At 39.7% G+C, this 72089-nt stretch overlaps 2 protein-coding genes and 1 long non-coding RNA gene across 3 annotated transcripts; 1 reads left to right on the top strand and 2 right to left on the bottom strand.

Moving 5' to 3' along the window:
* Nucleotides 1–21458: 21458 nt before the first annotated feature.
* On the bottom strand, nt 21459–21911 carry LOC149229900 (uncharacterized). Its single transcript, XM_089381153.1, has one exon. It carries the CDS (start codon nt 21909–21911, stop codon nt 21459–21461), a length of 453 nt encoding a protein of 150 aa, XP_089237279.1.
* A 1712-nt stretch (nt 21912–23623) lies between these two features.
* On the top strand, nt 23624–25999 carry LOC149229898 (fructose-bisphosphate aldolase 8, cytosolic-like). Its single transcript, XM_089378774.1, has 2 exons — nt 23624–24383; nt 24915–25999. Exons 1-2 carry the CDS (start codon nt 24356–24358, stop codon nt 25907–25909), a joined length of 1023 nt encoding a protein of 340 aa, XP_089234900.1. The 5' UTR covers nt 23624–24355; the 3' UTR covers nt 25910–25999.
* LOC149229899 (uncharacterized) lies at nt 24734–25009 on the bottom strand. Its single transcript, XR_016247976.1, has 2 exons — nt 24888–25009; nt 24734–24853 (listed from the first exon to the last, which is right to left on the bottom strand). It is a non-coding gene; the product is annotated as an uncharacterized LOC149229899 (long non-coding RNA).
* Nucleotides 26000–72089: the final 46090 nt, after the last annotated feature.

Raw genomic sequence — 72089 nt, 5'->3', positions numbered from 1 at the left:
AAGAAGATACCTTCCAACCCATGGATTATGAACCAGGAAATCCAGAGGAGCCTCTCCTTATAGGTGGTCATCTTCCATTCAGAGAAATGGGGATCACACCTCCACCAGCCGACAGAGTCATGGATGTGTGCAATGTAACTATCGATTAACTTAAGAAGAGAATCGTGAAACAAAGGCATCGATACTTTCCTAATGATCCTCAAAATACAGTGTCACTTGCTACAAAGAAGGTGATTACTGCCAACACCTAAAGGAATGTTAGGGTAGTCATGGCAGAAAATGTTGCATTCACTACAACGACACATGATAATGTTGAGTACTTGTTGAATGAGAATTCCAAACTAAGAAGATAACTTGTTGCAGTGATGCAACAACAAATACATCTTGCAATGAAGAATCAATGAGTGTCATCATATAGTTTCATCGTAGAATGGAAGTTATCCAAGTAGGAAGAACTGGGGCCAATGAAGGATACCATGGCATCTCTATATGATGAGATGATACTTATACAACAGGTGGTGGCTCCTTTCATTGGTATTCAGAAGAAAGCACATGAAGTTGTAAAACTCCTAAAAGTAGGAAACAAAGCAGTTGGCCAGATTTAGGAGTGGGCTACTAAGTATCTAGATGATCCATGACATTTGGAAAAGAAAGATAGGATTTCTATAGAAATGGACAAGTTCAGTTGAGACTCCACCCACAAAATTACTCGCATATTGGAGCATAGTTGGTTAGTACTATTGATGCTTATAACCGATTGCATAATGGTTTTGAGTCTCTAACATAGAAGCATGGGATGCCCACAATAGGAACACTTGAAGCGTTCAATGACATAGAAGTCATCTTCCAGGAGATTAGGAAATATATTGAGCTGATAAAGAAGGAAAATGAACAATTAGGCTTGGAAGTAACACAAGACATTATTATGCAATATACCATTGCACCAGTCAAAGCTCATATGAAACTTTCATGGCTATGGAATAATGTATTGTTGGGCACGGGACCCCCTAAGGCAAGTTTTGGGGCTTGAAGCCCAGATTTTGACCAAATTCGATGTAAAGACTCTTCATTTTGTGGGCACGGAGCACGAAGATTGTAAATGAGTAATAGGGTTGTCCGCCGTCATTTTTGTAATGTAATGTCGGCTTTAGAGATCTACCCATGGTTCGTGGACCATGGGATTGTATAAACAAAGTGAGGCTCTAAGTTGTAAATCAGTTAACCGAAGTCAGTAAGATCTAATGATGAATAATTGAATCTTATCTAAGTGTGAGTCGAGTCCTTGGGTCGTAGAGTAGGAGAAGGCTCTACAACTGAGTGCGTAGAGGCTTAGTATTCCACAGCTGAGTGCGCGGAACCTTGCAGCTGAGTGCGCAGGGCAGGTCGAGTCTGTAACCTTTGGAGAAGTAATAAAGAGAAGTTTTACATCAATTCTGTGTATCTTTATCTTATTTTGTGCATTGAATGTATCAGATATAAATTGCATTTCTATTGGTTATATGATGCGTGAACTTATATGAATGTGTTGATAAAGTGAATATAAGATAAAGTATCTGTTTACGCGAAGATAACTAACTGATATAAGAAGATAAGTAAGCTATGTGGTGTAACTTGGGGAAGTAGCGCAGATCGCTATTAGGGTAGCACAAAATCACCTCAGCCCCTGGTTAGGGTTGCGCGAAGGCGATTATAATAGATCGCAAAGGCATCACAGGTCAAGATAGTGCGTGAAGCAACCTGCACGAAGGTATTTACAGTTGGACTAAACTGACCCCTTAGACATCTCAAGGGTGCGGAAACTTGGTTCCAGCATTCCCCCATACTGCTTCAGGTGAGACCTCAGTTTACGCTCCGCAGGTTGTTGCCGAAAGGGCCAGTAGTATAGCGATTTGTTTGGCTAAATAACTCCGAGCCTGGGTTAGGCCCCCTCAAGCCAACAGATGGTTCCGTTGTCGGGACCGAAATCTGCATAGATATGTCTGATGTCATATCATTGGAATCCAACTAAGAAGGAATTTGAAGGTTGGTTGGACAGAAGAATTCACGAGTTCACGGTGCAGGAGAACAAGAATCCACGACTGACAAAAGAAGAGTGGTTAGATTGCTACCTATACACAGAGATCCACGAAATCTTCTTCGCATCTTTCCCTACTGAGCTGTACAAGTGGATCACGAAGCTAGCAGATAGCCAAGGAAGGTGGAAACTCGAAAATCCTATTGTGTGGACCCCAGAGTTGGCGCGCATACTGGAAGCATCGGAGGATATGATCGCGCGTGCTGTTGATCACTGGCTCGATCGAATAATAGGAGGATTCATTACTGAGTTCACAGTAGATACTTTAGTCATCTATAGAGAAGCAGAATGACGCTTTTTCAAAGGGCCACGAGGTAAGTATGTAAAGTCTCTGAATACTTGGATTAAAATTCTATTGTGTAAAAAGAGGGTTATGCAATTACCTTTATGTCCGGAGCTACGCAAAGTGGAAAAACCTACAAAAACGAAGGAAGTAAGGGACTAGAGGATAGCCCTTTGATTTCACCTCCGCAAGGGGATGGGGAAGAGCTCGCGAAGGTCTCTCCGTGAAGTGCGATCCATCTGATAAGGAAAATAATTTTGCGCATACCACCCCCACCCACACCACCACTAGTTTCACCCCCTTCACCTTCATCTTCACCCATACCACCTTCGCTACCATCGCGATTCTTTATGGAAAGCGCGATAAAGTTTCTTGTGTTCAAGGGAGTAGGAAATGAAGATTCAGAACAGTTTTGGTTCGTGATAAGGAGACATATGGGAAGCGGAGGGAGTTACAAAAGATAATATAAAGAAAGTGACGCTGGTCAGTGCTCTTCAGGATCGCGCGCTGACCTAGTATATTAAGAATTCTAATGACAATCCGAATGCGGGAATCACAGACATCCAAATTGTGCTAAACAGAGAATTTAGCAGGCTAAAATCAGAACCGCAGCCTATCATTGGATTCAAAGAGATCACAATGCTACCAAGTGAGACTCCTTGGGAGCTAGGTCAGAGACTGAAGTGTACGATTCTTGAATCTAATATGACTTTGACAAATGGACAACACCGCAAATGGTTTGTAGCATTGGTAACACCACATTTGAGGAACGTGTTCTCGTAATAGAGGTTAACGACTCAGGCAGATGCCTTGGAGATCGCAATGAGGCTGCTTGAAACCTCGATGTAGGATCCTAACTTGGGAGTTCAACAGATCCACACGCAGTTGAAAAACTTATGCCTTGAGATGCAGAGTCTGAAATAGGACAAGACAACCCGACTAGAAGTGCGCGAAGAGGTGTGGTGTGTAAAATGCAAGGGTCAAGGTCATGATAAGGACCACTACGCTGTGTTCATGAATTACCTCGCAGGAGGAGGACCGATGTCGTTAAGGCTGGAAGCGCAAGCGGGACCTAGTGTGGCACTTTCTTTGTGGTGCATGATTTGTCAAATAAGAGGAAAGCATGCTACAAACAACTGCCATTTGTTACAGAAGTACATGCAGAATTTGCAACAGTTGTTCTGTAATTTTTGTAGATTGGTTGGACATGATGAGCACACTTGTAGAAGCTATGAGCCGATGATGGATAGAACTCCCACCTATAGAGTTCAGGCCAAAACGTGGGCCCTAGACCAGAACGCAGGAGTTGCGCGAACCATATTTCAGGGGCGCGGACGAGGCCGAGGTGGAAGAGGACCTAGAAGAGGTTGCGAACCACTGATATGTTACAATTGCGGAGGACCAGGACATTATGCTCGCGATTGTACAAATCCAAAGTGTCCATATTTTCTGTATTGTACCTTGTTTGATCATGAGATGGAAGATTTTCCTACGATGATAGCTAGCATATGTGACAAGGGAGCGCTACCGCCTCCCTTGACTCAGAACCTGCAGATGATGAGGTTTGAGCCGTGTGAGGAAGATCCAAACATGAACATTGTGCTCCGATGTGGAATCGCGATAGGAGATGATAAAGGCAAACAACCCGAAGATAGTACTTGGGTTTGCAAGGCTCCAACGAAAGAAGCAGAGTTTGATTTGGAGCATGCTAAGGAAACCTTCATGGAAGTTAAGAAGAGATTCGCTGAAGCCTCCACTTCAGGAAGCAAAGATAAAACAGAGCCGAAAATGGACCCTTCTATGCTCACGACGTTCCTGGAAACATGCATGAAGCTACTATGCGACAGTAAGGTTGTAAAAGGATTGTAGGAAATCATTAACAGATGTTCTGGGACTGCGTCAAGAGAACTGCACGTATTCAGAAAGATTGGAAAGCATGTGACGAGGACGAGAAAAGAAATGAGGCTAACCGCATAGATTGGAGAATATGAGATGGACCAAGTAATTCTAGATTTAGGATCGGACACGAACGTTCTGCCAAAGCAGACATGGGAGCGCATCGGAAGGCCTACACTGCAATGGTCTCCTATTCAGCTGTGAATGGTGAACCGTCAGAAGATAATACCCATGGGGCGATTGCAGGGAATCACCATGGATATTGTGGGAGCAAGTGCGCTAGAAGACTTTAAAGTGATAGAGATTGTTGATGACAATAATCCCTACCCCATGCTGTTAGGAATTGATTGGGTCATTGACATGAATGGGGTGATTAGCCTGAACAAGTGTAAAATTATTTTTGAGAAGAAGTCTTTGTGTGTAGTTATACCCTTGGACCCTGCGAAAGGATCACGCTATACAGAGCCAGTGCGTGACTATGAAAGTGACGATGATTTGGACTGCATCTACAAGAAAACTGCGCTAGAGAAAGACTGGGTAAATCCCATCATGGATGGACGAATCTCATGGGAACACGAAAGCTCCTGTACTCCAGATTCAGATGGAGAGATAAAGCGATGGCAGAATCGGTTACACAAGGTAACCACGCTTAATTGTAACATGATGACAAGATCACTACGTTGTGTATCGATAGAAGCAAGAGATTTACCTGAGTATGATGGTTTAGGTGAGGTAGATGTTTTCTTGGACAGATTCAAGAGAGAGGTGGCGGAAAAGCAACGTTTCCAAGCCTTGAATTGGGTACTGCGCGCTATGCTTGCAAGGTGGTGGGGTACGCACCAAGGAAGCTTTGAGGACTGGCGCGAATGCAGGAGAATGATGCGCATGCATTTTGGGAAGCCTAAGATGTGAATAACAGACAAGTATGATGGACGGGATGATCTGCACAAGCATCTGGCCAAGTGGACAAAGGTCTATGGAGAAAAGCCACAACTAGAGTGGGCGCCCCTGTTTTGTCATTCCCTAGATGTTATACCCATGAACTGGTATATAGAGACGGAGCTCCGCCATGGGACAGGTGAATGGGATATCCTGCACAAAGGGTTCCTATTAACCTTCACTTTTGAGGATCGCTGGTGGGACAACGTTGATGATGCACTACAAGAGGTAAAAGCAGTTATCTTTAGGATACCACAGAAGCCGGTAGAATCGATTCAACCTGAATGGGCTAATCAGCTGCACTGCACGTTGGAATGTTATAATGTAAATGCTGAAGAAGAAGACGAGGATTCGTGGTAAATTAACATTTGAGAAATAGAAGGCCATCGCGAGGTTCAAGGGCCACAAATTAAGAACCCTGACATAACCACGCTGGTAAAGACAAAGCAAGTGAACATTGGTACGGAGGTCGAACCTAAGTTTGCAACACTCGACGACTACTGGGATGATGTGACGGTGGATAAGGTCACTGAGTTACTCTGCAAGTACCAGGACTTATTCCCGACTAAGTTTACGGATTTAAAGGGATTCATTGGAGATTTAGGAATAATGAGGATCACGTTAAAACCCGACATGAAGCCAGTTAAGTAGAGGCCTTACCGCTTAAATCTGAAATACAAGGAGAAGGTCTGCGTAGAACTAGACAAAATGCTCGCAGCAGGAATCATTGAGCTGGTGGAAGAATCCGATTGGGTAATCCTTATGGTGGTGCAGGAAAAGAAGCAGAAGGGCGAGATAAGAATATGTGTGGATCTCAGGAAATTGAATGACGTGTATGTGCATGATCCATTCCCAACCCCGTTCACTGATGAGGTGTTGGAAAATGTCGGTGTGCAGGAAGCATATTCTTTCACTGACGGGTTCTCAAGGTACCACCAGATCAAAATCACGTTGAAAGATATGATCAAGACAACCTTCGCGACTGAGTGGGGTTGCTTTCAATACATTGTTATGGCGTTTGGGTTGAAGAATACGCAGACCATCTTTTCGCGCATGGTTGTTGCAACATTTAAGGAATATATTCACAAGTTCTTGGAAGTTTATTTTGATGATTGGATTGTATTTGGGCTGGTTAAGCACCATGTAGCGAGCTTACGCTTGATGCTGGATACTTGCCGAAGATACCAAATCGTGCTTAACCTCAAGAAGTGTACGTTCCTCGTTCCTTTCAGGAACCTGTTGGGACATGTGGTTTGCAGACAGGGACTGATGGTAGATCCCACGAAGATTGCGGTGATTCTGAATTTGGAAGCGCTGCGAAGTGTGAAATAACTACACGCTACCCTGGGACATACGGGGTACTACAGGAAGTTCATCAAAAGCTATGCCTAGATCACCACGCTAATGGAAAAGCTGTTGAAAAAAGATGTCACGTTCTGCTGGAACGATGACTGTAAGAAAAGCCTGGATGTATTGAAAGAAAAAATGGTCATTGCGCCAATCCTAGTCTTCTCGAACTAGGACAAGGAGTTTCATGTCCATGTTGACACATTGTGTATAGCGCTGGGAGCGATACTGACACAGGATGGTGGCGAGGGCTTGGACCACCCTATCGTGTTCGCAAGTCGCATATTGTCTAAATTAGAAAAGAACTATTCCACCACTGAACGTGAGGGATTGGCTATGGTGTATGCACTCCAGAAATATCGACACTACTTGCTATGGGACACTTCAAAATGTATACAGATAATTCCGCGTTGAAATAATTGGTAAATAAGCCTGTGTTGGGGGGACACATATGCAGATGGCTGTTATTGTTCCAAGAATATGATTTTGAAGTTGTTGTGAAACCTGGACGATTGAACGCAGGACCGGATCACCTGTTGCGCATTGAGACAGGAGAGGAACCTACTAGTCTAGAGGAAGGATTACTTGACGCACAACTCTTTGCTGTGCATGTAGCGGATGGACATTTTGAAGGTATAATCTACTTTCTTACGATTGGAACTACGCCGAAAGAATACTTCGTCCAACACAAGAAGGAACTAGTGGTGTGCGCGACAGATTTCTCTGTCATTGCGGGGCACCTATATAAAATGGACAATGATGAGTTACTGCAAAGGTATGTACCTAAATTTGAAAGAAGCCATATCCTCGTGGACGCCCATGGGGGGCGCTGCGGGAGGACATTATGTAGGGAGCGACCGTGCAAAAGATTCTCCGCGCAGGGTTGTGGTGGCCGATTCAAAATCATATTGCAAGGCCTGTGATGTATGTCAAAGAACAGATAAACTATCATGGAGGGACGAGATGCCTTTGAATATGCAAATAACGTTGCAGCCCTTTGAAAAGTGGGCGATTGACTTTGTAGCCCTATCAAACCTAAAGGAAAAACGAGCGTGAGATATATTATCACTGCGATTGAGTAGACTCGTTGGACAGAGTACCTCAAAGAGCATATTGACAGAGGCACTGGAGGTAAAAATGCGCTACAATGGAGACTTTCCAATTCAGGTCAAAGACATCTCAACGGAGTTGAGAGCATGGCACACTTAAATTACAAATGAGCTCCATGTAGAAGCAAATGACTTATCAATTTGATGAGTCTTTGTCCCATTATTATTTTGCCTTACATAGTCATCGTCTCATTTGTAATTTGTCTTATGTAATAAATGATATGTAATGAAGTCCAAGGGACACATGTGGAATTTGAATAGACAGATATTGGAATATAATGAGTCATGTATAGAATATAACCAGACATAGAAGTCAAAGAGTCATGAGGAAGCTCAAAGGTCATTGTTACTTGTTATAAATAGCTCCTCATAACTCAAGCAAAGGGAATTTTGGAGGGCTTGGATTCTAGAGGTCTTTCCTTGGCTTCTCTTGTAAGACATAGGAGATAAATCATTCTTTGGAGAAGTAAGTTGTGGGTTCATGTTCCACTATTGGATATAATGCTTAATATATGTAACAATGTACTTGGGATCTTGCACTTTTAATCAAAATATCAATGAGCTGATACTTTTTCATACATGTATCGTAGATGTAGTTGGACTATTTTGGTTATGTTTATGGTATATGTTGTTTTAATTACATACTAAGTTAATGAACTAATTCATTGCTTAACTATGGCTATTATTGAATGAGTGTTGTTATGCTTTAACTATTGTTGTTTATTATGTGGATTAATCTACAGGTATTAAACAAGCCTTTCTCTTTCTTCCTAGGCCCCCCTTTAGGATAGTACTATTAATTTTCTAACCGGTGGTTCGTTTCTCTCACTAGCCATGGAAGTCTCCCTCGTACACCTTAAATTGGGTGTCTCACAAAGCTCACATTCTTTATGCCCCAAAGTGGTGTTGTGTTCTCTTGTGATGGATTGCAACCAAGGCATACCTTTAAACCTTTTTAACGATGGTCGGACTGTATGACCGCATGGGACTCCTAAATGGTGTGAGGTCTCATTGGGACTTCACATTGGGGAGATCCCCTTACAATGTTGGCGACATCCAACATTGTCAACATCTTTGGCGCTAGGAGGACCAGATGACAAGCTAATCCTGTGAAGTTTGTTTGAATATTTTATCTTTAATGGCTTCATCCCAGATCATAATCCCAAGTTTTTTTTTCCAAATATTTAGATATTTCAATCCCCACGGACTTTCTACATAACTTGTCACATTCTAAATTCAATGACAAGGGTACAGTAACAATCCTTGATTACATAGTTGAATTTGTTCAATTTTGTTTTTCAAGTGGTGTTTATTCTGAAGAAATCCTCGCACGGTTGTGGTCATGCGAATGAATGGTGCTATTGTCTACCCATTGCTTCTATTTCATCTTTCAAGCAATTAGTTAATGAAATTAATTGTGTTTTCGACAAATATGAATATCAATATTTTCTTCCTAAGATTGATCAACTTAGAATGGAATTGAATGAATCGCTTGAACATTCTGCTGATCGATTCCTTCATCTCTGTTATGAATTTCCACATGAGGACGTGGACTGACAATTATTGGATGAGAAGTTTTGTTTCATGGTCCAAACGTCAAGGAAATCTTTTGAATATAGTTCATTATGTCTCCCGATCCAAAATAATTTTAGCATTCTGAGGAAGAACTGGACCTGCCTTTTGTTCCATGTCCTCATCCTTTTGATGATCCATGTTTCAAACCTCAATCGATCATTAAATTGGAAGGTCAATTTGCTAATGAAGAATTGATTTTTCTTTCACATCTTTCCCCTGATAGTGATTCATATGATCTTATCAATCAACCATCTTCTAATCTTGATATTCCATCAGTCGATCCTTCACCAGTTGATTAAATTGAACCCTTGGATGATCATGACCATGACGACTTCCTTTTTTCTGAATTATACGGTCATGATTGTTCAAGTAATATGTATGAATACATGTTCTTACATGAAGATTTGTATTTGCAACAATTTCAAATGGAGTTTGATGCGATTATTGAAGATTTTCTTTCAGGTGTACTTCCTTTTGATTAAAGATGACATGCTTATCATTGAATATTTTTGCATTAATATTGAAATTTTGTCTTCTTTTGAATCTCATGATTTAAATAAGGAATCTTGTTTTGATAAGAAGCTAACTGTGTTTTTTCATAATTCAGAGTTAAGTCATGTGGGTAGGACACTTCAACCTATGTTGATGGTTATGTCAAGTTCCTATCACCACGGCGACATTTGTGATTTCGGTCAGTTTATGGTTCTTTTGCATGATTTTATCATTCATGTCATCACATGGGATGTTGACTCTCTCCTGAGGGATGCTTATTTTCTTCACGCAAAAATTTTCAACCCCCAGGGGAGGGAATCTACTTTAAATATTGAACTTCCACCGCTGCATCCCATCTCAATCAAATCTCTAACCTACAATGTAGAAACAGGGAATAACCTTAATGAATATTTTACATCATCCATCAAAGAATTTCATGTGCACGACATCATTGATTGTGGTCAACCTCTTAATATCGCTTGTGGCAAGGGTTTGTCTTTGTTTAGTATTTCTTGTTTAAGTTTCCCTAAGGGTTGTTTCCATGATCATATTGTGGACTCATTAGAAGATTATTTTCAGTTCGGACCCATGTCTCATGGCCTATACTTTATCCATTTTGTCGAGTTTTGAATGGTCACAAGCCTAGTATTTATTGTTTTTGTGGAGTCTACTATTTGAAAGAGCAGTTGAGTGTAATACACCCTTGTGAATGCATTTCATGTTTCCATTTGTCGGAGCAAATGTTTGCATGGTTCCTCTTGTTCACATCACTGATTTTTATCTTGGTTCTACATGATCACATCCTTTGGTCCAAAGGTTGGGAGCAACTTCTATGGCTGCATTGGAAATTCCATTTATATGACCCGATCTTGTACTATTTAGGTTATGATATGATAGGTTGCATTTAGTTAGATAAATTACATTCTTATTGTGTGTTTTCATCTTTCATGTTTCAATTTTATTATCTTGGTTTCCTTTGTCTTTGAATAAAGTCAATTTCAAGCTTTGAAATGATGTGGCTAATCTTTTGTGAATGGAAAGTTGTAGTAACACACAACCCTTGGCTTATCTGTTACCCTCTTCCTTAAATTGGTTTATCACTTTCGTGTTGATTATTTTTTGGTGGAAAATACGATCCTTTAGTTGAGGAGCTGTAAGGAAACCATGATACCGACATATTTTTAGGATTCTCTTTCCTATACTTGGTCCTGTTATGAATAATGTGTTCTTTCTTATCTATCTATGTAGATTAAGATAAGGGGAAAAAATTTAGCGAACAACGCACATAGGACTAAAACCTGTCTCTAAAGGAACAAACTCTTCTTCTCTCAATAAGTCGGGATCCCTCTTCCGTGCAATGAAAATAATAAGTGCCTACACACAGTCCTATGAAAAAGAAAGAAAAATAAAAAGGGTGAAATACAAGAAAGGCTTCCTACATAGGGAGGTGAAGCAAACGACTTTGTCAGGGTACTATCTAGGCTCACTGGCAGTGAAGCAACATTTGTGTTCCTGAAGCGACTCCGTTAAGGTAATGTCTAGGTCTATTGGCAGCGGAGCAACGCCAAAGATGTAAAATTCACACTCTGATTGTTTTTAATTCTCCATATTAGATTACATACTTACATCGACAAGATAATGATACGACTTGTTATATGTTGTGTTACGTTGAGTACTGGAATGAGGAAGACTATATATTTAACTGGGTAAGAATGGAGAGCTAGGGTAACCCACCTGAATGAATCAATACTTCCTAGAGAAATGAGACTCTATGCTTAAATGAAACCATATCAGAGAAGCTGGGGTTCTCCTAGTGTGTCTCCAAGTGTTTTCGCTATGATAACACCCCTCCAGATTTTTTCCCTACATCAATTTTGGAGCCTACATCAATTGTCGTTTCAATCTCCTTTTTGTCATCATGTTGTTTGATTTTCTATTCTTTTCATTTTCTCCTAGTGTTGCACCCTCCTAATTCAATGCTTCCTAAGCATTGTCACTTAACCATTAGAAGTGCTCGAGTTAGTTAGTCCATGGTTGGGTGAACTTATAACTTATCTTGACTTAGAACCTTGCCTTCTCACCATGCACACACTCAAAAAACACTCAATAGCACAGGAAAAAAAAAAAGTGAGAAAAATCACTTAGAAAATAAAAAGCGCACTCCAAGTTGGTGAAGACATGCGGCCAACTTGATCGCACTCCTTCAAGCTGAAGAAGTGTGCCCTCCTTGAGTGCACTCCTTCATGTTGAGCAAGTGCATCCTGTTTGAGCACACTCCTTCGTGTCGAAGAAATGGGCTCTTCCTGGGTGCATGCATGAGAAACTTGTTGCATGTGGGCACACTCCTAGAAAATAGGAGCCCACTTAACTTCCCTTAACTAATCCTTTCACTCATCGACAAGTGGCACTCATGCATGAATCAATTTTTCATGTTAAATTTTTAAAATCAACTCAATTAATCATTCATTTACATAATCATTCCATCTGAGTTGGGCACACAACTGGGAATCAAGGGACTCTTCATCAACCAACGCTACAAGTAAGTTTTGCATGTCGAATATTTTCATTGTCTTTCATGATTTAACTATCATTATTGTTGTCATTCCTTCAGTTTTTAGTTTGTTTGTTGGCATTTATACTCAACCTTTATGCTGCAAGTGTTAATATACTATCACATGTAGAAACTCTTCACATTATTCAACCCTTTCATATTCCACCGTGAATGTGACAACATCTATATAACCTTGTAGATCTTTCTTCTCCTCATCTTAATCATAAAATACTGTTGCTTAAACTTGTTTCTGAGCTTCCATCAGGTAGATAGCACTTCTTGAGCTCGAAGCTCAATCAGTCTAGAAAATTGTGCCCAAAATGATCAAGTTTTCCTCTTGAGTGCACTTGTTCACCATGAAGAAATGAGTCCTCCCTTAAGCGCATGAGCATCTTCCTTCAAATATTCGGAGTACGACAATGTATCCTCCTTTGCTTTGAGCACATGAGCACATTGTGAAGGCCTAAAGGCTGGTCAACCCATTCCTTCGTCCCTTTGGAGTGCGACAGTGCATCCTCCCTTTCTCCTTGAGTGCATGGTGAAGGCCCGAAGACCCAATAACTCACCCCTTTGACCCTTTAGAGTCCGCTAGTGCACCCTTGAGGTTTCCTTTCACTTTCTTGAGCGCATGACTGCACTACAAAGCATTAAATGACCCCTTACACTCCTTCGTGCTTTGAAAGTGCATTGTCCTAGTTTGCATGCCCATTTTATCACGCACGCACATTATTTTGTGTTTTTGTTCATATATTTTCATATCCAGTTACATGTGATGGATCTTTGTATGTGATTTACAAGTATTTCCGCATAAGTAGGTTTCTTTAAGCTAATATTTTCATTATGAGTGTGTTGCCACAAACAAGTGTTTTTTCTACAAGTATTGTCACTTTGTCACCATCTACTGGAGCCATGCCACCTCCTAAAATGGACCGCAAAGAACACTAAGAAGAAAGGACACATGAACCTGTCAAAGTTACAAATCCAAATATTCCCATATATGTAGACACCTAGTGCTTTGTTGATAAGACTATAGAGGTCACATGGAGCAAGATATACAATACATTCATGCAGGAAAAGTTTGTTGAGAACTTAAAAGATATGCATGCGTACATCAACATCAATAAGTCCAAGGTGCATAAGATCACATGAAGATTCCCGATCATGCCATGTGCATAGGTGATTGAATGGATCATTACACATATGGATGACTCTCATCTTGTGCTTCGCAGTTAGAGTGGCGATCAACTCACCACCTATTATGGTGAAGACATGCAAACATATTATACGATACTCAAGCCCATTGAATATGAAAATGACAGCTTTTACACGAGATGGTCCAACCTCGACACAAGTGACGTTATCAAATCATGGTCACGCGTTTCACCATCACCCATTCGCAGTCTATTCGACAAATATTCTCAGAGATGTATATGAGTATTTGATAGCCATGTATTGTTGGTTTTATGGGCGCAAGAATGTTGAGGTGTTCAAGGGGAATTGGATATATACACTCGATATGGTGGTGAAATGCAGCCGAGCTTTCAATTGGGAAGATATATTATCATATGAGTTGCAGCATCAGGTGGAGCAGGTAAAAGCATCTTTGAGTGAAAACTAGGCACCAGAATTCTACATGTCTGCATTTCTCTTAGATGGAATCTGTGCATAGTATGCATTCCTGGGAATGAATCGGAACTAGAACCCTAGGGAGAAGTTCCCAGTTTATTTCCATTGTAGAGTGTTATCAAAATTAAGCTTCAGAGGCGTGAATGAAAAATTTGTTGAGCACTTATTTGCAGTTATCTTTCAGATGATATTCAAGATTGATCCTCCTTGCATGACTGATCAAGTGAAGGAGTCACTCCAAGATATCACATACTAGTTTGCAACTCCTGAGGGTACATACATCAGATTTTTTGGTTGTCATATATCCCCTCATCTTATGCCACGATATGTGACCAACAAGGTGGTCATGCAAGAAGTAGAAAATCAGTTGGATAAGGGATTGTCAGGAATTCTTCACAGGAGGAAGAAAGCCCCTTGACCCATATTTCCATTGAGGATGGATACTAGTTCATCGCACAATCCACTAGCTTAAGACTTGCAAGTACATGATGAGGAAGAGATAACCCCTCAAGTAATTAAATTATCTCCTAAGAAAAGGATTAGGTATGAATCGACAGGTGAGAGCAACAAGAAATGGAAATTCAACCATTTAAACACAAGATCTATTCAAACAGAGTAGGAGAGGAGAGAAGCAAAAGAAGAAGGGGAGAAGAGGAAGTAAGATGAGTTGCTCTAGAAGTAAGAAGAAGAAGAAGAGAAGAAGAATAATAAAGGTAGTCCCAAGAGGAGGAAGCAACATAAAGACTAGAAGAAGAGAAATTGAGTTAGGATATTGCAGAAGAAGTGTCTGAGGAAGAAGATATCACCAAACCCATGGATGATGAATGAGGAACTTGAGACGAACCTCCGCTTACAGGTGGTCATATTCCATTTGGGGAAATGGGGATCACACTTCCACTAGCGGACAAAGTCATGGATATGTGTAGTGTAATGTTCGATTAACTTAAGAAGAGGATAAAGAATAGATACATAGATACTTTCTCAATGATCCTCAAAATCCAGTCTTAGTTGATACAGAGAAGGTGATTATTTCCAACACCAAAAGGAATCTTAGGGAAGTCATGGCGGAAAATGTTCCATTCAACACAACGACACAGGATAATAATGAGTACATGTTGAATGAGAATGCCATGCTCAGAAGAGAACTTGTTACGGTGAAACAAAAGGCGAAACATCTTGCGGCGAAGAATCAATGATTGCCATCAAAAAATTTCAGCACCGTAGAATGGAAGTCATCCATGCAGGAAGAATTAGGCCCAATGGAGGATACCATGGCACAACTATATGATGAGATGATACTTATACACCAGGTGGTGGCTCCACTCATTAGTATCCAAAAGAAAGCACAAGAAGTGGTAAAGCTCCTGAAAGTAACAAACAAAGTTGTCAAACAAATTCAAGAGTGGGCTACTAAGTATTCATATGCTCCACAACATTTGGAAAATAAATACATGATTGCCACATAAATGGACAAAGTTTAGTTGATACTCCACCTACAAAATTGCTTGCATCTTGGAGCACAGTTAGTTAGTACTATTGTTGCCTATAACCGACTGCATAATGGTTTTGAGTCTCTAAAATAGAAGCATGGGATGCCCAAAATAGGAACACTTGAAGCAATTAGGGGTATATAAGTCATCTTCCAGGAGATCAGGCAATATATTGAGCAGATTAAGCAGACAACGAAACAGGAAGGCTTGGAGGTAACCAAAGACATTATTCGGCAATACGCCATTGCACCAATCAAAGTTCATATCTAAATTTCATGGCTATGGAATAATGTACAATCAACCTCCAAGAACATATTGACGGGGGCACTAGAGGTAAAGATGCTCTACATTGGAGCCTTTCCATTTCGGGTCAAAGACATCTCAATGAAGTTAAGAGCATGGCACACTTACATTACAAATCAGCTCCATATAGAAGCAAATGACTTATCAATTTGATGAGTCTTTGTCCCATTATCATTTTTTCGTATATAGTCGTCATCACATTTGTAATTTGTCTTATGTAATAAATGGTAAGTAATGAAGCCCAAGGGACACATGTGGAATGTGAATAGCCAAACATTGGAATATAATGAGTCATGTATAGCATATGAATAGTCATAGAAGAAAAAGAGTCATTTGGAAGCTCAAAGGTCATTGTTACTTGTTATAAATGGCTCCTCATAACTCAAGTAAAGGGATTTTTGGAGGGCTTGGATTCTATAGGTCTTACCTTGGCTTCTCTTAGAAGATATAGGAGATAGATCATTCTTTGGAGAAATAAGTTTTGGCTTCATGTTCCATTATTAGATACAATGTTTTTATCTATGGAATAGTGTACTTGGGATCTTTCACTTTTAATCATTATCTCAATGAGCCGACACTTCTTCATACATGTAGCTAGACTATTTTGATTATGTTTATGGTATATGTTGTTTTAATTACATACTAAGTTAATGAACTAATTCGTTGCTTAGCTATGGATAATATTGAATGTGTGCTGAATTGATTTAACAATTGTTGTTTATTATGTGGATTAATCTACAGGTATTCAATAAGCCTTCCTCTTTCTTCCCGAGTTCCCCTATATCATAGTACAATTACTTTTCTAACTGATGGCTCATTTCTCTCACTAGTTGTGGAAGTCTCCCTCGTGCCCCTTACCAGTAGAAAGCAAAGCTAAGGTGTGATATTATATGCATTCTTTCTACAATGTATAAAGCTTCCATTTGTGATAAATCTTGAGCAATTATTATTGGTTTTCCTAAATGATTTTTTACAGTAAAATATTTGTGTTATTTATTTTCCAATGGAAATTATTGAGGTAAACCCTTGGGAAATTCCATGTATTTATGGATTGTACTGCGTGTAAACCCTTTAACTCTGATTTCAGTAAGTGACTTGATAAGGACATTAAGTAAGGTAGCGCCATAAACAATGAGGATGGGGAAAGTGGTTCAATATAACTTGATATATCTTTAATAATTTTGTGTTTTCGCAGGTTTGCATCAGAGAGTGTTTGGAGCCCTACATGTTAGATTTTCTTATCAATGTGTCGAGCTAATTATCACAACCCATCATTAGGAGAACTACAGAAAAATCCTAATTTTTTATTTAATTGGTTGCCAAATGTAAATAATAATTACCTTAGATGTGCAAAAGAATTTATGTTAGCTTGTTTTGAATAATATATAAGATTGATTCAAAAAATGATTGGTAATGTAGTTAATTGATAAAGATTAATATTCATGTTAATTTAATAATAAACATTAATATGAATTAATCTACCTTACTATTAATCATAATAAATTGACTACTTTACTAATCAATGTAATTAATTATTATTCATTTTAATTATTATTATAATTATTTAACATTATTATTATTCATTAATTAGTTAGCATAATTATTAATATTTATTAATTAACTATATTATTTTAATTATATTAATTGTATTATGATTAATTTGGTCTTTAGAATGGTCCAACATTTTTTTTAAGATATTAGGAGGAGAGAAGACAACCCTAATTTGATTTTTGTTGAGGATGCTGACAATTTTGTCGGTGGTACGCTTGATATATGGAAGTTTGATAGTTTTTATGAAGTCTTCTTTATTTTTAAGCTTATTGTTATTTAAATAATTTTTTATGGCCTTCTTAATTATTTTTTCATTGTACCCATGACTTTTGAAAACCTAGTTGATATTTTCAAGTTCGTTATTTAAGTGATCATTGCCACATATTCTCTTGGCTCTAATTTAAGTGATCATTGCCACATATTCTCTTGGCTCTAATAACAAGGGTGTTTATTAGGCCAATTTTTTGTGAGTGGTGATGGTGAGAGTTCTCTTGAATATATTTATCAATGTGGGTTTTCTTACAATATACCTTATGAGCTAATCTACCATCTTGCTTTTTGGAGAGAAGGATGTCAAGGAAAGGTAGTTCCCCATTTTTTTCCAATTCCATAGTGAATTTAATGTTGGCCATTTGGTTATTCATATGGTCCAAGAATTCCTGAAGATTTTCTCTACCATGAGGCCAAATAAAAAGAGTAGCATCCACAAATCTTCTCCAATGATTGGGCTTTAGAGAAAAAGAGTTGATGGAATTTTCCTCAAAGGATTCCACGAAAATATTTGCGAACACAGGGGAGAGTGGAGAACCCATAGCAATGTCATATGTTCATACATAAATGGCCCCTCTATAACTGAAATAAGTAAATTTCAAGCATATTCTCACAAGGTCAACAATTTGATATATATTTTTGTATACATTTTTTTTTGGTGTTTATAATTTCTAACAATTACATTGAGCCTGGAATATGCCTTAAAGCTACTTTTGCATGGCTAAGAGCTTGTCATCCTTAGACGTAAGGAAACATGTTAACGACTCAAGACCCAAAGGCATTTCGATGGAGTGGAAGCATGACCCCTTATGGACCACTAATAGGTAATTCTAGATGTCATGGTTTTCCTTGAATAATGGTGATGAGTTAGCCTACATTCACAGATAGCAACTAGTGATAGTTGTCCTCACCTCTGGTCTGACAACTGGGTTATGATAGGCTTTCCCTCTATATAAAAGTTATAATAATTACGTACTAGCATAGCAATATAAATTAAATGGCTGGTAAACATCGATATGCATCAAAACACTTATCTTATGATACATTTCAAGTTGTCAAAATTATAAAACAATCATAAAATTAACTAAATTATAACTCTATTTTTTATTATTAATTATACAAAAATAATATGAGTAGTCCTTAGGTACAACTTTTTATAAAGTTTTACAATTTATTTTCTGATTTAATTTGTCTAGAATCCGAAGGACTCATTGAAATCACAAGTTTGACAAGTGAACTCTTCACAATCAATGTGTCCCAGGGGTTTTTTAGGGTGTTGAATCCATATATATAGTCAAAAAACCAATCTAAACAACACAAATCAAGATTTGGCCACATTTTTTCGTTGGACTCCGACAAAAAATCTGCCTGAAACTCTAAAAAAACGCACTTAAAGACTACTCCAAAATAATATATGAATTAAACATATATGCATTTAAAACATGCAATAAGATTCTTAATCATGTAGATTTGCTCCACCTTCACCATATAAACTTTGTTACAACACCATGGACCAACTCCATGTATTACTAATACCAAATGCCCAAAAAAGTATCATGTTCATGTGACATTTTTTTAATTAATTAATTTAATTAAAATTATAAAAAGGACATAACTATTGAGAGAAATCTCAACCTAATCTTTAACCTATGAAATATAAACAATTTGTTTACATGAGATTTAGTTCCCATAGAATCTTAGGTTCAAAATTCATGGAGAAAGATTACTATAAAAACCACTTTGAAAATTAAATCCTTACCATTACTAATTAAATTGAAATTTTAAAAACTTATAGACTTATAAATATAATTCAATCAAAATACCTAACAAAATTATACTTAAAAAAACCGAATTATAATAAATGTGATCTATTAATAAAGTAAAACAAAACTGATGATAAACCAATTAAAAGAAATAAAAATACCTAGGAAAAAAAACAAAAATTGAAATTTTTTTCATAGATTTAAATAACACTTTATATCAGTTAAAAAATGATGCATAACATAAATGGAACATAAATATATATTAACAAAAATTATAACAATAATCTTATTAATTTTTGATAAATATGTATTAAATATATTAATTTTTATTGATGATGCGAGTTTTTAGAAAAAATGATGCATAACATAAATGGAACATAAATATATATTAATAAAAATTATAACAATAATTTTATTAATTTTTTATACATATGTATTAAATATATTAATTTTTATTGATGATGCGAGTTTTTAGAGTATTGTGTGAATTTATCGAACAATAAGATTCACTTAAATTAAACAACACTTTACATCTCATTAAACAAAAATAAATGCTACAATAACCAATCAACCCAAATAAAGCATAAATATTATAATGAAAAGATGGTCACAATCACTTTATTAATTTTTTTTTATTAATGTGCATTAACTATATATTATTTATGAAAAGATGGTCACATTCACTTTATTAATTTTTTATTAATATGCATTAACTATATTATTTTTTAATTAATTTGTATGGAATGAAATAAAGCATAAATATTATAATGAAAAGATGGTCACAATCACTTTATTAATTTTTTCTATTAATGTGCATTAACTATATATTATTTATGAAAAGATGGTCACATTCACTTTATTAATTTTTTATTAATATGCATTAAATATATTATTTTTTAATTAATTTGTATGGAATGATTTATGTGTATTGGTTAAAGAATTTTTATTTTGATTTAAGGTGGATAAAGATCTTTTGACTTTTTATTTCATTTTATTTTTTTAATTGAAGGCCTAGATCGATTCTCAATGGAATATGTTCAATATATGTTTCGAATGCTTATCAACAGTTGTAGTGTGTTACAGAGTTTGTTAGGTTGTATTGATTTTTAATACATTTAAAAAATTAGATTTGGCTCCCTTCCCACCAATTTCTTAAGGATTTGTGATTATTGCAATTCTAATAAGTTTATATTCTAATTAGATGAGAAATTAATATATATATATATATATATATATATATATGCAAATTTTATTTAGCAAAATTGTCCATTTTACAATAATGTAATTTTTTTTCCTCAAGTTAAATTAGATTCTTGCCACATGGCTCCCCGCCCACCAATTTCTTAGGGATTTGAGATTATTCCAGTTCTAATAAGTTCAAATTCTAATTAGATGGGGAAATTAATATATAAACAAATTTTATTTAGCCAAATGACCCATTTTACAATAAGATGTGTAATTTTTATTTATTTATTTATTTATTTATTTTATTTATTATTTTATTTTTTTCCTCAAGTTAAAGTTGACCCATGAGGTTTTTATATATGCTTAATCAAGTAAATGTGTACATTGGTAGAACATTCTTTGTGTTGCAATATTTTTTTGTTATATTTATGAAACTTTTGGCTATATCAACAACATTAATATTTTTAAAGTGGTTGTAACACTAATACATTAATTTAGTTTCATAAAATTAATATTAATATAAACTAGTAGTTAAATTTTTGTGTTGACATCCATTTCTACGACGACAATTTACCTGCCAGGGTATTATGATAATACATTAATGCACTCAACCTTTTTCAATATGAAAAAAAGCTATATTATATTCATAGATATTTTGGAATATACAACATTTGGCAGATCGTTGGGGTCAGCCATTAGGCTCATGAAGTAGGATCATGTGAATGAAAACTATAAGAGCCCGAGCATAGACATGCAAAACAGTGGAATGATATAAATCCATATCGTCTCTGGACATATCAAAATATATAAAGATCTGCTTAATAGTAGCATCTGTAATAGAAGAGGATGATAGAAAATAGAAGAAACATAGAAGACAATAGGTTCATGCTACGTACCATACATGAGAAGAGAAGGAATCAAAAATATAGAAGAAACAGGTTCATACAACGTACCAGATATGAGAAGAGAAAACTATTATGCTATGTACCAGGGAGACGGAATTCCTAGATGTTGTGCCGAATTTCTCCAACAGTGATGGAAACCTGCCATAATTCATTTGGAGAGGAAAGACCTTCTTTGGACAGCTCATCTGCCTCCTTGTTGAATGACCTTTCAATGTGTTGAATTGAGTAATCCTTGTGAGAATTCCATATAGATGCGATTCTTTCCAGCCACCCCAAAAGATTGATATTCTGAATGATATGAGCAGATCTCACATGATCTATGATCACCTTGGAATCACCAAAAATGTGCAGTCCTTGAATGTTTAGGAAGTCACAAAAGTTCAGGAGACCAGCCAAGGCCATTGCCTCCGCTTTGTTATTCGATCCCTTCCCACCATTCCATGAGATTTTAATATGCTGGTCCACATGAGAAATTATGTAAACTCCACAAGCACAGATTCCGTTCAAGGCTGCCCCGTCAAAATAAGCACGAGGAAGAACAAAAAGGTCCATCGAGCTCCCAACGTGTTTCTTGACATTTTGATGATTTTGAAGGGCCTGATGATGGGAAGGTGAGATAAGATAGAATCAATCACAGTGTAAAACTTACCTTTCTATCTTTTTTTTTTGTAAGCTTCGGTGGGACCCTCTCATTTTTACAACTTTTTACAACATTTTACAACCTCGCAGGATTCGAACTTGGGTGGGGGGTGTGAAAGCCATTCGCCCCAACCATTACATCATGCACATCATGTGCACTTACCTTTCTATCTTGAAACAATGCCTTATTTATCCATTTCCATATGGACCAGATAGGGATCAGCAGGATAGGCCTCCAATCAGTTCTCATTTTGCTCCACTAATGAAATGCCTCTCTTATTGATGAGAAAGAAATCCTATTCAGCACAAATTGATCAACAAGTGTTTTCCATATCTTCATAGCTAGAGCACAGATATGATAGTTGGATTCTTCATTCGCTTTGCAAATAGGACAGATTGTTGGCCCACACCAATTTCTTTTTTGTAAATTATCCCACATAAGATTCTTGTTGTTAAAAACCAGCCAGGGAAATAAAATAATCTTGGTAGTGCAGTTTGATTTCCAGAATACAATGGGGAAAATGTTGTCAGGAGAAGGTGGATTCTCCATCTGAAGCATGTTATAAATGTCTTTTACATATACTGTTGACCTCCCCTTTGATCCATTCCATATAAGATGATCTTCCTCCGATGTTTTAAAGATGCCCTTGCTTTGCATATGTGATATGACCTTATCCCATTGTGAAGATTGTTCACCATAAAGTCCTATCATTTCAGCCGACTTCCATATAGGAATAGAGCCCACCCATTTGTCTATGACCTGGTCCCAATAAAAAAACCCCATATGCTGAAGATAGAGAAGCAGCTGCTGAGGAATATTATAATCTGAAGCCTCACCCACCAATGGATCAAGGCCGATTAGGATATTTTTGCCCGATTGGAAGTTCCATGCCAAGTTTTTTAGAAAATAATACTCAATTTTATGAAAACTACGCCATATGGCAGAACCATTAGGAGGACCAAAAGTACCCTGTCTAAACCAAAATGAAATGTCTCTCTTATCCAAATATTTAGCCTTGATAATATTGCTCCAAATACTGATCCCGAAAACGGCCTTCCACAATGATTTGCAAAGAAGTGCAATACGGAATAAGTTTAAATCCAGAATACCCCATCCCCCGAGAGCTTTAGGCCGAGATAGATTCGCTAGCTTTGTCAGATGGAATTTTATATGATACCTATTTGCTCCCCAAATGAAATTAGCAAAACTCCAGTTCAATTTATGTATAATCTTAGCAGGGATGTAGAATAGATGAGCCCAATAGACCAATCACTGAACCATAACCATTTGAGTTAAAATAAATCTTCCTGCCAAAGAGACTTTTAAATTTCTAGGTCGCAATCCTTTTGATGAATCTTTCATGAATTCATGACCAATCTGCATAGGAGTATCCGATTGACTTGAAATGGAAGCCGAGATATTTCAGGCCCTCATGAAGGGGAGACACCTGGATATTAAAGAGATTGGAAAGATACGCTGCCATCTCGGAATTGATATCCTTCATGTAAAAGGATGATTTGTCCCCGTTTATACAAAGCCCCGTGGCTTTCTAGAATTTCCCCAAAATTGAATACTGACAGTCCCATTATGTTTGATGAGAAGCAGAACGGTCTCCTCTTTGCCCCGGTTTCAAAGTCAGAACTCTTGTCTATCATGAAATCATTTCCAAAAGACAAGAGCTCGGGGCCTGATGGATGGACTATTAATTTTCCATCCATTTTTTTGATATTCTGAAATTTAATCTTTTGAATATGGTGGTGGAAGAATCTAGGACAAAGGGTTCTATTCCCCATTTTATATCCTCTACATATATTGCCTTAATTCCAAGTTGAATTGGTCACGGCGCTGAATCTCACAAAATATTACAGGCAAAGCTCTGTCAGATCCACTCATTCCGGATTTTTACAGTTTCGAGTCTGCTCTAATATGACCAAAACCCAAGGAGCAACTTTGAAATTTGACATCGTTGAATTGGTCATGGAGCTGACTCTCACAAAATATTACAGGCAAAACAGTGTCAGATCCACTCATTCCGGATTTTTACAGTTTCGAGTCTGCTCTAATATGACCAAAACCCAAGGAGCAAAGTTTGTTTGGCGGTGAAACTCCAAACTGCCCAGGAACTACGAATTTTTTTCCAATCTTTGACCGAAAAACTTGGGCTCGATTTTTTTTTCCTAATATTTGACCGAAAAAATTGGGTTCGATTCCCCTACTCCACAACCATAAGCTGTTGTCTCTATTTATACCACACACAAATAACCGGTCGTCTCTATTTAAACGAAAACGGAGACGAAATGGGAGCGAGAAATTTGAGCTTCAATTCGGAGATCCACAATGCTTGAATTGCAGTGCAATGGCGGCTTATGTTGGTCCTTTTACAGGTAATTATTTGGTAGGGTTAATGATTAAAGACTCTGTGTTTTGTTCTGAAAGGTTATCAGTTCAAATCCAATGGCCTTTAGTTTAACACTTCTGTAAATTAAGTTTAAGAGAATGTGGAATTTGGTAGGTTTAATAATTAAGCACATGTGTTTTGGCTTTTAAAGGTCATAACTTCACATCTAAAGGTCTTATAACTGTTTCATAGATGATCTTGATCTCACAAACCAGAGATCTTGGCTTTTAAAAATCATAAATATAAATCTAAAAGCTTTTGTAAATTTGAACAATTAAATTCTGTTTTATTCATGATTTTGATCTCACAAATTAGAAATTAATTTTAAAAATCAAATGAAAATCCAGAAATAAATCTTTTATTTCACAAACCATATCTTACACCAATTCCAATTTGATGTCTGGCTAATACAATGCTATTGAAGTAATTTCCTTTACTGTTCATCATGTCACAAACCTGATTTCATTCCGCTGTTCATCATGTCACAAACCTGATTTCATTCCGCTGAATTTTGCAGACGAGTTGATCGATACAGTAAATTTGATATCCACCAGTGGAAAGGGAATTTTAATGGCTGACATGAGCACGCATGACATAGGCAGAGTACTGCACAGCATAAGCGTAGAGAACACGGAATACAATCGCCAGATTTTCCGCGAGATCCTCTTCGCAACAGAAGGAGCTCAAAATTATCTGAGCGCTGCCATTCTCCACGACGAAACCCTAACCCTGCGATCCCTAAGCGGAAACCTGTTTCTCGACATTCTGAGAGTTGGTGGGGTCGTTCCAGGAATCCGGATGGAGACGGCCACGGTTCGAATCGCGAGGACCCTCACAGAAGAGCTGGATGGCCTTACCCGGCGGTGCCAGAGGTATTACAAGGCCGGCGCCAGGTGCGCTCAGTGCAGGGCCGTAATTAAGATCAACCGGGGGGAGCCATCGCGTGTGGCGGTCCAAGAGAACGCTGAGAGCCTGGCTAGGTTTGCCATGATCTGCCAGAGAAACGGGCTGGTTCCGATTCTGAAACTCGAGATCCTTCGAGAGGGTTACGCCTTTGACATTCAGCAATGCGCCGACGCGACGGAGATATTTTCGGCGGCCCTTTTCAAGTCTCTGAACGACCGCCGGGTTCTGCCAGAGGCTCTTTTATTAATGGCCACCATGATTCTGCCCGGATCTGATGGACCCGAAGCTTGTCCAAACCCCCACCTCGTCGTCGGGTACACTCTCCAGGCATTGCAGCGAACCGTTCCGGTCTCTGTTCCGGCCGTGTTTTTTGACCCGCTGGGGCAAAGCAAGGATGATGCGATTCTGAATTTGAATCTATTGAATAAAATGGATGCGGCCAAACCCTGGAATCTGTCATTCTGTTTCAGCAGAGAGTTTCAACAGTGTGCTCTTGTGCCCTGGGCTGGAAAAGACGAGAAAATAGAGGAAGCCCAGAAGGCCCTTCTCTTGCTTTGCCAAGCCAACTCCCTGGCTGCAACTGGAAAATGGGTCAAAGCTCCATGACTGGGTGAACTGCCATGGCCAAAAAGGGGTAAAACGATCTCGCGGAAGACTGTGAAAGCTGAAATTTTCCTGCTTCCTGCATCTTGCGAAGCATTCTGCTTCTCTCGGCCTCAAGTCCGCTTGTTCCTGTATGTAATGAAATACTAAACTATTTTTATAGAACCAGTAAAATGAATTCTCATACTAATATGCTGTTGATATGTATATATATAAAATTTTGTAGGACCTTTCATTTTCACTGTATTGAAACCTGAAATCTAATTATTGAATTTCTGTTGTTGAATACCTTCACTGTATTGAAACCTGAAATCTAATTATTGAATTTTTGTTGTTGAATACCTTCAAAGGTTATGGACGATGGGAACATGTGGTACGACTTTGCCTTGTTATGGTTGGATTACAGTGTAATTGTGGTCATTCATGTGCGTTGAGAAGAGCATGTTATGGTGGCAGCCTACTAATAACATTGATTATCTGATATGAGGGATATTTTGACTTATTCCCCTTTTGACTCAAAATGATATTTAGGATGGTTTCCCTTGGGTCAACTTTATATATGGTATTTTAATGGTATGATGATAAAATTTCATAGACCGTATGAAGGTTCTCACACCTATTCTCTTAATGGATAGTTGTAGATTTTGGCCATTGCTGTTGTGTGAGGGATGAGAATAAAATGAGGGGTGGTTTGAGGGATGAGAATAAAATGAGGGGTGGTTTGAAACTTGTTTTATTAGTGTTATTTGAGTGGTTTTTCATTAATTTTATCTTTTAAATAAATAATGATTTTGTTCAATTGTATTTATTAGTTTAATTTTATGATTTTAGTGAGTATGAAATAGGGTTGTAAAATAAGTTAGTTTTTATGATTGTGTTTATGATTGATTTAATCATTGTTTTTTTTTACAATTTTTCCTATTACCTTGCGTTTTTATATAGTTAGGTTGGGCTCTGATGTGAGGAGGGTGGGGTTGCATTGGTTCTAGTGCCTAAAAATCTAAGATATATAATGCTCAAATTATATAGGAGGTACAATGAACAAATATAAGTAAGGTTTTTGATGCTGAAGTAAACAATCGTTTTCTAGCTTAATTTCCAAGCATGGATGATAAGATGGATAAAGGGAAAGCGAAAATGGAGGAGGGAAAGGCACTTCAGGCCAACTAGAAGGCAAAACCTAGGAATTATAGGAAATATAGCAAAGGTGACAACTCTAATAAGCTAACCAAGGGTAAATTGAGGCAAGGGAAGCAGCGTTGAGATTTCCTAGGTGATTTCCACAACACATAAAAGTCGAGGTGGACAAACTGGAGCATAAAGTTTCAGAGAAAAGGGTAAACACCTCTTTTGAGGATATCAATGTTGGACTTATCAATTGGATACTGATATTGCCTTCTATAGAAGCTAAGACATGAAATATCAATGACAAATATATGTGTATTAGCAAACCAAATCCATTGTGGCTCAGAACATTGAGGAGCAAAGTATTGACCATAAGGCCATTATTGAGAATATGGGCTTCCTAGATAAAAATACGAAGCATTGGTAAAAGTTCTTAAGTATATATGGAAATAGTTGTTGGCATTATGAGACAAGTGTTGTCCTTGATGGCAAATCACACAGATGACAAATCATAGTGCAGAAGGTTAGCAGCAAGGAATTGATGATCAGACTACAAGTATGAAGAGAAAATACATATACGCAGGTTCATTGTGACTAAGCCGCGTATACACGCGGGTTAGACGTTTCCAAGGCGCGTAAGCGTATACACGCACTTCCATGCAAGGAAAAGCGCGTATATGTTGGAGAACTTACTTTTGGTCCGTGGTAGTTAGTCCTCGGTATTTGAACCTATGGTTTTGGACCATGGTATCTCGTGAGAAGTGTTGATCCCAAGTATTGGGTCCATGGTATTGTTTTATTATGGTTTTGGACCGTGGTATTGAGCAAGGCCTAAGACTATAAAAGGAGAAGAAGATCATTTGGCAAGTGTATTGAAAAAGTCTTGAATATCTTATGAAGTATGAGATCCAGTATGCAAGTTATGGGTTGATGATGCATTTCTTGATCTGAGCTAAGGAGGGATCTCACCGGTTGATGGAGAACAAGATCTAAGGAGAGATCGGGATCAAATGGTTTGAAATGAACTATCTCTATATGATTGATTATGTTTATTCTAGATCTGTATACTGACGCATGTAATGATCTGAACTGGGTATAACTTAAGTTTGAAATCGCTGCAAGTCATGATTGAATATTTATAGATCTGTACGCGGGTTGGCTTTGGTGTAAGCGCGCATATACGCAGGTTGAGTTCATTGTAGTAGCATATACCTTTTGAGCTATGATATTACAGGTGGTTCTGGTTGTTGAAGGGTTCTGATGACAGTTTAATGGTGTCAGTATTTTGCATATCTTGGTTGGTTGATTGTGTAGTGATGGATGAGAACTAATATGGATCAGGATCATAATGACTCATATTTATGTGATCTGATGGACTAGATCTGGGTGCTAACACATATATTATCCTTGTAAATGTAATGATCTAGTTATGTATGAAGTCAGGAAGTGCAGCGAAGTTATGAATAAGTGATTAGTGACATATACGCTGGTTCATCTTGATGAAGTTGCGTATACACGCAGGTTCAACATTTCCAAGTAGCGTATGCACTCAGATGCATGATTTTGATGATACAGTTGGTCTAATTGTTATTGAAGAGTTCAGTGTCTGCTTTGAGTTCTGTGACTGTGTTGATTGACAGGGTTTCAGTGTTTCAGTGATTCAGAGATTGATGATGCTAGTAGTGATTGTTTTGAGCTTCAATGATAGTTATGGGTCCAGTATGAAAATTTGATGAAACGTGGCCTTCAGATTATAGTGTTGTGCTTCAAGAGTATCCAGTCTAAAAATTTATGAAACGTGGTACCCGGAGGAGAGAAGATTGTAGGTCGGCGCCTACGTACTAGTATCTTAGCTAGTACAAGAGCAAAGGGGGTTGGAGCTCCTTTCCAGGAGAGTCTGGAGAACGAGAGAAGGTTGTAGCCTTCTGCAGGTTGTAGCCTGTGTGCTGGTAAAGGACTGCATCAGTACATTGTAAAAGAAGTTTCTTAATAAAGGAAGATAGAAACGAATTGCAGCAGGTGGTTTTCACCCACATTGGGTTTCCACCTTATATCATGGTGTTCATGTGTGTTGCTTATGTGTGTTGATCTATCTGTTTTACTGCTACTATTGACTGTTAATATGGCTAATAATGTTCTGATGCATCCATTAAAGATCACATAACTGAATCATGAGTTTAATGGTTATACGCTAGTTGATTTAGACACAGTTGCGTATACACGCGGGTTCCTTTAAATGAAGTAGCGTATACATATCTAAGTATGAAAATGAAAAGTTTTATTGATTAGATAATACTGATTCACCCCCCCCTCTCAGTATTATTTCCAACAATTGGAATCATAGCGGGTCCTTTGGTAGAAGCTTGATCGCTTGAAGGAGATCCGTGGAACTATGGGAAAGAAGCTTAAGAAGAAAGCACCTAAGAAGAAGAAGACATCTCAGAAGAACTATGACAGTGGGAGAATCGATTGGGGATTAGGTATAAGAAGCTCTTCAGATTCAGAATTAGATTCAGAATCATTTCAAAATGAAGATGAACTATCAGGTATGAATTTGCTATCCTCTGATGTTCCTGCTATCTATCCATTTGGAAAAGATGAAAGTGATAGCGAAACAACTGAATTTGCTTTTATGGGTCAACAAGAAAGATATCAAATAGAGGCAGAATTTAAAAGGCTCTCAGATAAAATCAGAGATCAACAAGATCTAATGAACAAAAGGGAATGTGACTTCAAAGAAGAAGCTACCAAACATAAGGCCCAACTGGAGGAAGGAAACAAGGTAAGGAAGTTATTCAAGGACAAATGTCAAAAGTTGCAGGATGAAGTAACATCACTAAGAGATGAAGTCAATGAAAGAAGCACAACCATCAAGAAACTCAGAGATAGATCCAGTTACTATGAAAGTCTTGAAGCCATGAACCGCTCGCTAAGGGAAGACCTTGAAGAATCAAAGAAGCAGAATAAATATCTACTCCAAGCTATTGAAAGACAGGTAAACGAAGTTATCAGCTTAAAATCTCAGCTAGAATGTGCCTTCAGAATTCGTCAAATGCAGCAGGATCTGAATGAAGAACAAGAAAAGGAGATTCTCAAACTGAGGCATCAGTTGGAAGAAGGAAGGAAAGCTGAAGAAGACATGAAGAAGCAATGTCTAGAAAAGGAAGAACAGCTTCAAGTTGAGGTAAATATCTTGAAAGGTAAATTAGAAGAAAAGGATAAACTGTTGCGATTTATGGGAAAGGGTGCAAGGGCATACCCCAGAGAAACACTTCCTGCTGAAATGGTCTCCAGGAATGATGAACAAATCCATGGAGTAAGGCCTTATGTGTATACGCTCGTAAAGTCACCAAATTGAAAAGAATGTAGACAATACAACTTCTAGTTTATTCACTTATAGTTTCTGACACTCAGAAGGGGACTAGCTTCACTTACGCTCAGAGCTGCCTCTCTCTGCCATTGTATTAGCGGAGTAGTCGCCTAGGGTTGGATGATATTCTTAGTAGTCAAAGGTCTCCTGCTATCAAGACAGGTCTTGGTTTTCATGAATCTGTTGAAGGTGAATCTAGTTCACAAGGTGAGGCAAGGAACTCTAAAGAGAAATCCAAAATGATCAACAAGGAGATGAGAGGTCAACCTCATCAACAATCAAGGAAAGAGATTCTTCAAAGAAAATATCTTACTCCCAACTATGGTCGGCCATTTACTCAGTTGAATAATATTGAATGTTATGAATGTCATAATCTTGGACATGTTGTAGCTAGATGCAGAAGAAGGATGGTTCAAGATCATCACACAGAAAGATCATCACATTCCAGGTACTTCAATGGATATTGTCTTTCTTGCAATATGTTTGGTCACAAAGCCGTTGATTGCTACATGAGGGATATGAAACATGTAAGATGTTATGCATGTAACAAGCTTGGACATATAGCAAAGGAATGTGGGAACAAAGGACGGACATCACACCAAAAGGAGAAAACATCATCACACTTGAAGATATGGAAGAAAAAGGAAGTACAGCCAGAAAGATGTGGCACGGCACAATGTACTCAGATACAACACAACACAGACATAACAGACTCAGAGGGAGCTGAAAGTATAAAACTTCAGTATCCTGAATCTCATACACAAGTTACATAAATGGAAGTCGCGTATATACGCGAGTTAGACACTGCAAAGTCGCGTATATGTCAGTCTGAGGAAAAGCAGTGAGGACAGGCTCAGAAAAAGGATCTGATATGATTCAGTCCATTATTTGCTCTATTGGTTAATAGTTGCAGTCTGCTGAGGATGTGTGGAAATGTTTTGATACTTGTAAGATGTCTAGAGGTGTTTGATCCTAACTTGATGATGATGATGTCTTGATACTTATTGCTGATATATGCATGATCAGATCTAACAGATGGCACAGGTTGAGGGGGAGCATATGCCTTTAATAATTCATTGTTGGCATTATGGTTAATAGTCCTTGGTGATGATGCTTATATGGCTAAATGGTATATCTTGCTATGATGTGGTTATGAGTTGTCCATGATAAAATCTCATATGATTCTTGGGGTTACATAGTTGATGTTCATTTGTGGATTGATTCTTAGATGGTGCATATATATGGTGATCAGGATAAGGAGTAGTACAAAGCTTGAATACAGAACTTCATTACTTGATAATGAGTCTCTCATATGCTGTTGTCGTCATATGCATAAAGATCATGATGCAAGGTTCCTATAGCTCTTGGTGCCCATAGTTGATGATATAAAGAAGTTTTGACAAATGAGGTTGAGCTCAAGATACATAGTGCTGATACATGGATGACTACTCAAAGTTGCTTTGTTGGAGACATGATGATGAGTTCTTATCTATATGATGATAGGATGATACTTACATATGTTGATTGATGCATATGTTCCCAAGTAATGATACTTGGATCATGTAGATCTTGACGTTGATGTAATCGCTATGGTGATTTCACATATAATGTGAATGATTTCATGATGATGTTTAAAAGGAGGAGTTGACATCTATGTTCAGACATACCTTGTTACAGGTTGCTGATATGGAAATGGTTGTACGCGAGTTTCATAAGGACTATCTGCGTATATACGCTTGTTTAGGATACAGTCGCGTATATGATAATTTGAAGGAAATCAGTGGGTCAAACTCAGAATGAGAAGATTCTGATATGGGTCTGACAAAGACCATCTGGCACAGGTTCAGGGGGAGCAGATAATCTTCTAATAATGCATTGTTGGCATTATCTTAGAAGCTCTTGGTTCAAGTACTCAAGTTGTTTGGTTCAGGTGGATCAGCTGCAGAAAGGAGAACAGAAGGAGAACATGGTTGCTGCTATTGTCAGATGCTGCTAATAGTAGTTATTGGTGATTTGCATAGTCTTGATATTTCATCTCTATGTCATGTATCTCTTTTATGGTGTCAAGGTCATGTAACGGCCTATTTTGGTTTCCCCACTATGCCTGGGATGAATATGTAATGTATTTGGTTGTCATATTTCTGATGTATTCCCACTTGGTTGGGTGGATGATCCCCACTTGGTTGGGTGATGGATGTATGTATTGAGTCTTTTGGTGATAGGAAGGTCTTTTATGATGTATAAGTCTTGGTTCTTCTTGAAGAACATCTTTTGCAGATCTTGCCTACAGTCAAGGGGAGCATGAACAACACATTTCAGCAAGAGCAGAGCTTTCAGCATGTAGCATGGACAGATTGGTACACCTTGGCATATACAAAGGGGGAGCTCATTCAAAGAGTTCAGCAGGTACTCAGGGGGAGTATGAACAGTGGAATGCTTATCTTGGAAAGAGAATATCTTGCTTCACCCTTTGCCCTTGATGTCAAAGGGGGAGAGTGATTTGGTGTTGTTGCCATCAAGTCCAAAGGGGGAGATTGTTGGCATTATGATGCATGTGTTGTACTTGATGGCAACCCACTCATAGAAGAACATCTCACTTACATATAACTAGATCAATCTACAGATGTGACTAAATGCATGGGATGCAGGACAACTCAAAGGAATAAGAAGATCAAGTTCTAAGTGTGACAAGTTAGCTTTGCCATCAAGTCCAAAGGGGGAGATTGTTGGCATTATGAGACAAGTGTTGTCCTTGATGGCAAATCACACAGATGACAAATCATAGTGCAGAAGGTTAGCAGCAAGGAATTGATGATCAGACTACAAGTATGAAGAGAAAATACATATACGCAGGTTCATTGTGACCAAGCCGCGTATACACGTGGGTTAGACGTTTCCAAGGCGCGTATGCGTATACACGCACTTTCATGCAAGGAAAAGCGCGTATATGTTGGAGAACTTACTTTTGGTCCGTGGTAGTTAGTCCTCGGTATTTGAACTTATGGTTTTGGACCATGGTATCTCGTCAGCGTTGATCCCAAGTATTGGGTCCATGGTATTGTTTTATTATGGTTTTGGACCGTGGTATTGAGCAAGGCCTAAGACTATAAAAGGAGAAGAAGATCATTAGGCAAGTGTATTGAAAAAGTCTTGAATATCTGATGAAGTATGAGATCCAGTATGCAAGTTATGGGTTGATGATGCATTGCTTGATCTGAGCTAAGGAGGGATCTCACCGGTTGATGGAGAACAAGATCTAAGGAGAGATCGGGATCAAATGGTTTGAAATGAACTATCTCTATATGATTGATTATGTTTATTCTAGATCTGTATACTGACGCATGTAATGATCTGAACTGGGTATAACTTAAGTTTGAAATCGCTGCAAGTCATGATTGAATATTTATAGATCTGTACGCGGGTTGGCTTTGGTGTAAGCACGTATGTACGCAGGTTGAGTTCATTGTAGTAGCGTATACCTTTTGAGCTATGATATTACAGGTGGTTTTGGTTGTTGGAGGGTTCTGATGACAGTTTAATGGTGTCAGTATTCTGCATATCTTGGTTGGTTGATTGTGTAGTGATGGATGAGAACTAATATGGATCAGGATCATAATGACTCATATTTATGTGATCTGATGGACTAGATCTGGGTGCTAACACATATATTATCCTTGTAAATGTAATGATCTAGTTATGTCTGAAGTCAGGAAGTGCAGCGAAGTTATGAATAAGTGATTAGTGACATATACGCTGGTTCATCTTGATGAAGTTGCGTATACACGCATGTTCAACACTTCCAAGTAGCGTATGCACTCTGATGCATGATTTTGATGATACAGTTGGTCTAATTGTTATTGTAGAGTTCTGTGTCTGCTCTGAGTTCTGCGACTGTGTTGATTGACAGTGTTTCAATGTTTCAGCGATTCAGAGATTGATGATGCTAGTAGTGATTGTTTTGAGCTTCAATGATAGTTATGGGTCCAGTATGAAAATTTGATGAAACATGGCCTTCAGATTATAGTGTTGTGCTTCAGGAGTATCCAGTCTGAAAATTTATGAAACGTGGTACCCGGAGGAGAGAAGATTGTAGGCCGGCGCCTACGTACTAGTATCTTAGCTAGTACAAGAGCAAAGGGGGTTGGAGCTCCCTTCCAGGAGAGTCTGGAGAACGAGAGAAGGTTGTAGCCTTCTGCAGGTTGTAGCCTGCGTGCTAGTAAAGGACTGCACCAGTACATTGTAAAAGAAGTTTCTTAATAAAGGAAGATAGAAACGAATTGCAGCAGGTGGTTTTCACCCACATTGGGTTTCCACCTTATATCATGGTGTTCATGTGTGTTGCTTATGTGTGTTGATCTATCTGTTTTACTGCTACTATTGACTGTTAATATGGCTAATAATGTTCTGATGCATCCATTAAAGATCACATAACTGAATCATGAGTTTAATGGTTATACGCTAGTTGATTTAGACACAGTTGCGTATACACGCGGGTTCCTTTAAATGAAGTAGCATATACATATCTAAGTATGAAAATGAAAAGTTTTTTTGATTAGATAATACTGATTCACACCCCCCCCCCTCTCAGTATTATTTCCAACAATAGTGGGACAACACTGAATTCAAGGAGCTTAATATCCAATCTTTATAGTCATCTGCTAATACCAACCAAAGCCTCGTCTATGTAGTCTCACACTGGGATCCTAATGAATAAGTGTTATCTTGCCATTCTTTGTTATCTTTTTAAGTTTTTATGACAAACATTAAGAAAAGTTTATTCCATGTTATTGTTAGAAATATAAGTACTTTGTTGCCTATTCTAGCTTGAACTATTTTATATGTTATCGATTTTGATGAGTCTTATTCTACCATATTGTTATGTTTATAAGTTGATTATAGTTCTAGAAAAAACATAGAATAGCTTGAAACAAACATATGACTCCTCTTGGCTTTTGAAAAACACTAGTATTATTTTGATTTGCTAAACAATATTAATAAAATAGTTCTACTAGTTTACAAAATAATGTTGAAGAAATAGATCATTAACAATTTAATAACACAAATATTTTACTTTGGAAACTTATCTAGGAGAATGGATAAGAAATAACCTTTGTTTGGCTCTTTTTATACCTAGGAATGATTAGAAGTGTAAGTTATTCACTCTCTAACAAAGATTAGTGTTGTTATTATTCCTCAGTTGTGTTGATCTCTTATAAATCCTTAGCGTTTCCACTTCAGTGACCTCAACTTATCAGGACTTAAAGCTTCTTAATGCCAATAAGCTACAATTGCCACCCCTTTATTCATCTTCTAATAATTGTTTTACTACTTTCCTTGATTAGTTTTCCTTCCTCTAGGAAAGCTAAGAGACTTCCAAACATGTTCATTTGCCTCTTAAAAACCTTAATATTGCCAAGGGAACCATCCAACATAACCACCTCCAATAACAAATTTTAGTGTTACATTTCTTCTTTTCAAGATTACTTTTGGATGCAGGTATCACATATATCTTCCTATTCATTGGGATATAAGTGCGTCACTTTTTTGTGTGGCCATATCCTTTGCTAGGTAAGCTGGAGTCTTTAATCTTGGGCACTTCCTCTTTCTATAGACAAAATATCTCTCTTTAATATTGTGGATGTATGGTTGTGAATGCTAATGGATCCTTTCCTCCCCATGCCTTTTGTGTAGTTTGTGGAGTGACAATGTTACCAGCTTTACAAGAACTTTACCAAGTTCTCATTTTTGGAGGCCGCGTCAAATCATGATTTTCATGGTAGTTTTGAAAAGTGGTGATTTGACATCACTCTTTTTTCATTTCAATGTTAAAATTCCAACATTTTTTAACCATGACATTAAAAATCAAATATGAAGATTACGAAAGAGATGAAAAACAACACTTAAATGCAAAAGTGGTGATGCAACTCACGTCTTTTTTTGTTGCATGGTTAAAATCCAAACATTTTTCAATCATGACATTAAATACCAAATATCCGAACTACAAAAAACATGAAAAAGCATGTTGAAATACAAAATGGTGATGCAACATCACTATTTTTTTAGGGTTAAAATTTAAACATTTTTCAACCATGACATTAAAGACGAAATGTCATGACTATAAAAAATCCTAAAACTCACCACCATTTTATGTTTGTCGACCTTTCTATTTTTTTAAATGTTTGTTTTTTAAGTGTTTTTTCAAAGTTTTCTAGCTTTACTTTACTTTTATTTTATTTTTGGAGTTAAAATTACCAATTAATTGACATTGCAACCTTAACAATTGGTATCATTAAGAAAAAACAAGAAGTTGACTGTGCCTCTAAAAGTGGTATTACATAATTTTTGTTTAATAATAATAATTATTTTTAATAATTTATGTTAAAAAAACTTATCGTAGTTTAATTTTTGTTTAATTATTATTATTATTATTATTAATATTATTATTATTATTTTTAATAATTTATGTTAAAAAAACTTATCGTAATGTAATTTTTGTTTAATTATTATTATTATTATTATTTTTAATAATTTATGTTAAAAAACTTATGGGGTAGCTTAATTGGTGATAGTGGTATTATGAAGTATTATGTAAATCATGAGGTTCAAGGTTCAAATCCTTTGTAGGTTAAGTCAACCAAAAAAAAAAATGTAAATATTTTTTTGAGGGGAAATAAATTAAAAAAATCAACTTTTTATTCTAAAAAATAATGAACACTAATTTAAATATATATATATATATATATATATATATATATATATATAAATGGAAAAAGCAATTTTTGTTTAAGAAAAAAAACATGAAAATAATAATTATATATATATATATATAATGGATAGAGGAATTAACATTGGGCTACTTTTATACTCAACTGCTACCACTATAACTTTTAGTTGCCTATATATGCCTCTTCCGCCAAAACAAGTAAGTTAAGGGGGATTTGAACCTTAAATCTCTTGATACATAACACTTCATTTTCATGGCACTTCCCAATTGAGCTACCCCGAAAGAAATGTTTTTTTCCTTAAAGAAAATCCATAATTTTTATTAAAATATAACAAAAATTACATTTTGTAAACAAAACATTGTGTGTATATACATAACAACTTCTCGTCCATAAAACCATGTATGTCAACTTCAGTCTATAATGGGAACAAATGGGAACTAAATTAGCCAGTAAAAAGTAAAAAATAACTATAAAATTGCTCAAAGGAGAGTGACATACTATTTAGCATTAGCAATAGATATCAATGACAGTCCATCTATAACATATAATTGCGTTATGAAATCCAATAATATACACAAAAATCTAGCATAGCTGATAATAGATGAAAACATTAAAAGACTAGCCATGATTGTTTCCAGTCGATTCGGAAGCTTGTCCGCCAAAACCCGACATGAAAGGGAACACCGCTGTGAAATTCTGTTATGAGCCAACAATCTTTTTCTTGATGAATTGCAACTTTTGAGAGTTGTCAACAAACTAATTTAGTTCCTGTATATATGATTACATGTGAATAAAGTAAGCATATTCTTCAATCTAATTACTTCATCCAAAACGAGACTTAAAAATGAATTCCTGCAATTTTGAAACCCATTTAACCAGTTGACCACATGTTTTGAGTCACCATATAACTAAAGTTGAGATACACCCTGTTCAATGGAAAAATCTAAAAGTAGACAACATGCTTGAAGCTCAGCAAAATTGTTTGTGCCAAAACCCAAACTGATGGAGACCTGAAATGAGATTTCTGAAGATACATGTAAAATAAAACCACCTCCGCACGAAGCACCCTCGCTAGTTGAAGCCCCATTAAAAAACGCCCAAGGAAAAGAAAAATCATGATGTATACCCTCAAGGGTATGAGCCCTACGAGCATCTTTCTCTTGTAGAAAGTGACTGAGTATAGCCATAGCCTAAGCAACAACTAGCCTAGGAGATGATGGGAGATTTTGAAAAATTTCACGGTTACAGGTTATCCATGTGCCCCAATAGATGATGAGAGGGAGAGCCTTGAAAGTTCAAAAATTTGGAAAGGAAATCCATTGTTGCTAGGAATTTTCGATCAAAAGGCCCATCTGACGACCAATTTGTGGTTCCGAAGATCTACAGTGGTCCCAAATATTTTGAATAAAATATCATTTGAGGAACATGTGATCAATGGATTTATCCTCACATTGACATAGTATGCACAACTAGGGTTGTTGGAAAACCGCCTTTTTAAAAGCTCCCTTGTTAGGACCTCCACCCTCATAATACACCACATACTAAGCTTAGCTTTTGGGGGGGAATTTAGCTAAATTGGAGATGCTACAATCCCTCATAAAAATAATCAATGACTTAGGGAGAATATGATCAAGGTTTGAACCTGACCACCAATCCATGCCCAAGAGAACCTGAACATTAGAACCAACTCTCCAAACAAGCCCTCTTTGAATAGTTTCAAAAGTGTTTAGGACAACCCTCTAGATAATTGAGATATTGTGTCGCAGCTTGTCAGCCCAACGCACCCAATATTCCACATAGAGAGGGGCAATGTATTTGCTAATGACCACAAAGGTCCATAGACTTTAAGCAATTAGAAGACTCCATCCACTCTTGGCAGTAAGGGCATGTGATGAAAGAAAAATATTCTTCAATCCCCATTCCCCCATGGCTTTAAGCAAAGCAATTTTGTCCCATCCCACCCCATGGAAGAGAAAAGTCTTGATTAGAGCATGACCATAGGAATTTATAGCATATCCTTCTGATGCATTCCAATATTCCTTTTGGTATCTAGGCGAGCGAGGACTAATCAATTGGAATAGCCTCAAGCATTGATTTTATGAGTACTAGGCGTCCTACACGAGAGAGTCATCTATTGCACCAAATGTTAATACACTTCAATTTCATAAATAAGGCACCTCCAATCAATGATTTTGTATGTATTGGGCTTTAGTTGGAATCCCAAATATTTTAGCCCCTCCTCAATATTAGAACAAGACATTGGAAATAACTTGATAATTTGTTGACTATTTACATCCTCCATATTTGAAACTAAAAGAAAATATTTTTGGAGATTGATCATCATACCAATGGCTTTCTCGAAGATGGAAAAAATTCTATTAAGGAAAGACACCTCTCGAAAATCCCATTGGCGAAGATTAAGATATCATCAACAAAGAGGATATGTGAAATTGTAATAGCACAAGACACCATATATCCATAAAATTCCCCACTATATCTTTCTTCCATAATAAGTCAGTTGAGAGCTTCAACAACCAATAGAAATAACAAAGGAGATAGAGGGCACCCTTTCTTGAGACACATTTGCGCCCGAAACAAGGGTGAAGTAGCCATGTCAATGAGAAGAATAAATCAAACCGTTTGAATGCAACTCATTACCCATGTTATAAAGTTGAGACTGAATCCAACATGAGTTAAGAAGGAAGCTCTGCAGTTGGTTGAGGAGGGCTTAGATTCCTCTGAAGCTTAACCCTCATGATCATTGTCGTCCATTTCATTCATCTTTTCCTCCAGGAAATTTAATTCTACCTTATCTACTTCATTCTTTTCCGCAACCCAGGCCTTGGTTTTTTTTTCAAAAGATCCCAATAAAATGTTTACCAACAAAGATGCCTGAAAGAGGGTTATAGGGCTCCCATTGTTCTTTGACCATATCAGTGAAGGACTAATCTTTTAAACACAAGGAATTCATCTTGAATGGGCTTACAAGTTTCTGGGAGGCCCATCTAAGCTCCAAAAAGTTTGTGAGTGGTCAGAGATGTTAGAAAATTAAAAAGGCATAAATATTTTTTTATATAGATAATTACTTGTGATTCTCTTATCTTTATGTTCTTATTTTATCTTTTAGTTCATCAAGCAATTACCAAAACAATAGCACAAGGATAACATATGTAGGCGGACAATCATGGAAAAACCCATATCTAGGGGAAAACCTAGTCAACAATTCTTCCTTCAATAGTTTCTCGAGATAATACAAGACTCTTGACCTAGACAAAGACTTCCTCCACACCAAGTCAGCCCTCAATCCTGCTTGTAGATGATAATCCTTCAAAAACAATTTCGACCTAGAAACATCAACTTGCAATAACAGCTTCGACCCAACAACTGGTAGCAACAACCACAACAACAACAACTTCGACTATGCGAAGAAAAACTTCAATCTCCTTAGATACTCGTCCTAAGTGAGAGATAGATGGCCCAAAATTTCGATTTTGATGTCTTCTTATTGCCTCCAAAATTTCGCGCTCCTTTTTAGCCCCTTTTCAGCACTTCTTCAACTTCGCATTTCCCAGCTTCCAGCTTCAGGATATCGAACTATGGGAGAGAGAGAGTGAATTGCTACAAATGAATTCGAACTACCTTGTATATATAACCTTCTAGTGAGGTTGAATTGTCCTTCTTGAAGCCGACTTAGTGTGGAGGGGACAAATAGCATATTTGACTCAATATTAATTCTTTTTACATGATTCAAAAGCCCAGTAAGGGTCTCTTTTAATGGACAATGACTCTAATGACTTAGAATAAATCCTAGAAGTCCTCAATGGGGACTTTGACTTAAAACAAGATGACCCAAGCATGAAACCAATGATTTAATAAGTCATAGTAAAAATATTTTCTTCATTCTTTTGATAAATACATTTTATTGTGACTCAAGTACATTTATGAAGACTGAACCTAGTTACATATTTCAACACTCCCTCTTACCTAGGGAGGTATTCATAAGTACAAGTACAAGATCTCAAAACACATGAACCATGAAGAATTTAGGCACCGCAATGCCATGGACTAGATTCCTGACCAGGGCAATCTATCCAAGGTCCTACAATAGTTTAGGCACTCACAATGCCATGCACTATATTCCTAACCAGGGAAATCTATCTAGGTGGGAATAAGATGAACTAAAGCTTTCAGCCTCTCTAGGTACCAACATGCTTACTTGCTAACCATCAACCTAGGGATCTAGGTGCATATCTGAGGTCAGAGCTCCATGACTAACACCACCCTCCCTACTTCGGGAACTAAACATCAATGCAAAGTGTCAGTCATATGTCCTCCCAGACAATGTGTCTCACACACAAAGCCTCAACTTTCCCGATTATTCCAATTGATAACAAATCCCCCCTGATAAAAATTAGATCAATAATAAATCTCTCCCGATCAAACTGATCAATAGCCAGCATGCTATCAAACCTTTGAGACATTTACATGTACAAACACAATCCCAATCAGTAATAAACTTTCAAATGTACACAAATAAACATAAACCTCCAGGGTCTTCCAAGCAACTGATGTTGCTTCTCAGTTTATCATAGTAGGACTTCCAAACGAATCTTGATAAAATATTCCTTAATCATACATCTTCCTTTCCTACTTTACATATAAAAACATATTATACAAATAGATTCAAATTTTCTCATTTCAGCGACCCCTCAAAAATACATTCTCCAATTTTCTTCTTTCAATGTGTCTAACATGACTGTTATATGCCCTCCCTCTTAACTTAGGGAGATTCCTTTCATCTAAGCTTGTCATGTCCCTTCTCAAATGTATTAGTCACAGGGTGAAGCTACAAAATTTTGCCATCATTTTTGGCTTAGGAAGAGGACCCCACATGCAGAACTTAGGAACTATAGGCAATTCGACTTTATTTATGGCAGTTAGTGGAATGTGGGAGCCACTCACATGAATAATTTGAACTTCGCCAAGGAATGTGTTGGAGGGAATCAAATTAGTAGAAGGAAGGGTCCACAAGAGGGTAAGGGGACCCAAAGTGATAAAAGAGGAAAGAGCTCTCATTTTGTAGCATTTTGATCATTTGACAAACAAACTTCCTTTGTACACTCTATTGCTTAGTGAGTCCACTGGTTGTTTAGCCGCGAGTCTTCCGCAGGGAAGATTCAACCTCTACTTCGGGGGACTATCTGTGCTCACCCTAGGGAGGATGTTCCACAGAGATTGTAGGAGTTCCAACATCGACTTACATTCCATCCAGCCACGTAGAGGAGGAGACTATGTACTTTAGGGGGAGCCGGAAACAAGCAGAAGAGGATTGAGCCAGCCGAGAGGTACCTTGTTTGCTGGGAGTTCCGGGAGCAGGAAAGGCAGTGGGTTGAGGACAATTTCTCTAATTTTTGCAGCCATCCAATCAGTGATTACAACAATATGCATTTCTGGGCAGAGGGACTGCACAGAGGCCTCTGGCAGCAAATTCATGGGGCTTAAGAGAGCAGCCATCCAGGACAAGGATCATCAGGGGAGAAAGGAATCAGTTATCATAGGTGAACCCAACATTTGAGGGGTGTTTTCAAGTGGATTTGCAGGTTGTTTTCTGCAAATCTAATTTGGCAGTAGCAGCTGGAGAGGGGCTCCAAGGCAGCCGAAAATCCAAAGTCAAAAACAGAGAAATTCCCTTTTGGGTTCTTCTGGGTTTTGTCTAAGGAGTCTAAGGCTGAAAGGACATAATTTTCTAGGTGGGTTTTAGGCACATTCCAACAGGTCGAAGTCAGCAGAAAAACAATTTTATTGGGACAACTCAGTGCAGAGTGGTGCAGCACTTGAACAACCATCACCTTAGTTATTCCATCACCTGGGTTTGGTCCAACTTATCCTTGAGACAAGCCCAGGTGCACCACTTCATTTATATTGTGCCTATGCCCTCAAATTTTATAATATATGGCTCATCAGTTCTAGATTTACAATATCTTATGGGTGTTTAATGCATGTTTTTAATTTTATGCTATTGCATTATTTATTATTTAGAATATCACTTATATTCTTGTGTAGGAACATTATAGTGGTATCAAAGCCTAGTTCTTGGCTCAGCTGAGGGGTTGGTTTCCTATGAGAGGAGAAGACCAGGAGAACATCACTTATTGGAGGTAGAGGTACATGAGCAAAAAAAGGGAGCTAGAAATTACATTAGACACGGATGAAAAAGGGAAAGCAATGGCCGAAGAGGAGGAAACGACAGAGCCCAAAAGCAAGGAGGAGATGGATTTCTATAGCCTCTTGAGGGCTTTGAGTGACTTGGCCAAGGGGCAGAAAGACATGCTGGAGGAGATCAAATCACAGAACAAAGACAGGGCCACACCTAGAGGGTTTTTGTGTGGAGAAACTTTCGGGGCTTCTCAACCTTTCGATCACCCCTCACCAACAGTGCAACACCCTTCAGTGAGTGTGCCCACTAGGGCTACACTACCCTCTTTCGTGCCAATATCATAAATCAAACCAACAAGGGAGGAAGACACTCCCCAGATGGGGGACTACTGTAGAGAGTGGCAAGCGATGTACTAAGATTTCAAAGAAGCCCTCTGTTTCAGAGATTACTGCAAGCTCAAGCAAAGTGAGAGGAACAAGGGGTACAAAGGACAAGGGACCCAAAACTATGAGTTGCAAAGAACTATAGGGAGGATGGATTTCCCTACATTTGATGGCACTGCCAAGTGCACAGCCAGGGCTTGGGTTGAAAAGATGGACACATACTTTCAACTCAACCGAATGATGGAGCAGGAAGCCATTAAGATGGCAGCGCTACACTTGGAGGGGGAAGCCCATGACTAGTGGTTTCACGGCCTAACAACTTTGGGCCATGCCCAGATAGTTTCTTATGAGGACTTCACTAGGAGGGTGGTGGAGCAATTTGATTAGAGGGATCCAGAGTCATCTTTCAGGGAGATGACACAACTGTGCGAGATAGGCAACCTAGAGAAATAATTTTCTGATTATTTGTGTGTGTCAGTGATGGTCTCAGATCTGTCCGAGGCCGGGAGGGTATACACCTTCATTGAGGGCTTGCTTGAGCCTCTGCGTGAACTGGTGAAGTCACACAGACCCTCTACGTTGTAGGAAGCGGTGGTATGCGCTAGAGATTTGCAGGGGGATATCCCCAAGACCAGAGCGCCATTTCCTGCACGGACCCTTTTCCCACGGAAGGGGCATGATACTAGACCCCCACCACCAAGGACCACACAGGGGAGGGGGCAACTAGATGAGGAGACATGGAAGGACCTCCGGACGAGGAAGCTATGCTTCACATGTAGAGAGCCTTGGGTACCAGGCCATAGGTGCACATCGGGTAGAGCACATTACATTGAGATCTTTTCTGACTGTGACCAGAAGGATGTGGTGGAGCAGGATTGTGGTGGGACAGATGGAGAGAGTTCGGGGGACAGAGGGCCACCACCACCACCTCCACAGGGAGGGGCATCTCTTGCCTCATCAGGGAGAGTCCTTGCTTCTCTATGTGGGATTACTAAGTTTTTGACACTCAAGATTAGAGGTATGGTACAGGGACAAAGGGTGTTGGTATTGGTGGACAGTGGGGCTACCCACAACTTTATAGATGCACAGCTGGTCCAGAAGAGGGGTCCCACCACAACAGGGTTTGAGGGTTTCTCCGTCCTAGTGCCAGGTGACCATACCATCCAGTGTACCAGATACATGTCCTCCTTGATAGTAGTTATGGGGAACTACTCGATGATAGACCACTTCTTTATGGTCGATGTGCCAGACACCAACGTGGTGATGGGTGTCCAGTGACTATATTCTCTTGGGCTAGTCGTGACAGATTGGAGGAAACCTGAGATGGAATTCATGGGGCCAGATGGAAAACTAGTGGTATTGAGAGGCATGCAATCTTATCTGCCTCAGACAGTTTCGGCCCACAGGATGGAGGCAGATCTTCAACATGGGGACATTGCATGGGCAGTTGAGTTGAGGATATCAGAGGTTGGGGGACAGGCACAGTCACCAGCAGCAAACATACAGGCTCTATTGGATAGGTACGTAGCAGTGTTCGGAGACATTCCATAAGGGAAACCACCAGATAGAGGGTTTGAGCACACCATTGAGCTGGAGCCGAGTATACGGGAAATCATCACTACTCCTTACAGGCACCCAAAGCCTACAAGGACGATATAGAGAAGGCTATTTAGGAGTTGCTTGCGTTGGGCCACATCAGGTCTAGTTCCAGTCCTTTCACTTCTTCCGTAGTGTTGGTGAAGAAGAAGGATGGGACCCTCAGGATGTGTATTGACTACAAATACCTTAACAGGAAGACCCTCAAGAACCAGTACCCCATTACCTACATTGATGAGCTGATGGATGAGCTTAGAGGAGCCAAGTACTTCTCTAGGATCGATATGTGTTCTAGGTACCATCAGATTAGAGTTCGGGATCAAGACATCCCAAAGACAACATTCTGGTGGGCACTTTGAGTTTCTGGTCATGCCATTTGGGTTGACCAACGCTCTTGCCACATTTTTGTCTTGCATGAACCATATCTTTCAGGGGCAGTTGAGGAGGTTCATGCTAGTATTTTTTTTATGACATCCTAATCTACAGCCAGACGTGAGAGGAGCACTTCCAACACTTGGAGGAGGTACTGCGCATTCTGGAGGAGCATCAGTTTTATGCCAAGCTCTCCAAGTGCGAGTTTGGATTGACGAAGATGCTTTATCTCGGGCATATCATTGGAGCAAACGGGGTGAAGGTTCATGAGGAGAATATCCAATCCATCCAGGATTGGCCAGTACCCCGAGACATGACTACGCTGAGAGGCTTCTTGGGCATTTGCACTTACTACAAGAAGTTTTTCAAAGGGTTCTCACAGCTGGCAACACCTGTGACCGACTTGACCAAGAAAGGGGCCTTTGTATGGACTGAGGGAGCACAAGACGCCTTCGATCACCTCAAGGAGGTGATGAGCAGTTGCCCTGTTCTGGCACTCCCAGATTTTTCCCAGCCATTCACGGCGGAGTGTGATGGATAAGGGGTAGGAGTTGGAGCTGTATTGTCACAGGAGGGGCACCCCATAGCTTTCAAGAGTCAGAACTCCTACCACATGAGTTGTCATATTCCATATATGAAAAGGAGATGTTGGTCATTATGCATGCCTTGGCCAAGTTCTACCAGTACTTGGTGGGCAACCGATTTCAAGTGAAGACCGATCACAACAACCTTCAACATTTCATGGGGCAGCAGGGCCTCAATGACAAGCAGCAGATATGGGTCAGCAAGGTGTAGGCCTATGACTTTGACATTGAGTATGTGTGGGCAAAGAACAACGTGGTGACCGATGCTCTATCCAGGAGACCAGTTAGGTTATCTATCATGAGCATCTGCTAAGATTGGAAGGCTCAGCTGTTGGTAGAGTACTCCAAGGACAGGAAGGTCTATGAGATGGGACACATGCATATGAGAGTTACCGTGTGATGGATGAGGTCATTTATTACAAGGGCGCATTTACTTGGTTCCCAACTCGCAGTTTAGGGAGAGGGTACTCCAGGCAGCTCACGATTCACCATTTCCAGACACCAGGGGTTCCAGAAGACTTACATGGTTGTTCAGGAGAGGTTCACGTGGAAAGGCCTCAAGTAGGGCGTGCTACAGCACGTAAGGGAGTGTGAGGCCTGCCAGCGGAACAAGGGGACGCTGACTCACCCTACAGGGCTACTACAACCACTTCCCATTGCGGAGGGGAAATTGGAAAGTATTTCGATGGATTTCATCGCTAGGCTCCCCGCGGTACAGGGGAAGGATTGCATATATGTAGTGGTCAACAAGTTGACCAAATTTTCCCACTTATTCACCATCCCCACTAGATACACGATTGCACAGGTTGTCGAGTTATTCTTCTAGGAGGTTTTTAGGCTACATGGGCTCTCGAAGAACATTGTGAGCGACAAAGACATCAGATTTATGGGTGGATTTTGGCAGGAGCTCTTCAGGTTGGTTGGGACAGAGCTCACTCTTAGCACCAGTTATCACCCTTAGACTGATGGCCAGACGGAGAGGGTCAGCCAATGGTTGGAGGGGTACCTACGGAATTATGTGACAAATCAGTAGAGGACGTGGATTGGTGGTTTCACTTGGGTGAGTTCTGCTACAACACCACGCACCACATGTCTATCGGTATGACTCCTTTCTGTGCCCTCTATGGTTATTGATGCACTAAATTTTGCTGATGTTATTTTCGGAGACAGCTGGGCCCCAAAGGCCAAATAATGGGTCCAAGAGACCAAGATATCCTCAAAACTCTCAAGGATAATCTAGTGACAGCCCATAATCAACAAAATCTGTATGCATAACGGCATAGGATAGAGAGACACTTTGAGGAGGGGGACCTAGTATACCTCTGATTGCAGCCTTATAAACAGTCTACACTAAAACAGAAGGGGGCCGAGAAGCTACAGCCACACTTCTATGGGCCCTACCAAGTGACTAGGCTGGTTGGGGAGGTGGATTATGAGCTAGAGCAACCTTTGTGGAGTAGAATCCATAACGTATTTCATGTCTCATGCCTAAAGAGGGTGTTGGGACAGCAAGTTACCACAACAATTGATCTACCCCCATTGGATGATGAGGGCCATTTGGTGTTGGAACCAGAGGCCATTCTGGAGAGTAGGGAGAGGATATTGAGGAGCAGAACCATCAGGGAGTTCTTGGTACACTGGAAGAACTTGCTGGATGAGGATGCCACCTGGGAGGGTGAGCACATACTCGAGCACCTGGCTTTGAGGTTGCTTGAGGGCAGGCAACATTTGGGAGGGGAGGACTGTCATGTCCCTTCTCAAATGTATTAGTCATGGGGTGCAGCTACACAGTTTTGGAATCATTTTTGGCTTAGGAAGAGGACCCCACACATAGAATTTAGGAACTATAGGCAATTAGACTTTATTTCTAGGAGCTAGTGGAATGTGGGGGCCACCCACATGAATAATTTGAACTTGGCCAAAGAATGCGTTGGATGGAATTGAATTAGTGGAAGGACGAGCCCACAAGAGGCTAAGGGGACCCAAAGTGATAAAAGAGGAAGGAGCTCTCATTTTGCAGCATTCTGATCATTTGACAAACAAACTTCCTTTGTATGCTTTGTTGCTTAGTGAGTCTACCGGTTGTTTAGCCACGAGTCTTCCGCAGGGAAGATTCAACCTCTACTTCCGGGGACTAGCCATGCCTGCCCTAGGGAGTTTGTTCCACAAAGATTGCAAGAGTTCCAGCATTGACATACATTCCATCTAGCCACGTAGAGGAGGAGACTGCGTACTTTCAAGGCAACCAGAAACATGCAGAAGAGGATTGAGCCAGTCGGGAGGTCCCTAGTCTGCTGGGAGTTCCGAGAGCAGGAAAGGCAATGGGTTGAGGAAAATTTCTCTGAGTTTTGCAGCCAGTCAGTTAGTGATTATAGCAGTACACATTTCTTGGTAGAGGGACTGTGCAGAGGCCTCTGGCAGCAAATTCGTGGGGCTTAAGAGAGAAACCATCTGGGGAGTAAGGAATCGGTTATCACAGGTGAAATCAACATTTGAGGGGTGTTTCAAGGGGGATTTGTAGGTTGTTTCTTACAAATCGAATTTGGCAGTAGTAGCTAGAGAGGGGCTCTAAGGAGGCCGAAAATCCAAAGTCAAAACTAGAGAAATTACCTTATGGGTTTTGTCCAAGGAGTCTAAGGCTAAAAGGACATAATTTTCTGGGTGGGTTTTGGGCACATTCCAACAAGTCAAAGTCAACAGAACAATAGTTTCACTAGGACAGCGTAGTGCAGAGTGGTGCAACAACTGAATAGCCATCACCTCAGCTATTCCATCATCTGGGTTTGGTCCAACTTGTCCTTGAGACAAGCCCAGGTGCACCACTTCATTTATATTGTACCTATGCTCTCATATTTATAATATATGGCTCAACGGTTCCAGATTTGCAGTTTCTTATGGGTGTTTAATGCATGCTTTTAATTTTAAGTTGTTGCACTATGTATTGTTTAGAATATCACTTATATTCCTGCATAGGAACATTACAAATCTCCCTTACAACTTAGGGATATTTATTTTATCCAATCTCCCTCTCAATTTATGGAGCTCAACTTTTTTTCTACAACATTGGAGAATCCTAAATGGCTTCCATCCTTCTTATCAGAGTTATCATGACCATCATCATTCACATAACTTTCTTCAACATGCTTTTACTTTACGAGCATCTTCACCATCTTGAAGATTATGTACCTGCACAACTTAGATAGCAAGTACAACCAAATCTATAGAAGCATGAAGTTAACCATATCAGAATCACATAATAATGGAAGCATTCAACTTTAGACATCAAACACCTAAACTCAGTTAGGTTCACAAACAATAAGAAACACATACTTTTATACTTCTACTATATGTTAGGGTTTTATCATAAACCCTATATTTCATCATCAAGACTTTGATCAAGAGAGAAACCTTCATTTTATCTAAGGCTTCAATATTTCTTCCAGAGGTATGACATACCCTACTACAAAATATTGTAAACCCTAGAAGCATTTCAAACAAATATGGTTCTAGAATTCATCTAACAACTTTAGAATTCATATGTTAGAATTCCTACAAGGATTTAGTACAAAACCCTAGATTTCATACATCATATTTAACAATAAAAACCAATCACAACACAATTTAAAGTAACATAATGACTACCTTCCACTAGGGTTTGTTGTAAACCCTAGATTTTACTAAATCTCAACGATCAAACTGATCATAATACAATTTCAGGTTTTATCAACCTTTCATAAATCCCATATTGTCACACTGACATCATATATTAGAGATTTTAACTTCTACTAAGGTTTAGTTACAAAACCCTAGAATTCACAAATATTATCATCCTAGAGAATCAAACTTTGACTAGGGCTTAGTTCCAAACCCTAGGACTTATGACCATCAACAATTAGGTCAACACATATATATAGGATTCCATCATCATGCACAAGCATATCATAACATGTGTTATTAAAACCCAATGACACAAATATATATTAAAGTTAGACATATAACAAACTTTATCAGACTAGGGTTTCGATCAGACAAACACACATATACCTATGATTTCGTTCCTAAGACACTATCTAAAATAAGGATCTTGCTTACAAACCCAACAAAACCTTAATGATCTAGGGTTTCAATACAAAACATAGAAAACCCTAATTTATCAATACTTCAAAGGTTTGATATTTCATACATCACCGTTCAACCCTAACAAGTTAGGGTTTCCATAATCATACCAAAACCCCAAACATGACATCATCAAATCATCAATCATTTTTCTCTAGATTTCATCAATAACCCTATGTAGGCTAGGGCTTCACACATTATCATCAACATTCCCTTAAGTTAGGGTTTTTTACAGAGAACCTTCCTAGGGTTCCACAAGAATAATAAAATATGTGAAGAGGGTAGATTTATCTAATGATGAATCACCCAATCAAGAATCTTTAAGATTCAAGAAAGCTAGACACAATGATGTTAGTAATAGTTTATCAAGAATTAATATCATGAAGCGAGCAGAAACTTATAGTTTAAGACATACCTTTGTTTCTTAACGAACCTTGTATGCTTTGTCTTGTGAAGCCTTCTTTCATAATCCTTGAGTCTTCAACAAGTTTTCCTACACAAGGAAAATATGAATAGAAATGTGATTAGTATTTAATGCAGGCAAAACTAGATAAGTAAGGAAAACTAAAAATGAAAAGGTAATAGGATACTTATATATGGAAGTTGGTGAGGGCTCCCTCCAATCTTGAGGGATTCCTATGACCTTATAAAAACAAATCAAAAATGTTTTTCCAAAAATATATTAAACCTACAAATACTAGAAATCAAATAATGAAATAAATAAGACTTAGATCTGTTGAAAAGTGTAACTAGGTTTGGTCTTCATAATGACATGTAATTATGATTTAATGTAAATCGATGTAAAGAAGAAAAATGTAATTATTATGTTGACTTGCTTCATGGGTTACATGAGAAAGGGATTTTGCTTTTGAGTCAAGGCTCCCATTGAGATTCTTTAGGGTTTATTCATCTAGACATAGAAGAGTCATTGTCATGTAAATGAAGTCATGTTACACTTTGTAATAGGTCAATATTGTCTATGTAAAGTATCCTCCAAGAACTTGTCACCAAACCCCTTCAAGTCGGCCTACAAACTATGAAGAAATTGCAAGATGAAGTCGGCCTAAACTCTAGCTGTCAAGTCGGCCTAAAGGGCAATGAAGAAGGGTATAAATAGCCCTACTTAGCATCATTTTGAGACACAAAATTCGGACAAGCATTCACTGGAAAAGTGCAAAGAGAAGGCAGAAGAAAGAGGGCTAAAAGGAGAGTGAAGAAGGAGCAACAAAAGAGAAGTGTGAAGATTCTTCTTGGACATCATCTTCTGGGTATAGCGAAGATTCTTTGGGAAGTGTGAAGTCTAGGCAGGAGATTCTTCTGAGCAGTACAAAGTTTGGGCAACAGATTCTTGTGGGAAGTGCAAAGTTTGGGGAGTGTGAAGTTCAGGAAGTGAAATTCCTCTGGGGAAGAAAGAGAGAGACTCTACTAAGTGATCAAAGTAGAGACCAAGATTCTCTAGATAAGTTGTGAAGGTGCAATATAGGAGATAGAGACCGAGTTTCTCTAGGAGGAAAGGCAAAGGAAGGAAGAGGAAGAATATCAAGGTGGGTGACAAGGTTCTTGGGAGGATACTATAGTTAAGGGTCCGTGTCATGGACTTGGTACTTATTAACTGAAGATCTAGAAGAAGAATTTTATCAGGTTTTCCTCTCAAGAGGTGAGAGGTTCTGGCCCTGGATGGAGAAGCCTATATATTGTGTCATTTATATTTATTTATTGGTAATTGTCTTGATGAAAATAACACACTAAGAAGATAACAAAGAAAAATCATAAGTTAAGAAGTAAAAACATATCACGAGCAATTATCAAGCAAAGAAATTGTTAACATTGAATGCCCTAGATTTATCAACATGGTATCATAGCTAAGGTTCTGAAGTCAAAGGAAGGGCATCTAATCAAAGAGACATTCAAGGATCAAGTTTCAAGGAAGGCATCAAAGCAAGGTGAAGGTTATCAAAGCAAAAGATCAAGATCTACATTGAAAAATCAAACCCTAGATCAAAGAAGAAATTTGCAACAACAAGAGCTTTTGTTTCTATAGTTATCATCAAAAGGCCACAAATTCCCTCATCAAGTTGTCTACAAGGAAAGATAGCTCGAAGGAATTTAAAGATGAATATCACATCATCTTGGAGAAATTTTAAATCCTAGAAGCATTTTTTGATCTACACTACAAGAAGAGTCGAAGTATATTGAAGGCCAGAAGGCATTGTCATCATTTTCAAGGTTATAAAGCAGCAAGGATCCTCTCCTTGCCATAGAAGAAGATCATCTAAGGAAGAATAAAATCATCATCATCCAAAGGAGCAACCTTTTTGTTGGCTCGAGGGGCTTGGAACGAGGTTCAAATTGTACTGCGCACCAACAAAACCCTCAATCACTGACCCTTTCGACAATGCCCTGCAAGCATATCACAATCTCACCTGAAGTGATTATGGGAGGTTGCAAAACTAGGTTTCTGTATCCAAAGGGATATGCGTGTCATGGCGCCCGTGTGTTTACTTATGTATTAGACCTATCTATAGCTACGCATGCATAAATAACTTCGTGTTGATGATTTACTTCACAGATTTGCACTTGTCGCATAAACATATCAGAAAATAGTATAACATGTATTCTTTTGCATAATTCAGTAAAAAGAATGCATAACAATATGTATAAACTCAAATAATAAACCACATTAGTTTGTTCGAAATGTCGACCAAATCCTAACGATGTGATTAATCTTAAAGACTTATATCTACATTATGGATCACAAAAGTCTTGGATCTAACAATATGTATAAACACAGATACATAAACTTTTTCTGGAACTTCTTCTTTTATTAAGGTAGATCTTCAATACATACAACTTCTTCGACTTGCGCACCCAACTGCAGGTGGTCTGTGCACTCAACTACAAACTCTTCAAGGCCTTCACACACTCAGCTACAGAGCCTTCTCCTAAAGCCCAAAATACAAACTAAAGACAAAAGATATCAATGATTCATCTATGATTTTTTTCCTCTATTACTATCCTTGACGAAGTATTACATCTCCTTATATAGATTTCATTACTACAAGACCATGGTCCACATACCATGGATCCAACTAAACAATGAATTAACACCCAATACCCATTAAAAAATGAGGGGCTTTGAGCCGCCCCATAACCCCTAAACATTGCGTGGTAAATATATCTTCACGGACTCCGCACGCTCCGCTCGTCAAAATGCAGAGCCTTTGACCAAAACTGGACCAAGTTGGGTTGCGCCCAACATGCCCCCAACACTCACATGTGACTTGTCCCAAGTCACTTAGCTATGACGCCCTTGATATTTGCTACAATACCAATGCAGACTGCGTTGTACTGCTGGATTATTTCTGCTACTTGTTTCTCCTCTTGGCGCACCTCCTCCAACAATGCCTTTGTAGTTGGACCAACAATCTTATGCAATACTTCTTTCTCCCTTTCCTTTAACTTCTTAAGCCTTCCATCCACTCCTTATGAAATTTTGAGGGCCTCATCCTACCATGACTGAGTCCTCGCTCCTCTGAAGATCTTCTATTTATTTCTAGAGGTTCTTTCATTTAGTAATACTGACAAGCCTCTACGAGACTGGTAGAGTCTTCGCAGTTGCCAAGATCTCTTCCCGCTGCTTTTGCTTCACCTGTATCTCCTCCTCGATCTTCTGAATGTTTGGATCCTCCTGCAGTGAGGTCCAAATTTGCATAGTGTCATCTAGTAATTTTCCACAGTTCTCCATTGTGTCGAAGATGCCTTTCAAATCTGATTTTAAGTCCTTATCCCTCTGCTCCTGTACTTCTGGTGGTGTGGTTGGTTGTAGTCTTATTTGCAGCTTCGAAATATGCACTTCATAGTCAAATTTCATCTTCGCGATCATATTCTTTGATTCTTTTATTGCAAGGGAGAACTTCACAACCTTCTTTGTTGGTGGCTCCTCTTCACGGACCTTCACATCCATAACTGTGTTATAATTGTTTGCAATGGATTTTTCCAGTTGTTGTTGTTATTGTCGTAACTCATCTCTTTTCTTAGCCAACTACTCCAGCTCCTTTTTCAGCGAAGCTTTCTCCTTTTCCACCTGACTGGTCAATAGCGAAGTTCGTTGTTCCCACTCCCGCAACTCAATTGTTATACTCTAGTGGAATTCATGCAGTACCTGAATCAACAACGCGACAATGTTCATGTTGACGCTGCTCCAGGCTTTAGTTCGTTCCATGTCCTTAAGTGCTTCGAACTGTAGTGCTCCAGCTGGAACCCTAAAAACATTAACGTTGAATGTTGTCTCTATTCATCTCTCTTCCTATAGTGGTTGAATTGTTTTCTCTGGATTTATCGTTGTCTATGGTAGTGCCTTCAACTCTGTGATGCCCTGTTGAACCTCGACCAATATTGTTCTATAACAATCATCAATTCTGTCCCAAGTTTTTGTTGTTACCTCCTGGACCTTTTCCCTGATCTCGTCGATGTCCCCATCAGTGAGGACAAGTGGTATAACACCCCTAGATTTTTTCGCCTTCTTCTTTTTCCTCATGCCCGATGTGGTTGTTGTAGGTACCCTCTTTTTAATGATGAATGGTGACTCCTCTGATACTCCTTCATCACTAAGGGGTTCATGAGTACCATGTTCCTATTCTGTCTCTGTCTCTTCCATGCCTTGTTCTTTTTATGTATCCTTTCCACTCAGACCTGCATCCTGCGGAGTACCCTTCTCTATTCCAACATCTTCGCTGGGTGGAGTCATCCACTCTACTGACCAATGTTGTACTATTGTGAGTAAGTCATCCTCGGTCGCTAAATATGGAAATGGGTGCCATGTCCTTGTCAGGTCCTTCCTTATCTTCACATAGACTTAATGGAAGTCTTCCTTAAAGTCCACGATGTTGCAGTGTTTCCTATACAGACTGGGTGATAGTCTTAGGTGTTGATTCACCACCATGTGTAAATCCATCGATAGTATTACGAATAAAATCTTATTTTCCATCGCACACGACAACTCCTTAGTATACCAAAGGGAGGCATACTTCGCTGCTTCACAAACATCTGGTTTGATAGGAGGAAATTGCGAGTCCTCCGGCTCCTTCCATGCAATTAGCGCGATGATGATGATTAACCACGCATAATATGAAACAGCTTCCCTTCCTCCTACGCTTCCCTATAGTCTTCCAAAAACTCTCTACATAAATAGGCGGCCCAGTTAAACTGGACCTTGGCCCTGCATCGTGCAGCCAAAGAAACCACAGCTACAGGGACCTAATTTTCTCTGCACTTCCGCATGATCTTCCCTGCTAAGACGTGTGCGGCAAAGCGCAACCCTTGGTCACTGATAGAGTTGATATCGTATTCGCGCAATTTTTTGACAATTCTGAACTTATCCTTCATCGTATGTGCCATCGCCTTGTCTTGATTCTTTCCCACAAACTCTTCTACGGGGTCTTTTCCTTGGTGAGGCAGTCCTATAATCCTTCTTATCAACATTTCGTTGATTAAGATCCTCATCCCCAACCAGAGGCATCCATCATGTACTAACACGAGATCTATCACACACATGATGTATTGGATGTGCTTCTACCGAAGTGTGGCACAAGTAGCATATTTAACAGGCCTTCTCTCTACAACCCTGCAGCCCACCGGTGCGGCTCCAACCTTGTAACTCCACTTTATGGGTAATATACCTACTGTAGGTATCTGCTCGGCTCAAACTATGGGTATTTTCTCCGATCATTGAAATCCCAGTCCTCCATCTTCAGCTGTGGGATCTTCCCCAACACTTCACCGTCAAACGACACTTCCTCCAGTAGCAATGGAGTGAACATGCCAAACTTCGTATCTTTTGGATCCTTGACCATCTTGGCGCTCAGTTTCCTTGGTGGCATGTAAGGTGGGAGTACAGAGGGAATTTATGCGCCCTCCGTCTCCATCTAGTGCACCTTGGCCTCTTCCTCACTGTCATGAATCTCCTGTGGCTCCTTCTGCTGGATTGGTTTCTTCCCCCTTTGCATAGGTTTCTTCCCCTTGTCCTCCTTGTTCTTTGTTCGCACTTCCTTCTGTGTCTTCTTCCTCAGGGATGTCCTTAGTTCTATCCCAGAGACCTCAACTGGCCTCTTTTCCTGTTTCTTCTACAGTTGTGCTTCTGTGGGTACCTGCTTTCTCAACAACCTCGTGCACCTTGGGGACATGGGTACACTTTTTGTTGCGGTTTGACCACCCTGGGCTTCCATGAATCCTTCTAGGCCTTTCTTTGCAAATGATCTGACAAGTTCTTCAAAACTTCTCTCAGACATACAATATCTTACTTCTCTCACACTTAGTTGCAAGTTCTCAAACTGAATTCTCCAGATAACAAAGTGTAAAATGTGACACGACATATGGTTTTTATAACGAATTTGAATTTCTAGCCCCATGATCGTCTAAGATATTGCTCATTTGATGCAGGTATGGTGCTAGATTTGGTCAGCTGTGCTCCATAAATGCATTTCCCCTGCGCCCTTTAACGACAACTTCCTTTTAACAGTAGCTTTTTCCTTCCAACGGTCATATTTCCAGCCAACTTCGACGAACCTTCCCTTATGGCATAGTCACCCTTTCTTTGTCATAGTTCCTTCAGAATTCATCATATTCCTGAGTATCGTGCAGTAATCTCCCTTTGATGAAGTCCCTTTTTGTAGAGTAGTTTATAGTCTCGTGCCCACTTTCAACTGCAAGTGGCACTAAGACTTTCTTCCCTTCATTTTTCAGTGCGAATTTCCAAGGAAAAAATCGTCCTTGTATACTTTCAATCTGCTACCATTCACTCGTCTTGGAATCAACTGACCATTTAACTTTGCAAGCTGAACTGCACCACCATCAGAGATGTCCTTGATGATATATGGCCCTAACCAATGTGTTTTAAATTTTCCTGGGAACTTCACGAATTTGTTGTCATATAATAGTACAAGATCTCCTTCCTTGAATGTCTTCTTCTTGATGTGCCTGTCATGCCAGGATTTCTCCCTTGCTTTCTGCACTTGCTGATGGAACCCTGCTATGAACATGTCTTCTTCTAGAACCAGTAACTGCGACATCCTTTCCTTCATAATGTCAGGGTCTTCCATATCTGTGAACGTTGCAATCCTCAAACTTGGCATAATGTACTCCATAGGCATAATTGCCTCTTGTCCATATACCAACCTAAAAGGTGTTTTCCCTATCAATTTCTTGCATGTTGTCCTATATGCCCACAACACCATTGGAATCCTTAGATCCCAGTCATCTCTATTCACATTGCATACCTTCGTCAATGCATTCTCCATAATCTTATTGAAATCTTCCACTGTTCCATTTGCTTGAGGATGATAAGGAGTGCTCTTCTGATGGTAAACCTGAAATTCCTCAGTTAATGCTTCAATGGTCTTATTCAAGAAGTGTGTCCCTTGGTCACTCATCAGAATCTTTGGGCAGCCAAATCTGGACAGTATATATTCAAAGATGAACTTCACAGTAGTTTTTGCGCTACAATCCTTCACTAGTTGTGCTTCGGCCCATCTTGTCAAATAATCAGTTGCAGTGATTATATACCTCGTGTCAGTCCTTTTCCCTAGTAGATTGATATGTCCAACAAAGTCAATAGCCCACTTGTCAAAATCCTGCAAAGTTCCATGTTCTTTGACATACATCATATGCTTGGCAGAATTATTTTGCATCCTTACGTATTGTGGGCCACCATAACCCAACTCTCAAGATTTTCTGCATAGTGGCCTTTCTTGCATAATGTCCACCTGCAACTCCTCCATGAGCTTATATCAGAATAATTTGTCTTTCATGTTCAGGGACATATTTGCATAATATTTCATCCGGCCCCATTTTGTACAAGTGCCCAACAATCAACGAGAAATCAGATGTTGTGACTATTGTAACATGCTTTATTTTTTATAAGTTAGCTTTTATTTATAAAAGAGGGTATGAAAAAAATAAAGAAAAAATGGAAACATGAAAAAATAGAAAATAAAAAGGGAGATGAAATAAAACCCCATCAAAAGAAAATCAATTTTACAAGTGTGTCTTTTTAAATGCCACTTCGTAGAAATAAATTGGATTTGTAATAAATAAAGGTTTGTGTGCAACTTGTTTATATGCCACAACCTTTTCTTCTTATTTGGATCAAATTGTTTAATCTTGATCAAATCATTTAAATTTATGTTTTAGATTAGTGAATAAGTTCACCAAACTGTTTAAACTTGGTTGAACATTAGAAGATAGGATAGAATAGGATAAATTAATGGCCTAATATGCTCAAAATTTGGCCAAAGTTGTATTAGATTAGGATTAATTAGTGAATTAGGAAAATAATGGTTGCTAGTGTAAATGCGCCAAAATTAGATTAGTTTTTAATTAGCATTTAATTACCTTTTAAATGGTGATTAATTTGTTGTAAATAAACATTTATATGTTTTATAGTCAAAGTCATATACGACAAAGGTGATTTGTCGTCAAGTGCTAAAAGGCGAGCAATAATCAACAGTGATCCACTTCCTCGCCCAGATCAATGGCGGGGAAGCCCCTTCGCACCCCCTCGCCGTGATATGTGATAACGACAAGGGGGGTGTGAAAAGTTGGTTTACCCGTGTAGGCCCCCCGCTAATGTGTCACCACCTCCATGCTTTGCACCCCCTCACACATTACCACTTACCACTACCCCCCCTTCCGAAATCCGCCTATCGATTTTCTAGCTCCTCCCGATACTGCGTCAATGGTAACATCTCCCGCACCTTCCGCCTCCAACCGTTGCATGCCACATGCCTGTTGCTGCCTATTCGCTGCCACCGATTTATTGCCTCCTGTTATTGATCTCCCCCTCCATTAAATGCCCAATTTTCCGATCAGTAACGACTTTCCTGTAACGGTAAGCTAATCTCGACGATAAATATCCCTTCACCTCATTACGCCTGCTTTCCTCAACTGCTCTTTCATTGTTTAATTTCATTTTTCTTATTTTATAGTCTGTGCCACTATCGAGCTTACCAACAATACATGTCATCTTAAGCCATCCCTTTTCCTTTCTCTCTTATCCTTCATTTCAGTTCTGTTATCATGGCTCCTAAGAAGAAAGACAAGCCATCTACCAGTTCTTCTGCATTACAGGAAAACCCAAAGGCCTATAATGCCTTAGACCTAGACCACATTCCATTAGCTGACCAATATTTTAAAATCATAGACACAGAATGTGAATTCGACATGTTTGAATTGCACAATTGGCTTAAACAAACCTATATTGACTCTGAAGATGACATAAACCTATGGGAATCCCTTCTACCTCTGTACATGTTTCCTCAAACCTATTCTTTTCCTGATCTAGTCATGTGGTGCCAAGCTAAGTATAATCCTTTACAGAGAACCGTGGTAGCTCAGAATGGAGACATTCTGATATCCATCACCCCAGAAATCATCAACAAAATGCTTTTGATCCCTGAAAACGATTCCCTTAGCTTTTTCTCCACTGCAGTATTAATGGACCTATATCAAAATCTCACCTTCCCTCAAAGAGCTCAAATTTTTGAGATCTTTCTCACTAAGGATGCTAAGCTCCCTAAAAAGAATCCTCCTTATCCATCATCCATGTTCCCTGAAAGAGCTAAACACATAATTTCCCTAGTTTCTTGCTTGTTAGGCTACCAAACAGATCAATGGATAGAGGAAGCTATCCTAGGTTATATGTCCATTTTCTCTAAAGAAAACAAACCTCCCTTCATGTATAATTATGGTCAATTCTTGGCTGAAGCTATGTATGAGCAATTGATGAATATAACTATTTTTAGCAGTTTTTCAGGTCTTGAACTTCCGGATCAATTTTGACCCCCCCCCCCCCAAATGGCGTTTTTTTATGTTTGTAGCAAGCTCGTAGTCGTAGGCACGCAGCAGGGCCTACCACAACTCCTGTAGTACTCGGAGAGACCTTTCCAGCAAGGTATCATACACGCCAAACGGAGATAATATGACCAAGTTATGAGCTCAGGAAGTTGGTTGCCCAACTAACCCCAACGGGGCCCACAAACTCTTGGTGTTCCATCTCCTGGGGTTAGGGTTTGCATGTCCCCAACGAGGTCAGGGTATAAGGAGTTAGGGCTCGATCTGGTTGAACCTTTGCAAGACCAACCTCACAAACCCCAACAACTATCTATGGTGGAATAATAGAAAGATGAGGGGGTAGGAGATCCTATCAAAATATTGCTCAAGGAAGCCCTCGAGCGACAAAAGAACGCAATGATGGATAAATTTGCCTAGATCCTTCGACGGCTACCCATAGGCGACGCATCTTCATCCAGAATCCACTTTGGAGGCGCCACTCCTTTTAAGGTACAAGTTAACTTTGACATTCCCATATTTGAGGGCCAGATAGATGTAAATGTCGTAGATAAATGGTTGAATTTGTTGGAAGGATATTTTTCAGTTCATGGCTTTTCCAATCGGGAAAATATTACTTTTTCACTTCTCAAAGTTGCCCCACACGTTAAGGATTGGTGGGAAACCTACTGTGAACAAAAGGACAAGGGGGAGTCCTCATTGTTTTCCGCCACACCCACTTGGGATTCTTTCCGAGACACCATCAAGGAGTAATATTACCCTTTCAGGAGCTATGAAGATAAATACATAAAGTGGACCACACTATGGCAAGTAAGGGACCAAGATGTACCAAAGTTCACAATTTTTTTCCATACCCTCCGCACAAAATTTGGTATCAAGGATTTTGACTGGCATTTGGTACTCAAGTACCGTGATTGCATGCACAAGTACATCTAGGATGAGATGGAGTTCTTGGACATCTCCTCGCTCACCATGGCATACCGATACGTTGTCAAGATTGAGCAGAGGTTTAAATAGAAGAAGCGAGACTTTGGATCTGTGAATCTGAAGCAAGGAAAAGTCACCCCCAATCCATAGATCAAAGGCCAAATCCAAGGCAGGGTGACCCAGTACAACTCGCCAAAACCGCAAGCAAAGAAAAACACCCTAAAGACAAAGAAGGACATGGAAAATGGTGTGAGTTCCACAAGAGCTCCACTCACAACACAAGTGAGTGTCGGGCCAAGCATTCATTGGTGGCCGAGTTGAAGGCTTCTGATTCATACGCATGTTCCAACTTTGAGTCAAAACCTGACAAGGGGAATGACAAAGGGAAGCAGATCATCGACGCGGAGCCCAGTTCCACCATGGCCACCACCAAGATCCAGAAGAATAAGCCTGAAGATCCAGAGGAGGGGGAACACCTTTTCCACTCACAGATGTGGGTGAAGGGTTCTTCGTTGCAGTTCATTGTCGACAGCATGAGCCAAAAGAACCTCATTTCAGTAGAGGTCGTGAAGCGGTTGGGCCTACCGACGACAACACATCTACAATCATACACCATCAGGTGGCTTCATCAAGGACGAGATCTTCACGTCATCCAATAGTGTCACCTTCCCTACAGCATCAAGCCCTTCACGGATGAGGTGTCTTGTGATGTTTCTCCTCTTGAATTTTGTGATGTATTCTTAAGACAACCATACTTGTGGAAATAACATGTTGTATATGAGTCTAGACCTCACTCTATGATTATTACTTTGGGAAATAAGTTATACAGGATACCGGAGGTAGCCCCTGTTGAATTTCCATGACCTTGGGTTTAGGATAGAATATTAAAATCTCTGACACTACCAAACCAAGAATCTTAACGATACTACTTTGCAAAGTGGAATATGAATAATAGTAAATCACACATGCACAGAATATAGACAACTTTTTACATTTTTCAACCCAACTTCATTATATTAAACAACATATAATACAACAGTCTAGGGCTCTCGTACCAGGGATAATGGACCTCATACATCCACTAGTACAAGATACAAACCGGGTCTTGGTGTCAGTCCATCGATGACCAATCTACCCTCAACAAGATACTTTGAAAATTTGGCTAATGAACTCGACTCTCTCAGCTCCCCTTGGTCGTACCATGTGCCTTCCCAGTCATTCGGCTCCCGATATGCAAATCATGCCTCTATCAATGCACCAAGTCCATATGGCCACTGAATCTCGGTTGCCAATCTACTCTATAATTGTGCCTTAGTCCATCAAGGGCACAACACATCGAGACTCTTGTCGATTTGTTCATAGCTCCACTTGTGAACAACTCTTAACTGCCCAATGTCGCTCCTCATCTACTCAGGGACTTCAGCCCACTATGGTCTTCATGCACTACTCCAATGAAGACCAACATAGGGCACGAAGGGCTGCCACCTATCACTACAAGATGTCCATCTCCCACAATGAACATGGGCTAGGAGGATTGCCTATCATCGTCTATAGATTTCATTCTCCACACACAAGTCTCAGGATGCACAAACCCTGGTTGATCAGACCCTTGAGATCATCAACTGCCTCTCTTGCAACCACCTTTGTCCATCAAGGTGTTGCTCATCGGGCTCCAACTTGGACACTACCATGTTATCCTCCAGCAGACCATAAGTGCCCAATCACATCCACACTTGGTCTTCTCTCACGCTGCCCTCCAACATTCCACGAGAGACCAAGTCCACGTTGTAGAATCTGCACCTAGTTAGGGTATCCCCACACTTAGGAGACCCTTACACATAGCTACCAATAGACTCCTCAATCTGCCCTTTGCTTCTGTAATAGAGGATCCATTACACAAATCTAGGCACCAATCATGTCCTCACCTTGGACATCTATTCAACTGTCATACAAGAGTCCATCTGCACCTCTCTGTAGAAATTTTGAATAATTTAACACATATTCAATGGAGATTATCCTGATCATGTACTAATGCGGAAAACATACACAATACATAAGCTCCTCTACGTTGATCAAGAATATAGCAGCATCAATAACAATAAAACATCAAGAGCATTCACACATTAACACAGTTTGTATCACGGGGAAAGCATCTCGCTAAAAACCCCACACTATCTGTATATTAATGATTGAGTCATGTAACATTACACAGCATAATACTTCTCACAAGTATCTCCACCTCTGTTACACACAATACAGCTCAGATCTGATCTCCAAATCTCTTCCACTACTTGCCTGCCTCCACTGCTCAATACATGCTCAAGAACTGATGAGAATTGCTTCCCAAACTCGATTTTCACCTGCAAAATAGTCACTCACTCTTTGTGGACGTGAGCAAAGGCTAAAATGCGGGCCAAATACGTGAGCAAACTCATTGGCATACTCAATCCCTTGATTGTGCAAGATCTGGTGCACAACTATAGTCACAACTGATAGCAATCTGATTCTCTACCACCTGTCCCTGTTGAACTGAACATGCACTGACATGCAACTGAGTTAACTGATGTATTCTTTAGTTGTATTATGAGTTAATAATTAGTTTAACAACTCATCATTAGTCTATCTGCAGTTAGACTAACTACAACCAGTTTAACTAAGTTAAACTGAACACAACTCCATCAACTGTACCTCCAGTCCACTAAACTCAACTCACTTGAGTTCTAACTGAAGTCATGCATGCAACAACTCAACTGACTCATAAGAAAAACGAATTTCCTTCTGACAGCTGCATGTGCCACTTCCGTAGCTCAAACTGAAGTGCTCCAAGAGAATAAGATTAAGTTTATAGTCCAAATATTATTGTGAGATAATAATATTTGACTTTTCTATTTTTGACAGCCAATCTAAAAATAGACTTGATCACTCACACTGTGATCACTCACACTTTCATCAAAAATAGAAGTCCATCTATTTTTCCCAACTTGATCAATCATCCATAAACATAGACATGATCCATATGTCTAAAAATAGACTTGCGCCAAAAATAGCCTGCGGGCCCACTTAGTGAAGGCGACTCTTTTCACTAAGCTCCATCATCTTGTTGCAATCTCAACACTCCCTCTCGACAAGATATGGATTATCAGCAACCCCTATCCTGCCTCGGTGGTACTCGAATTTGCTCCTGGTGAGAGCCTTCGTCAGAATATCAGCATCCTGATCCTCCGTTGGAATGTACGAAAGTAACATGATCCTCCGCTGCACACAATCTCTGATATGATGGTACCTGATGTCAATATGTTTAGATCTATCATGAAATACAGGATTAGCCGAGAGTTTAATGCAACTCTGGTTATCACAGTAAATCACAGTAGGATCCAAATGAGAACCGAACAAACCAACCAGGATCTTCCTCATCCATATAGCCTCGCATGCAGCCAAACTTGCTGCCATATACTCGGCCTCCGCTGAACTGAGTGCCACAGATCTCTGCTTCCTGCTGTACCAAGAAACTGCTGTCGATCCGATACTGAAGACCCCTCCTGATGTGCTCTTTCTGTCTGTTGGGCTCCCTGCCCAATCTGCATCCGTGAAGCCACATAGCTTCACCTCATCCTCCTGTCTGTACCACAAACCATATCCCGATGTGCCTCTCAAGTAGCGCAATACATGCTTGCCCGCCTTCCAGAAGAGCTTGGTAGGCTTAACCATAGCTTGTGAAAGCTGGTTAACTGCATAGCATATATCAGGTCGTGTATTGACCAAATACATCAGCGACCCCACCAACTGTCGATAAACAGTGGCATCCACTTCTTCTCCCGAAGTGGCATCCTCCTTCCTCCAACCTCCAGGAAGAGGAGTATCAACAGGCTTGCAGCCATGCATGTTGAACTTCTCCAGTATCTCCCGAGCATACTTGCCCTGAGAAACAAACAGTCCACCACTGCGCTGCCATATTTCCAATCCTAGGAAATAGTGAAGGAGGCCCAAGTCCTTCATCTCAAACTCTGTAGCAAGATCCTTCTTGCATGACAGTATCAACAGCTCATCACCCATTAGAATCAAATCATCAACATACAGTACAATGATAAGCAACTTACCCTCCACCACAATCTGGTATAGGTTCGGATCCGCCTCGCTCTTGGAGAATCCAAGTCCTGTGAAATAGCTGTCTATCTGTGTGTACCAAGCACGTGGTGCTTGCTTCAACCCATACAGCGCTCTCTTGAGCCTGCACACATGCGACTCGCTGCTGAAGACTTCAAAGCCTTCGGGTTGCTCAATGTACACCTCCTCCTCAATGACTCCGTTGAGGAACGCAGTCTTCACATCCATCTGATGAATGTGCCATCCCATCTGCGCTGAGAGAGCAAGAATCGTCCGTATGGAAGAATACCTTGCGACAGGTGCAAAGGTCTCCTCATAATCGATCCCCTCAATCTGTGAAAAGCCTCGGGCAACAAATCTTGCCTTGTACTTCTCCACACTCCCGTCAGCTGCCTGCTTAACTTTGTAGATCCATCTCGAACCCACCACTGATTTCCCTTCCGGTCTAGGAACAATCTCCCATGCACTGTTTCTGACAATAGAATCATACTCTTCCACCATGGCGTCTACCCATGCGGGATCCTCCACAGCTTCCTCGAAAGAGGATGGCTCAGTCACAACACACTTGCTCATAAGAGCCATGTATCCAGTGTACCGATCAGGTGACTGTCTCTGCCTGCGTTGGGCTGTAGGTGGTCCTACAACTTTCTCTGCATCTTGAGCCAGTCGCTCAGCTTCTGTCAAGCGCTTTCGCCCTCTGATGGTTGGCGCTGCATGAGTGGTCTCTTCCACTCCATGAACCTCGTCCTGTGGCTGATCCACGTCCTGAAGCTCATCCTTAGGAACTAATAGCTCCTCATCTGCATGCAAGTGTAGCTCCCTCTCAAGCGAACACTTCATGGCTTTCTCCTCCTGAAATTTTATATCCCGTCGCACAACAGTTTTACCACTGTCTGGCAAATACACAAGATAGTTGTGGGGCGTATCAGTGTACCCCACAAATATCCCAACCTCTGCAGTCGGCTCCAACTTCTTTCTGACATCCTTCGTCACATGCATGTAAACGTTAGCACCAAAAATCCTCAAATGAGAAAGATCAGGCTTCTTACCAGAATAAGCCTCCTCGGGTGTACTCATGCCAAGTATCCTATGAGGACAACGGTTCTGCACATAAACTGTTGTATTGCATGCTTCCGCCCACAAGTGAAGGGGTAGGCCCTGATCATGCAACATTGCCTGTGCAGCACCCACAATCGTTCTGTTCTTCCGCTTAGCTACCCCGTTCTGCTGTGGGTTATGGGGAGCTATGAGCTCTCTACGAATCCCTTCTGCCTTGCAGAAATCCTTGAACTCGTCCGAGATGTATTCACCACCATTATCGCTCCTAAGAGCCTTCACCTTCTTCCCCGACTCCTTCTCGACCAGTGCTTTGAATTCACAGAACTTTGAATATGTCTCGCTTTTCTTCTGCATGAAGAAGATCCAGCACTTACGAGAGAAATCATCAACAAAAATCACATAATACCTGTGTTTTGCTGTCGAAGCAACTGAGAAAGGTCCACACACGTCTGTGTGAATTCTCTCAAGGATCGTCGTGGCGCGACTATCCTTCTCGTGAAAGGTGGCTTTCACAAACTTCCCCAAAGTACACCCCTTGCATTGATCTGACTGCGCAAGTGTGCCTTTAGGAAGCCCTGTAGTGATCTGCTGCAGTATCTTCAAGGCTCCATGGTGAAGGTGACCCAATCTCCTGTGCCACAACTCGCCATCATCCCGGCTCACCAATCCTTCTGCCTTGCCTGCCATTGCTGCGCATCCATCTACATGCAACTGATAAAGGTTCCTCACTCGAACCCCTATCTTCCGGGTCTCACCAGTTGTCTTGCTGCGCAGGAAGGCCTTTCCCTCGCTGAAAACAACATCATACCCCTTGTCTTCTAACATCGCCACTGAGATGAGATTCTTCTTCAATCCTGGAACATGCATGACTTCCTTCAATACAAAGGGTTTACCAGACTCCCTCTCAAAGGAAATGGTACCGATACCGGTCGCATTGTATCTACCATCATCGCCCATCTCGATGTGCACTCCAAGATCTTTGTCCTCCAGATCAGAGAACAAATCTCTATCTCCCGTCATGTGAAAAGACGCACCACTGTCCAGAAACCACACTGATCCCATCACACTTGAAACCAAGCATGCGATCAATGAAAAATCAAGCTCAAACTGAGAAGCTAAAGCCTCTCCCCCTGCAGATCCAGCAGCTTGCTTGTTCTTCTTCTTCTGCGGACAATTTGTGGCATAGTGTCCATGCTGGTGACAGTGAAAACACTTCACCTTGGACATATCCTGCTTCTTGCCTTTCGCACCAGACTGAGAAGCTTTCTTGCTCTTCCCTTTCTTTGCTTTGGCAGCCAAAGCACAATTCTCTTCATCAGCTCCCTTTGACGAAGATCCGTCCCTGGTACTCCGCCTGATCTCCTCCTGCACAAGATCTGACCATAGTCTTTCCCATCCTGGCAACTTCTCCCGACCATTGACAGAGTCCTGATAGGAATGCCAACTCTTCGGAAGACCAAGGAGAGCCAAGCTCACCAAGTCCTCATCATCGACAGTAACCCCCACACTTCCCAACTCATCTCGACACTGAGTGAACTTCGTGAGATACTTGGGAATACTGTCTCCCTTCTCGCATTTGATGTTTCTGAGTTTATCTTTGAGCGCCAGCTTCCTCTGATCGCTCTTGCTTTGGAATAATTCTGTTAATGATTTCCACATCAAATATGGAGTAGCCTTTCCATGGAGGCTGGACACAATGTGATCCTTCACGCCCTCCAACAGAATTCTTCGACATTTTGCGATCTTCTTTTGCCAAGCATCAGCTTGAGTAGCATCAGTAGGCTTTGGGATATCCGTATCTATGAATTCCTTCAGCCCGTTATCATCCAATACTGCCTCCATCCTGTCCTTCCATGCAATATAGTTTGAGCTGCCCTCAAGAGCATATTCCAATCGCAATCCGTTGAAAGACATTGCTGCGTTGTCACCAAGAAAACACTGCTGCAAATTCGAATTCCACCAGCAACCAACTCAACTGCTTCCGATCAACCCTCGCTTGATATCCTGTAAAAATCTCTTCTACAAATCAAGCTGCTCCGATACCATGTAGAAACTTTTTCTACAATTATCTAGCTCTGATACCATGTAGAAATTTTGAATAATTTAACACATATTCAATGGAGATTATCCTGATCATGTACTAATGCGGAAAACATACACAATACATAAGCTCCTCTACGTTGATCAAGAATATAGCAGCATCAATAACAATAAAACATCAAGAGCATTCACACATTAACACAGTTTGTATCACGGGGAAAGCATCTCGCTAAAAACCCCACACTATCTGTATATTAATGATTGAGTCATGTAACATTACACAGCATAATACTTCTCACAAGTATCTCCACCTCTGTTACACACAATACAGCTCAGATCTGATCTCCAAATCTCTTCCACTGCTTGCCTGCCTCCACTGCTCAATACATGCTCAAGAACTGATGAGAATTGCTTCCCAAACTCGATTTTCACCTGCAAAATAGTCACTCACTCTTTGTGGACGTGAGCAAAGGCTAAAATGCGGGCCAAATACGTGAGCAAACTCATTGGCATACTCAATCCCTTGATTGTGCAAGATCTGGTGCACAACTATAGTCACAACTGATAGCAATCTGATTCTCTACCACCTGTCCCTGTTGAACTGAACATGCACTGACATGCAACTGAGTTAACTGATGTATTCTTTAGTTGTATTATGAGTTAATAATTAGTTTAACAACTCATCATTAGTCTATCTGCAGTTAGACTAACTACAACCAGTTTAACTAAGTTAAACTGAACACAACTCCATCAACTGTACCTCCAGTCCACTAAACTCAACTCACTTGAGTTCTAACTGAAGTCATGCATGCAACAACTCAACTGACTCATAAGAAAAACGAATTTCCTTCTGACAGCTGCATGTGCCACTTCCGTAGCTCAAACTGAAGTGCTCCAAGAGAATAAGATTAAGTTTATAGTCCAAATATTATTGTGAGATAATAATATTTGACTTTTCTATTTTTGACAGCCAGTCTAAAAATAGACTTGATCACTCACACTGTGATCACTCACACTTTCATCAAAAATAGAAGTCCATCTATTTTTCCCAACTTGATCAATCATCCATAAACATAGACATGATCCATATGTCTAAAAATAGACATAGTCTAAAAATAGACTTGCGCCAAAAATAGCCTGCGGGCCCACTTAGTGAAGGCGACTCTTTTCACTAAGCTCCATCATCTTGTTGCAATCTCAACACTCTCCTTGTTGTAGTCCTTTTGTCATCCAATCTGATGTGCTTGTTGTCACCTTGGCTACTTGGTAGGCTTCCCAACAGTCTATGTGGGCTCCTCCAAACAAATCCTAAGGTTTCCTCAAGTTTCCCATCAATCAATCCAATTAATGGTCAAACTCTTTGACCCAACACACATCAAACTTCCACTCCAAGTTTGTTTCCCAATCACTGTGGAAATTGTCACTAGTTTAGGGCATCTAACAATGAGGTTTCCCCCTCCTCTTTGAATTCCACAAGCTTCCCTATAAATGATCCAAGACTGGTAACAAACTAACCCAACAAAACACCAAACTCTACAGTTCCAACATGTACGTACTAGCTCATAGTTTTGAGGTTTTTTTGGTCGCAACAACTTAGGCATGGTTAGGGCACACAACAGTCCTTAACCAGCCAAATTTTTGTGCCCAAAAATCACTTCAAGGCATGTGATTTCCCTTCCTTGATGGGCCGAGGGTGGTTGCTGCAATTATGGGCTTCCCTAACCCTTGTCTCCTCCTCGATTTGCCTGTAATTTATAGCGGCACGCTACAGCAAAGCTGTGTAGGGTTGCGGCTACTTGTCCATGGGTTAGTACCCCTCCAAAGTTCCCTCAAAATTGTATTTGGCTATAGATTCTTCCAGCGAGGAGACTTGGCCCTCCTTCACCCTAAAACATGTCCTAAAACAATCCCTCCTCTCCCACGCAAGTCTCCCTCCCTTGTTGCAGCTAGATCAACTAGGCCTACTTCTCAACGAGCTTCCTCCTTGTGTTTTGTTGCACCAATGGATGATCTAATGCTCTCACATTCACCCTCTATTTATACTAAATAGAGGGGCTCCAAAACGTCATGTTCTAGGGCTTGAACAGTTGTCATTAGGTCCTCCTAACCTTAGGAATACCTAGACCATCATGTTCAAAACCCAACATAACCTTCAAAAATTCATAAATCCTTAACGACAACTTGGAATCGGATGATTCTCATTGCATTAGAATCTTCTCACTGAGAGCTATCATCCTCATCCATCACATTTTGAAAGGTTGTCATGGTTTTGGCCCAAAAATCTATGGGTTCAAAACCCCAGGCTTGGGTTCTAAGCCCACAAACCTACTTGTGGCGCTTTGACCTCCAACCCTCGAACACTAGGGATTGGAGTACCTCCCAAGCTACACAAAAGTCAATAGCCCCGCATACTGCCATCTCTTTGATCACTGGAAAGAAATGCAATAAGATCATTTCTCGTACCAGGAAATTTGTTTTCGTTATGATTCACCCTCACAACAAGAAGAAGGTTGTGGCTACGGCTTCTAGACAGGGCTCTTTCGCACAATAGCGGTAGATGGACAAGGTCGTGGAGGAGTACAGGGACATTTTCACCTCACCTATAGGGGTACCTCTACATTATGAGGTTAAGAACTCCATCGATCTGACCCCGAGCACATCGCCACCCAATGGACCGATCTATCGATGCTTTGTTCTGGAGAACGATGAGATAAAGAGACAGGTTCAGAAGTTGTTGCAAAAAGGGCACATCAGGCCAAGCTCATCACCCTGTGGGACCCCGATTGTATTGGTAGAGAAGAAGGTTGGGACTTGGAGGCTCTGTATTGACTATCGGGTGTTGAACAAGATCATTGTCTGGAATAAGTACCCAATCCCACGGATTGACGACCTTCTAGACTAGCTCAACGGGTCCAAATATTTCAGCAATATTGACTTGAAGTTTGGTTATCATCAGGTGCCTATAAAACCCTTTGATGTGTGGAAAACAACCTTCAAATCCAAGGAGGGGCTTTCCAAATGGTTGTTCATGCCTTTCAGGTTGATGAATGCCCACACAACCTTCATGAGATTGATGGACGACATCTTGCGACCCTTCACCAATGGATTCGTGTTGGTGTATTTAGATGACATCTTGATCTTCAACCAGAGTTGGGAAGAGCACTTCTACCATATTCGACAGATCCTTCAAATCCTACAAAAACACAGGCTGTGTGCCAATTTGGAGAAATGCACTTTTGGAATGACCTAGGTGCAATATCTGGGGTACATCATTGATGGGCAGGGTGTGCATGTGGACCCAGCCAAGATACAAGTCATTCGGGATTGGCCAATGTCGACCACTCTAATAGGGCTTTGCATATTTTTGGATCTTACCAATTTCTATCACAGGTTCGTGTTGGGATTCTCTCATATCACTTGGCCTTTAAGTCAAGTCACCAAGAGCGGAGTGAAAGCCAAGTTTTTTTGGTCCGAAACCCCATAGGAGGTGTTTTCCGAGTTGAAGCATCGCCTCTGCTCTGCACCAATAATCACATTACGAAACCTGTAGCAACCTTTTGAAATTGAGATAAACGCCTCTGACTATGTTATTGGTGTAGTTCTTATTCAACAAGGGCATCCAGTGGCTTAACAAAGTGAGACACTTTCAGACATAGTCTTAAAGTATCCCACTTACGACAAAGAAATGTATTCCATTATGTAGACATTTCGTCAATGAAAGCATTACATTCTGGGGAAGGAAACAGCCATCCACACAGAAAATTGACCCCTGCAATTCATAC

Source organism: Pinus tabuliformis, chromosome J (assembly GCF_031772625.1).
Source record: "Pinus tabuliformis cultivar Carrire ecotype Pingquan chromosome J, CPIR1, whole genome shotgun sequence".
Lineage (NCBI taxonomy): Eukaryota > Viridiplantae > Streptophyta > Pinopsida > Pinales > Pinaceae > Pinus > Pinus tabuliformis.
This window is presented reverse-complemented; position numbering and strand designations above follow the sequence as displayed.

Excerpts from the sequence above, each read along its gene's own strand:
- LOC149229898 (XM_089378774.1), top strand. The coding sequence starts at position 24,356 with ATGGCGGCTTATGTTGGTCCTTTTACAG. Across the intron at positions 24,384-24,914 it reads TTATGTTGGTCCTTTTACAG|ACGAGTTGATCGATACAGTA; the intron begins GTAATTATTTGG and ends TGAATTTTGCAG.
- LOC149229900 (XM_089381153.1), bottom strand. The coding sequence starts at position 21,911 with ATGGACCTTTTTGTTCTTCCTCGTGCTTATTTTGACGGGGCAGCCTTG.